The sequence below is a fragment of the Ostrea edulis genome, chromosome 2, assembly GCF_947568905.1.
Source record: "Ostrea edulis chromosome 2, xbOstEdul1.1, whole genome shotgun sequence".
In the NCBI taxonomy this organism is placed as follows: domain Eukaryota; kingdom Metazoa; phylum Mollusca; class Bivalvia; order Ostreida; family Ostreidae; genus Ostrea; species Ostrea edulis.
Window position 1 is genome coordinate 47,929,121 of NC_079165.1, and position 72,089 is coordinate 48,001,209.

General features: G+C 34.1%; 2 protein-coding genes and 1 long non-coding RNA gene across 5 annotated transcripts in view; 1 reads left to right on the plus strand and 2 right to left on the minus strand.

The window, feature by feature from the left end:
- The window catches only part of LOC130051751 (protein Wnt-10a-like), a 17,494-nt gene extending 16,885 nt beyond the window's left edge, over window positions 1-609 (minus strand). For both annotated transcript variants that reach the window (XM_056154338.1, XM_056154335.1), the window contains exon 1: window positions 500-609. The gene's annotated coding sequence lies outside the window, so the exon portion shown is untranslated. The remainder of the gene's footprint in view (window positions 1-499) is intronic.
- Window positions 610-22,104: 21,495 nt separating this feature from the next.
- Window positions 22,105-56,650, plus strand: LOC130051752 (protein Wnt-6-like). Of its 2 annotated transcripts, none has more exons than XM_056154339.1 (5): window positions 22,105-22,532; window positions 43,293-44,114; window positions 47,778-47,998; window positions 50,551-50,825; window positions 54,507-56,650. In XM_056154339.1, the coding sequence occupies exons 2-5, from the start codon at window positions 44,035-44,037 to the stop codon at window positions 54,972-54,974; spliced, it is 1,044 nt and encodes a 347-aa protein (XP_056010314.1). In that variant the 5' UTR covers window positions 22,105-22,532; window positions 43,293-44,034; the 3' UTR covers window positions 54,975-56,650. The 2 variants fall into 2 exon arrangements, with proteins under 2 accessions (XP_056010314.1, XP_056010315.1); XM_056154340.1 differs by lacking the exon at window positions 22,105-22,532 and adding an exon at window positions 42,367-42,784.
- Window positions 40,120-48,814, minus strand: LOC130051753 (uncharacterized). Its single transcript, XR_008799993.1, has 2 exons — window positions 48,486-48,814; window positions 40,120-40,205 (listed from the first exon to the last, which is right to left on the minus strand). It is a non-coding gene; the product is annotated as an uncharacterized LOC130051753 (long non-coding RNA).
- Window positions 56,651-72,089: the final 15,439 nt, after the last annotated feature.

The following is a 72,089-nucleotide window of genomic DNA, read 5'->3' on the forward strand; positions in this document are numbered from 1 at the left end:
TTCAAAGTGTTTATGAAATAAATATACAAATATGAGGTTGGTCTTTACGGATTTAAAGATACAATGTCTTGTGGGTTTTACATATTGAAATACAACCTATTGGAGTTTTTTTTTAATCCAAGACCACTTAATTACGTCAACTGAAGAACAACAAAGACACTTCCTATTAAACAAAACGGTGAAATGCCTGTAAATATTTAAAAAGATAAACTCCCTCGTGAACCTACTATTTTTTAAATGAATAATCTACATGTAAATAGCGTTCACTGTGGGGCCCTTATCCACCCACTCCCCTTACTGTCTTCAAATTATTGCATCACACCATTTCGTTTATAGAAATACAGAATTGTTAACTCCTATCAAAGACGGAACATAACAAAAAGGTGCATGCTTTGATGTTTTGTATCAGCTAGCTGCGACTTGTAATCTTGTGTTCTTTAATATAAAAAAAACCATTAAAGGCAGAAACAATAAATAAATAATAAGACAAATCACCTACCTAGACGTGTGAATATGACCCATCTACTAAACCATCATCTAGTTTAATCCTAGGAGTGGGTTACGGTTTTCGCAAATGAAGACTTCTCTACTTTGTTGATAGATCACCTCTTTTTAGGGGTCAGGGTGCTCAAAATGCTTGTCGCAATCAATTGTACTCAGGGTAAAATGTAAATACAACGGACTCCCCTAAACGTTCCAGAGATCTTGTTTAGAATTATCCTTGATCCTCGGGACAACAAAGAGAGATCGTCACAAATTGAGGCGGGTAGTCGGCCTTATCATTTGTTTCAAAATCTTTCGACAAACACGGATCGGCCCCAAAAGCTTAAATTCTGTTTAAATATTGCAAATCCGGCGGTAAATTAGCACGGGTAGTTGTCAGTAAATTAGAAAAGAATTCAAATTACCCCGTATCTTTGTGAAGATAAGTGGGGTATTGGAAGAATGAGGGATTTCGACTGTCCGAGAGAGATTTGTGATATTGATGCGCTTTCCGCCGTCCTTTAAGACTTCGCTCCTTCATAATTCATTTATATAATTAAACATATACTTTCCGATAAATAAATGTTCCTTTTGTAAAAATTAGATTGTTATGCATACTTATTTTCAGTATTGTTCGTTTGATGCCCAATATTTGGGGCCCGATATAACTTCTTTATTGCCAATACAGATGGAAGATCAAAACGATCTTTAATTGCCTTTACCATAAAAATCTCATTGATTAAAAAACTAAAGTTTATTAACTTTGTTGTCTAATTCATCGAAAAATGCAGAAAAATATCTCTTTTGATTCTTAAACTGTACAAAAAAAATGTATGATTTTCGTATATTTTTCAACATCAAAAGCTTCCATTGTGTTACATGTACAATGGAAATTGTGTGCATATCCATATAAGTAAAAACATACGATTACAGAATGACAAAAAAGAATGTTCTCTAATTTTCACTTTTCCCACTGATATTGATATTTACATATTGAGTTATCTTTCTTTGCTCCTAGCTTGCTCTTGATTGCTATATATATATATATATATATATATATATATATATATATATATATATTATCTAAGATCTATATCAGCTCTATAATTGACACTAATTTCAAATTCATAAACAGTAAAACCGTTTTCAAAACTGGATTTTAAAAAGAATGCGATGTTCAACGTTACAAATGATCTCATTTGTATTCACACTTACATGCAAGTCCTATAGTTGCAAAGAGATTGTTATTTCGATGAAAAATAATATGAAAATAAATACTGCTTTACACTCTAGTAGTAGTTTAGTCATTGGAACCAAATGCTTACAAAATGTTTGAATAAATAAAAGTTATAATTTTTGCCCATGAATTACATCTTTGAATCGTTTTAAATCTTGTCTAGATATTATCTAATTAAGAAGAGGGATATACATTTGTAATGTAAATTACAAAAAAAGAATTAGAAGTCTATTATTTATAACGGCAGAAAATTTAATTTCATAAACTTTTATGGGCTATAAGTAAACAGGCCCACTCGGTTACTAAGATGAAATGAAGAGAATGAGAAATAATCAGCTCAGGCTTAAGGTTTATTTGAAGGCTTCTCATTTTCTCCTTTTTACCAAGAAAACCCTTAGTCTTGCAATTGTGAGCGGGAATTTATTTGCATCAAAGAAGAAACGTCTTGCGGTTGGGCGGTAAGTTTTCAGTTACTTCCATCAAATGCTACCGTGCTGTTGATTTAATTGATAATTTAGTTCATTGTAGGGGTATATCTTTGAAATTTTGGTGACCGAAAATCTACATAAAGATTTTGAAAGCACAACGTTGTGTTAGTAGTGGAAGAAATTCTACAAGTGTGAAGATTCTAGATGTTAATAAGGCAAATGTGGCGAAACAATTCCATGTCTTTTTTATCTTTCGCATTCGTTTTATTCATGTTAATGTCGGTATATTCACGTAACAGTGGTACGGGTCAATAAAATAATAGTTCTCACTTTGTATATATTTGAAATACCATACACTTATACAACTTTTATAACGTAAGTACAGTTATGAAATCGCATGCATTCTCTCGCGGGGATTTTTGCTGTTGTTGAGAAAATAGATGTCAAGGGTTACATTAAGATGTCAAAGGAGTTATGAGATTAATCACTGTTCGTTATCTTCGCCTTTCATTCAATTATAACAAATAACTTTACGCATACAACGCGAGGTTCCACAATGGTCAATGAACAAACATTAAATAATCTATAAGCAGAAACTTCTTCGAAATTTCACGTTTTAACTTTATTTTCAAAATGACATACCTCAATTGAACTATGATCTCGGATATGTTTTGACAAATTCTGCATTTAAAAATTCATATTTATATTCTGTGCCTAGCATGCCACAGCAAACAGCTGTTATAATCAATTATTTTTGCAAATTCCGAAGAACCTAATTGTAGGCCCATTGTGCTATGAGCTTCATGAAGTAAAAACCTATATAGTTTCTTTCTTTTTTTAATCTTTATGCTCATCAACGTTAAGGAATATTCGATCACAAAATCCTTTTTTCACTATAGAATATAGTTCTAATGAGTAGGGATTGATCAACAGGTATTGTGTTTTTATAAATGTATGTTTTCTAGTTATCAAGGCGCATTATCATAAATATATATTTGAATCAAAAGACATTGTTAAGTATCATAATTCAGAGAGAGACAGAGAGAGAGAGAGAGAGAGAGAAACAGACAGACAGACAGACAGAGACTGATCCTACAGTATAGAGTACATTTTACGTATACAACATTCTTTAGTGGCGATTTCACAAATTTCCTTATATAATTTATAAAGAGCAAGCATTTCATTAAAACACAAAACAAAATAAGGAATCAACAACATGACTACATTGTAACGCTAAGTTGTATGTTATTGCATTCATTTTAATTCATTTTAATCTATGAACTGTGGATAATGTAATAAAAAACCCCAGAATGAAAATATTTCAAATGACATTCACATTGTAGGCACATTGATGACTCTGTCAACTAATATTTGTAAATATCTGTATTTACGTTGCTACAACTGTTTCCTATATGTAATTGGCGGTATATGATATGTTTTCTAAAGCATTGCAAAGATATGTACAACCGTATAGGTTCTTAATTTGTAATAAACTGTTTTAATTCATTGAATTATTATGATGTTCAACGACCTATTTTCGTTTTATAATCAATTAAAATCTTAGCACATACATGTACCAGTCTGAACCATAAAATGAATTCAAATATTAGTATTGGAGACACTGTTGACGTGGTCTTGTTGATAATAAACGTTTGATGACATTGTATATGATCTATTAAGCGATATGAAGAAAGGATTAAAGCAATGAGGATACCGGGAATCAACAGAACATTAGCCGAATTGGCATGGACATATTCTGTGTAATTTGACTAATTATTTTATCCAAATGCAATATTTGAAATACTTGTAAGAAACTGATTCTTGTGGGATAATAGAGAAGTTCTAAATTGAGCATAAATTGGTTTGGCATATTCTTCTAGATAGTAATTGAAAACAATTTAATTTAAATGCTTTCATATATATAATCTGTTTAGAAGTTTGTTAATTTCTCTCTTTTTTGCGGAAACTTCCCAGGAGAAGTTACTCCATTAAAACCCCACAGAAACAACATATTAATGGTATTTAGAATTCATTGTAATTTCTAATCACATCAGAATACATTGAATTACCCACAAGTGGATAAAAAATTTCATTTGTACTTAACCGAGAAGATTCATTTCGCCAGTATCTGATAATGATTAACAACGCATAATTACATCAAAATTCCAACACCCAATTTCTTGGCAAAACGAATAGTAACCGACCTTGTGAAAACCAGGGTGAATTTATGATGTTTTGCAAGAAAACGATATGATTTAATGCACGAATAGTCTACATTGCAGAGTGGTTTAGGCACTCATTCGTAACCGGAAGGTCTAGGGTTGGATTCTCGATCCGGGTGCCGTGTCCATACCTGGAAGTACGTTTAAAATAAAGGTACATGTAGAGACTGTTCCTTCGCCAAGGCCCGGCATTAGAGACTCAGGTCTTTCGGATATGGCCTTCAAAACAGCGGGAAAAAGAAAAACAAAGAATCCTACAGCGGGTGTAGGAAAAACAAAGAAACCCTACTGCTACGAGCTCCATATGCGTGAATCAATATTTGTGGTACTAAACATACAGCAGGTGATATATATATATATATATATATATATATAAAGCACAGAAAATTTCACTTCATTTGGATACCCACTTCCGCCCCTACCCGTGGTTGAACTCACGACCTGCGGTACCAAATCTCCTAGCAGCGTGTAACCAACGCGTTAGACCGTTCGACCATCTAGGCAAGTCTAAAAAAAACTTGCTTTCGATGACGATGGAATTCTCACCACGCTGTCACACGCTACACGGTCATTGAGAATGGAAATGGAATACAGTTATTTAACGTACATTTTAAGAGGATCATACATGATACACATTGCATTCAAAGTATTTTATATATAAAGCACAGAAATAGCCATGAACTCCCAACAGAATCCTACAGCGGGTATAGGAAAAACTGAGAAACCCAACTGCTGCGAGCTCCATATGCGTGGATTTTAACATCCATCATCAGATGAATACAAATTATTAATTTGTATTCACCTGAGGATGGATGTTAAAATCCAGAAAGCGCTAGTGATTTAAATATATTTTGGAACTGTATATTTTCCTGCTTTTTTATTGAATTATTTTGACTGTGTGATATCAACTCTTTCTATTTGGATTATATATATATCCAAATTGTGTTTTTAAAAAAAATCACAGTGCCCGGTATAAAATATTAAAAGAAATAGAATAAACAGTACACAAAGTTAAAAATTTAACGCAAGCGCTTTATATATATATGTGTGTGTGTGTGTGTGTGTGTGTACCGAGTGGAAAAAAAACTAGTGTAAAATTATAGAATATGACGTAAAATAGATAGTGAAAAATCCTCGAATAAGACGTAAAATAACTAGTGAAAAATCCTAGAATAGGACGTAAAATAACTACTGAAAAATCCTATAATAGGACGTAAAATAATTAGTGAAAAATCTTTGAATATGACGTAAAATAGCTAGTGAAAAATCCTATGAATAGGTCGCAAAATAACTAGTGTAAAATCCTAGGGGAGGACGTAAAATAACCAGTGTAATATCCATGGGGAGGACGTAAAATAACTACTGAAAAATCATCGAATTGGACGTAAAATAACTACTGAAAAATCATCGAATTGGACGTAAAATAACTACTGAAAAATCATCGAATAGGACGTAAAATAACTGCTGAAAAATCCTCGAATAGGACATAAAATTACCAGTTAAAAATCCTAGAATATGACGTAAAATAACCAGTCAAAAATCCTAGAATGGAACATAAAATAATTGCTGAAAAATCCTCGAATAGGACGTAAAACAATTAGTGTAATATCTTTCGAATATGACGTAAATAACTAGTGAAAAATCCTCGAATAGCACATAAATAACTAGTGACAAATCTTCAAATAAGACGCAAAATAACTAGTGACACATCGTTGAATATGACGTGAAATAACTAATGATAAATCTTAAAATAGGACGTAAAATAACTAGTGAAACATCTTGGAATATGATGTGAAATAGCCAGTGAAAAGTGCTATAATACAACATAAAATAACTAAACAATGCATTATTTTTTACTTGAAAAGGGTAAAGAATACTTCATTGTTCAAAAAATCATAGTTTAACTGCAGGCATTTTTTTTATTTCTTTAACATCCCTCTACCTTTCTGGAAATTGATAAATACATGTACAAAACTCATAAACAGGCAACATAGCCTAATGAAATTCTGTACTGTCTTGTTGGGTCTTTAATTTATTTTCACGTAATTTGCCACATGCATCAGCTTCTATGTAATAAACATGTGTAAGGAATGTTGGAAAAAGAAATAAAAATCGCAAATTACAGATAATAGTATACAACAGTGGTGCACTGTAAATATTTCACCAACATATCGACCGCCACTTGAGCTGCAAATTCACAAACTTTTCGATTCGACCCGATATTAGCCATTCGATTCAGTTATTTTCTATTCAATTATTTAAATAATAACTTGGTTATTCAACATTTACTTTCAATCATAATCATCATCATACACAAACACTGCAGATAATATGAAGGCCACATTTTATTGAAATTTCAATCATCAATTTTTTTGGAAAGGAAAAATTTTAAACACCCTTGATAAGATTGAATTACATAAATTCCTTTAATTATCTATGTAATTTAGACTTGGAGAAACTTCTGGAAATTGTATATATATGATATCACAAATACAAATCTTCAAATCATAATATACTACAAGTTTGACTCTAGAAGATGTTTAAGGTAGTTAGCTCCTGAGCTTTTGAGCACAACTGCGCAGGATGCTACAAGTATTTATTGCCTCAATACTGATCTTTGATGCAAACATATTACACATCTATTACTGAACTCTATCCAGTTGAAAATTTTTGAGTCAATTCAAATTTTGAAAGGGTTTGGCAGGGACTAACTTTTGTGGCGGAATTGATTAATCAAAAAGTTCTAAATCTGCACGATATATCAGTTTCTGTTTCATCCTATATATCTTTTTTTTCAATACTCCTATACGTGTATTTCAGTTTTATGATACAAGTAGTTCAGACTTGGAACTAGTTCAAATATTGTAATTTATTATATAGCTAATAAATAGTCAAATATAAAATCTGCGTAAAATCTAGAGAATGTTAGCGTTCAATATCCTGAGAATTTAATGAACGCTAACTTTGCATTGCGTAAATTGTATGCGCCCGAAACATTCCGAGTATGAGCGTTCAATATTGACGTTACCGTAACGACGTAAACAAGCCAAAATGGCAGACGACGATCCTCCGAATCTGACAGAGCCGGTATTTGATATTTACTTAAGCAAAATGTTTTACTGTACATAAATTATGATGTCCCCATTTACAAAATCAGTTGGCTTCATGCATTAATGACGGATTAAATATTGAACAGTTAAGAAATGCATGCCGTTATTGCACACTGCCAATATTGATGAATTCTCGTCTATTTTGGAGTAGTTTGAGTGAAAAGGGATATAATTTAACAACTAAATACTTTAGCTATATAATAAAACGGTTATTGAACTTATATAGGTGAATATTGGTACTCGTTGGCTGTCAAAATGCATTCGCAAGCTCGTGCATTTTCACAGCCAACTCGTGCCAATATTCACCAATATAAGTTCAATAACCCTATATTATTAATTTTGTTGATTTTTAAATCAATTTACTGGAAATTTTGTATAAAAATCCAGTATTTTTGCCAATAAATTAAAATTTTGATCTCTAACCCCTACTTTTTAAAGTTCCATTTTAAATATGAAGACAATACCATGAAAATTGAGGTTGCATTATAACTGGGTTACGTGTCCCAGGGAATTCGTAGTTACTTTTAAATTAAAACTCTTGTTACAACTGAGCTATCGCAAGTATGTTCCTAAAACAAGTCCGCATTATTCGTTGGAGTATCAGATGTCTTACATTTATTCCAGATACCTACTTTCTTTTAAAAACCTTTTTGCAACTTTCTCTTTCTTCGACCTACACGACAACGATTCTCTGGCTGGTTTTTAAGCTTGGGCCATGTCTATCCAACAGAGGGTGATGGAAGTATGTTTGTAAGTACAATCCATCCTTCTGTATGAAAACATGGATGACCATTAAACTACTTATATTTTCTGCATACATGTATATGTTTGTTTGGGTTTTATTTAATCAAAGAATAATATCTTTTACTTATACATTTAATACAAAGAACAATTCAAATTTATTTATAGAAAATCAATCCCAATTGTATGATTGATGAGAACGGCTCACTACACATGTACAATGATAAACATAACTCAAATCTAGAATATTATCTTCCCATGCTATTTTGGTACATGTATTTTAAATTTACAATACTTTCTAATTTTTTTCGTTTCTAAATTTGAATCATCTCAAATGTTATGTTTCTGACTGTCCTGTGATCGCTCATCGTGTCCGCCCGTGTACTTCCATCAATAGTCGTTATCCACAAGTGGAATAACGAGTCATTTTCTTCTCAAAATCAGCGTTTTACTTTACGCTTTAACCTTCTTGTGGTTGGTTACTAAATCCTATTTCTGGTGCAAAAATAATGTCATCTGCGTGTTGCAAAAACAGTTGTTTTATTATTTTATACCTGTATCTTCAAATACAGGCCTTCACAATAAAAAGGGTTGCAAACTCTGTCACCCTCTATGTTCGTCTCGACAAAATATTTCCTCTGGAACATTCTAACATTTAGAATGGGTGACGTATGTATTTACTTCAGTCACTATATGGCATGAAACATTCACAAAGCGCAAAGCCTCCTGCTTACCAGGATGCTCTCTGTTAAAATATATATTCCTAGAAATTGGCGTTTGTTTCAGTTGTCATTATTAGACCTCTATTAATTTTTCTCTTTGTATACGTAATTCGATATTCTATACTGATTCCCTGAAAATCATCGTAAAATAAATGATTCCATATAAAAAGGTGCATCAGTTCGATGAACTGATACACACCTATAACGAACACCATGCTACTTCATTTTATCTTATGTGCTTAGGATGGAATCATGAATATCCATTACAAAATGGAATTGCATCACGAGTTAACTGGTCCCTGTATAAGAACCAGTTTACGGTAGCAAACGACAACAATCATGAAGAGTGGGTTCCGGTCTAAAACATTGTATTAATTTCAAGTTTTATTCTGGTTTTAATGATAAAACGGTTAAAGTATATCATTGAGGGAGTCAGCTAGATTCCAGCTCCATGAGAGCACTGATTCCTGAACAGATGCCAAAAACTTATGACCTTGGAACATCAGTTAACTTAGCTTAGTAAAGAAATTGATTTGGTCTCACTAAGATGAACTTGGAAGCAGCCTTTGTAACCCTGGAGCTCACGTTCAACTCCCCCTACATACATGTACATTTTTCTCAAGGAGGTCATTGAAGCATTTGTTTATTCTTTGGAAAATCCAGACCCGTGATACATATTCCCATAGATACTTATACTTAGCGAGAACAGTCTCACACTACACATCCAAAGTACCCGTAATCAACAACATAACACTTCTCTTTCCATTGTAAGGGGGTGTCATCTTCTTACAACATCTTCGGTATCACTGGTGAATTGTATTCCAGAAGTCTATCAAAAAGACTTAAATGGTTAACATTATGATTAGGTGTCCCCGCCATCAATCAATAGACTAAATGCTACCCGATCAACTGTTCTATTATATACTCTTGTTTAAGTAACTGAACCCGTAAAAGAGTTTTGAAATTCTTGATTTGCTCACAGCTTGTACAACTGTTTCACGTGGACTGTCACTAACGGTCCCGTGGGTATCCGGGTTAGAGTAGATCTTCAGTACCCCATGCCTGTTGTAAGAGGTGACTAAAGGGCGGGGGGGGGGGGCTGTGGATGAGACCACAAAAACCGGGCCCGTGTCGCAGCAGGTGAGACACGATAAAGATCCCTCCTGGCTCAAAGGCCCTAAGCGCCGAGCATAGGACTAAAGTCTGCAGTCCGTAACCGGTAATGGTGACATCTCCATATGAGTCAAAAATGCTTGGACGGGACGTTAAACTATAATTAATCAATCATTCTGTCACTAACGTTTTGATGTGTAACTCTTGGTCTTTTTCTTGGCAAAATAGACCTTGTTTTACGCGACTATGATATCTTTTAGACGGGAAGCTGTTCTAAGTGTTGAAGGTAGGCACAGAAGGGAAGCTTTTCTAAGTGTTGAAGGTAGGCATAGAGCCCTATGTACACGGTTCCTGTTTATTTTTCCTGGTAAGGAAACTATGTTTAAGAGCTATTTGAGATGTTCACCGCAACATTGTTAAAAGTTATGGTACTCTGCACATAGAACTGTATTACTTCTCTTTTCTCTTGGGAAACCAGTGTCGTCTTTTGAAGTTATGTCATGCAAAATACTTCCATATCCATAGCAAGGCATGCAAAATACTTTCATATCCATAGCAAGGCAATATCGTGAGGATCCAGGTTAAAATAGCTCCGCAGTACCCCTTGCTTGTCGTAATAGGTGACTAAATGGGGCGGTCCTTCAGATGAGACCACAAAAATCGAGGTCCCGTGTCATAGCAGGTGTGGCACGATTAAACCTCTCCCTTCTCAAAGGCCATAAGCGCTGAGCATAAGACTACATTTCGCAGCCCTTCACCGGCAATGGTGACGTATCCATATGAATGAAAAATTCTCAAGAGGGACGTTAAACTACGAAATCATAAAATGTGGCAAGACACACGATGGAATTGAGAGGCCTGGACTTGCACTGCTGTATCAGGAGCCACACAACAAAATAACCAATAACATCTACCAACTCATCTACTACAACCACCTTCAAAGGGAACACTGCATGGGTTAAAACCCTGTATTTCTCTATATTCTGTTATTTATCGCAGTTTGGTGCTCTATGCATAGCTCGTTACCTGTGTGCACTTGCGTTATAAGTGCTTTTGCTATAGGGATTCTGCTTGGTGTATACTCTTCTGTTTTATGGCGCACTTTTACACATGCCTTGAAGTAGCCCTTACAGCCAATCAATGAATGAGCCAGTATCATCATTTGAGCTCTTTGTTGTAGTGGCAGTGTTTAATGTTACGGCTCTGGTGTCGTGATTATTGGCCTAACTGAAGGTAATACTTTTAGCCTGTTTCAGAAGACAGTGCATTTGGTGGTTTGGACAAGTCTTTTTCATCTCGCATTTCAGCTTTATTATGTCGGTATACATTAATTCATAATCCAGGGTATGAAGTCTTGTATCATATATAGTTCATCATGGCTACCACACTGAAACTGGAATATTGCGTATATTGCACACGGTATCAGTACTAGTTTGGCTTGGGTACCCTTCTTATACGCCCAGTGAACTTTAGCATGAAAGGTGAAGATAACGAACAGTGATCAATCTCATAACTCCTATACAATACAAAATAGAAAGTTGGGCAAACACGGATTCCTGGACACACCAGAGGTGGGATCAGGTGCCTAGGGGGAGTGAGCATCCCCTGTCGACAAGTCACACCCGCCGTGAGCCCTATATCTTGATCATACACGTTTAGCGTTTACCATTGATTGATTGTATATTGTTTTAAACATCCCACTCGAGAATTTTTCACTCATATGGATACATCACCATCCCCGATGAAAGGCTGCGCAATTTAGGCCTATGCTTGGCGCTTACGGCCTTCGAGCAGGGAAGGATCTTTATCGTGACACGGAGCCTCGGTTTTTGCGGTCTTATCAAAAGGACCGCCCCATTCAGTCGTCTCTTACGACAAGTAAGGGGTACTGATGACCTATTCTAACCCGGATCCCCATGGGACGGGAAATGAAGAAGAAAATATGCAAATATTTCACATCGTACACCGTCACACGATGTCTGAAAGTTAAAATATCCCGAACATGTATCTTCTCCCTTTCATATGTCCCTGTTCTCATCCCTATCCAATTATTTCCAACCGTCTTCCATGCCCCCCTCCCCCCCCCCCCCCCCCCCCCCTCGAATTGCCATATTGACTAGTAACATACTCGAGTTAAATCCAATGTGAAAAGTTAGCATCTTCATTACTTATGAACATACTTCATTTTGTCAAAACTGTTTAAATTGACTTTTCAAAAATATATACTTACGTACCTGTTTCCTTGATGGAACCTATACTTGTTTACATACACTGTAGAAGAGTACGGGGATATTATATTATGATTCTCTTATTTTTGTAATATTAGAAATTTTGCAAATTTCTATTCAGGTTGATATGTCATGCACTTACACTTAAAATCATAAGCATTTCGACGTCAGTATATTTCTTATACAGATATATAACCACAAGCCGCAGGTGTGTGCTTTTAACATGCAAGGGTTCATTTTACGATTGTTATCTTGATTTATGAATTTCAATTATTTCAATTTATTTTTGAAGTCAATAAAAATAAAATTTACATGATGTGAAATACGAGGAGTGAGAACCACCAAAAATGAATTTTGCATATATAAATATTTGCTGTACATGGTGACTAAAGCCTGTCTGTTAAGATAGATATCTTCTTTTATTCATCAAACTTTTACTCTAATTTGAACAAAATAAGTTTATTTGAAAATTGTCATCCAGATATCACAATGGTCAGCTGAGCCCCCTTAATTAAGTTTAGACATTAATGATGATTCAGTAATAAGACACACTTTTTCATGGATATAACTATATGTATCAGTATATATGCCTTGGGATGCTTGCAGGCAATCTGTAGATCCCAAATGTAGTCTCCCTCTGGTCCAAGAGGTTCGTGGATCATTTTATCTGTACCTTATAGATGCTTGAGTATTATTTTGTCAAATTCTAGAAAGTTTTGAAGACGTTTTATTCTGTAAACTTTTAATTCCATATTTGTCCCGTATTCCAGGTATCTTTGATTAACCTTACTGGAATTTACACGTCTACTTGCATCATTCGCATTAATCTGCCGATAGAAGTAATTTTTTTTTTCTAAACAGTATATTTCCTTTAATATTCCTATGGCTCCATCGAAATCTCAGGCACCATCATTTTATTTTTTTTATCTGCAATCTGCATTATATGAGAAGGCTTCCAGGTAACTTTGGCCTTTTCTGGGTGAGTGGTTCTGGAGAAGAATATTTCAAAGATTTTCCTTACATATTTTTTATCTTAAACGTGTCCTCCGGGTGATCCTGGGAACATTATTTGAACATACTTTTGAATCAACACTACATGGAAATACTTTCAGATTAATTTGACAAATTGTAATCTTGTTCTTGACAAGAATATTTTCTGACATTTTCCTACACATGGGTTTCCAAAGCTCAGCAAGGATTGGTTGATTGATTGTATCTTGCTTAACGTCCCAAGTGAGACGTTAAGCAAAATACAATCAATCAATCCTTGCTGAGCTTTGGAAAACCATTGCACTAAATTGAATCTACATTAGATTCATGCTTTCATACTTTTAAAGTCTTCTTGGAGATAATGGTTCTTGGGAAGATATTTAATTCTTTACCGTATTACCACCATACCCTGATTATCCCCCGTTGGACTAAGCGTACCATTTGAAGAAACCCAATTCTTTTTACTCAAACATACTTTATGCCAATATTGATTAGAAAAAGTCAAGTAGTTCTTCAGATGAAAATCTGATAGAATTTACGACAGAGAGACAGACGCTGGATAAAGGTTAACCAGAAAAGTTCAATGGAATATCCGATTCATCATCGTAGAGTTGATATATATTCACTATTAGTAGTTTCCACAATGAACGCAACATTCGATACGCATAAGCTTGTTCTGCGTATGGTCTGATTTTAAATCGAGGCAAGCTACTGACAAACAAGTTGATGGTACAGGGGTTTCAACAGTCTCGATTAAAATCAGCATTTCGCAATTTTTATGGTCGTGATAACGATCTAGTTTGCCAATACAACCTATCAATGGGTCAAATGCTGTCTGACGTGTTTCATACCGATTGTTAGACCGTTCTTGGTACACTGATTTTGACTACTGATAACTCCGTTTACCTGGTCGGGATATAGGGCTCACGGCGGGTGTGACCGGTAGACAGGGGATGCTTACTCCTCCTAGGCACCTGATCCCACCTCTGGTGTATCCAGGGGTCCGTGTTTGCCCAACTATCTATTTTGTATTGCTTATAGGAGTTATGAGATTGATCACTGTTCGTTATCTTTACCTTTCATTAGAAAGATGGGGAATGAATTATTTATGCATATAATATGTTAGAACTCTGCATTACAAAATGTATGTCAAAATTAATCAAATTATAAACAGCTGTTACATGAACAAAACTTCTTCGAAAATGAATCTGTGGGACTTGGTTTCTTTTAATGATAGATATAATCTCTTTAAGAAGTATTAATCAAATGTATGCCATGCTGTGTCACCAGTTTCTACATGTACATGTAGTGTCGTATTTGATTGTCTTTCAAAGGCTCATCATTACAACTGTATTTTAAACGAATTTGGGTTTAATTCCATCCTCTGATCAGTCATCCAAGAACGTTATTTTGTTAAACACCACTTTGATTCCACGCACAAGTACTCTGAAGTTGATATCAAAAAGATGCTGGAGTTCCTCATTGACAATTTACGTAGTCTTTGGCGATCAGGTCCTCCAACAGTCTGTTGGAATTCCCATGGGTACACATAATTCTCCATTATTAGCTTACCTTTTTTTGTATTCTTATGACGCAGAATTTGCTCAAAAACTTCAAAATGAGAGGAAAAAATCTCTTGCAGTGGTCTTTATTTCGACATTTAATATATCGACGACGTTTATCTATCAACAATACTCATTTTCATTCACATGTCGATTCGATATATTCCAGTGGACAGTATTCCATATTTGCTTCATATTTGGGTATTCTGTCAACGGCAAACGAACTTTATGACAAACGAAATGACTTCAATTTCCCCTTCGTCAACTTCCTGTATTTCTGTACCAATATTCCACTCTCACCTGCATGAAAGGTGAAGATAACGAATAGTGATCAATCTCATAACTCCCACAAGGAATACAAAATAGAGACATGAGTAAATACGGACCCCTGGGATCCTATAACGAATTACTTTGCATATGGTTTTCATGTCCCTCAAATGATTTGAGCATGTTTTGCGAATGATCATTTTTAAAATCAAAATAATAGGAAAATACGTTGATACTACAGGGGTTTCAAAAGTTTTGTTAAAAGTCAACATTTTGTAAATTCTGTGGTCGTTATAATGATCTACTTGCATATAGTTGCTATCACTGGGCTGAAAGCTGCCTAACGTGTTTCATACCATTTGTTAGGTCCTTCTTTACAAACTGATTTTGACAACGGATTACTCCGTTTACCTGATCAAGATACAAGGCTCACGGCGGGTGTGACCGGTCAACAGAGGATCCTTCCTCCTAGACACCTGATTCCACCTCTGGTATATCCAGAGATCCGTGTTTCCCCTTCTCTTAATTTTGAGATTGATCACTGTTCGTTATCTCATCAGAAGACAATAAGATTCATAATGAATTAGGTTGGTATTTACTTATATTTACACTTCCAATGTTTTGCCTTTGATATCTTTTAAAAATTGTAAAGATTGCCATTTCCTTATGAACGCGAAACAATTGTAAATAATACGCGTATGAATCTTTATAAATATAGTAAGTATATTTTCCATGGCCGGGAATTCCGATATATATAAAAAAAAAAAAAAAAAAAAAAAAAAAAAAAATTAAATAACGCGTTTCACGGAGTATCGGCCTGAAGCGTCGCAGCTCATACCCTCATGTATTTTTTAATATGAAATTTATTCTGAATTAAATCATTAAAGTAACTACAGATTGTTTTTATGAAAAACAAATGTCTGCCCAGTTCCCCAAATTGGAAGTGCTCCAAAATGAAACCTCCTCCCCCTAATGCACTGCACAGTATGGAGGAGAAAGCATGAGTAGGAACATATAATAGACATTATGAACTCCCATAAGCCACATACATGAAGGAGAAGTGTTCGCAGACTATTTTACACCCTCCACCCCTCAAATTCACTATAACTTTAAGGAAAACAATTGGATCCTCCTGTCCCTGCAATATGCACATCTGCAAATGGCATTGAAGCATTTTACAAAATTTCAAGTCTATCGGATAAGCCACAAAAGGAGAAGCGTTCACAAGCTATTTTAACATATTCTTCCCCTCTTAGATCCACTATAACTTTCAGGAAAATGATTTGATTATCCTGCCCCGACAATATGCACATCTACAAATGGCAATGAAGCATTGTACAAAGTTTCAAATCTATCCGATAAGCCATACAGAAGGAGAAGTGTTCACAAGCTATTGTACATCCTCCACCCCTCTTAGATCCACTATAACTTTCAGGAAAATTATTTGATCCTCCTGTCCCACCAATATGCACATCTACAAATGGCAATGAAGCATTGTACAAAGTTTCAAGTCTATTCGACAAGCCATATAGGAGGAGATGCGTTCACAAGATTTTGCGACGGACAGACAGAAAGTACAAAAGCAATATGTCTCCCCCTGAAATAGGGGAAACATAATTACATATGTTTGTAGTGCTTTTTTGAAAATTTGATAACGATGCTTTTTTCATATTCTGCGATTCGGTGCAGTCAGCTATATTTTGATCATTTCTTAATCATAAACTTGAAATGACTACCCTTTTGAAGAAATTTTATCCAAGGAAATGTTTACCTTCTTCTAATTGGACTAATTAAAATTTACTCATTACTCTAAAGTAGAAAAATAGATTTTGACGAATTTGAATAGGGGTTATTTCTATTTTACATGCGTCTGGGCAAACATTTGTATACCGGTATAATAGATACATGTGAAGTATGGCTTATGATAAGTCAACGAAAACGTAGATACAGTTTAAAATGTAGACATGATTAATGACTTTCACGATTGTGGGGTATATAAGAATGACACATTTCTTGCATAAAACGATAAAATCGTCCGTCTAACTAAGCATGAAACAGTCTGATAGTGTAGTTACAGCGCACGTATTCTCATTAACTAATGAGAGATGGTACATGGTAAACCACTTCGTCCCATTTGGTCTCCCGAATCTTCTACAAAAATTGGAATGTTGTCTATCTTTAATGGTTTCAAATTCTTATATTAAACAACTATATATATTACTTGAAAAAAAAATACATATATCAGCCTTTCAAAATTTTATCACAAAAACTTGTTAATTTTTTGGCAATGCACACTGGCTCCCCTTGGTACCGTTAACCACACAAGTAATTAAAATCACAAATTAAATCAGTGATCTGGCCGCAAGCGAGCAATATACGCAGTAAACCATATTGACGGGGTTTTTTGCTCCGGAATTCGAAAGACATTATAATCCACTTGCATATCTTCACAGTATTTTACATCCTCATTTTATGCCAGAAGTTAAGATTTCCTCCACGATAAAGTTTATACTACTAATTACAATAACAGCGTCAAATAATGCCCAGGTAAGAGCGGAAGATGAATTCCGAAGTAGATTGATGTACCGATATCCAACTTCATTATGTTCGCTTCAGTGATTAGCTTTAAGAACACCGTGATCAATTCTCCCCTATTGGTATACCATGGAAGATTTATGAAAAATATGAAAGGTTAATAAGATTTCATCACCGAGAACACGAACCACACAAAAGTATTTACCAAATCCCCCAGTAAACCTCCGCTCAAAATATTTGAGATAAATGGCCTCAATAAAGCGCTAAATGCAATAGAAACGGCATTATTCCATGACGATTTTAAAATAACTATATTTGCAGTTTGACTGACAAGGATGATTAATGGAAGGCATTCAAATTCCCAGCTATCAGAAGGCTTTGCATCGTTTAGATATTGAAGTTATTTACTTGCATTTTCCCTCATATTTTTATTTCTTGGTTTTTTTTTAATGAAAATATGCACGTAAACTTGCAGTAAATAAAATTTGAACAGTTTTCAGTTTGTCTTTGCTCTGATAGCACACTTTAAAAGATCTAACGTTGGCCTAAAAGAGAAATGATATCAAGCCTGTGTCCATTGTATTCAGTCAAACAAATTACACTTAATTATATGTAAACATGTACATGCAGTTTTACGGATGAATACAATTTTCATCAAGACCTCAATTTGACATAGAGTACAGTTCGACATCGGTTACTTATTGTGTTAAATTACATTCATTTTAATTTGTTAGTCTTTGTTTTTGGAAAAGGAAAGACTATTTAACGGTTATAAGGATTTTTTAAGAATTGGGCTTCTATAAACTTTGAAATGAGTTAAAGTGAAATCTTATTATGACGTCTGTTATGAGTTCAAAGTGAGTTACGCTTCTTCCTTCATTGAATTTGCAGCTATGATTGTACCATGTCTCATAAATGTTAGTTGAAACACGAAAAAAGTAGTACATTCGTTTTGGTATGGTCGAAAAGAATTTGGGCGACAGCACTTATGATAAGACTTTTTTCAATCTGAGAAAAAGCACTGCTCTTTTTATTGACCACGTGTTGTTTGCATCCCTTTGAGATTTGTTTAACTGCAATGTATATGCTTCATGGAATGTATAATTATGTCAAAGACCATTGCTTCAGATTTCACCATAGACAGTGAGTCTCGAGTCTTTAACACAATGATTGCTATTTGTTGACGGTATGACGTATTTTGTTTCTTTTCTATTGTGACATCGACTCGGCCGAAGACCGAACTCATCACCAGTCCATCTTTAATTACGATTCATCAAATTACGGGTCCCGTGGAGATCCTGGGTTAGTACCCCTTGCTTGTCGTAAAAGGCGACTAAATGGGGCGGTCCTTCGGATGAGACCGCAAAACCCGAGGTCCCGTGTCACAGCAGGTGTGGCACGATAAAAATCCTTCCCTGCTCAAAGGCCATAAGCGCCGGGCATTTTGCAACCCTACACCGGCAATGTTGACGTCTTATCAGTAAAATATTCTCGAGAGGGACGTTAAACAATATTCAATCAATCATGAAAATATGGCATAAAATGTAATGGTATTATTAAATGAAGTCTGTAGCAATCGGTACTAGTGCTATCATGATACAGTAATGAGTCTTATAAAACAGCTTATGTGATAGACATTTTCTGTTCCTTTCAGGCACGTATAATGGTTTTTCATAGTGGTGGTGGGGGGGGCACCCGAAAGAGTAATAATTGGAAGTTGGGTAGGGGGGGGGGGGGGGCAGCCGAAAGAGTAATTGGAAGTTGGGTATAAAACAAAAACCTTGACAAGCAAAAAATGGGTTGTCATTCCTAAATCGTGATGGGTGACAACTGTATCACCCCCCCCCCCCCCCCGACTTTCTCTTTTCTAAATACTTCATTTGAGTAGTGAGACACCAGTATGTCGTGTGTAAGTTCAATCTAATTAAAATTAGATCTTCCATCCGCTCCCCAGTTTTCGATACGTCGCGTGGACGTATCGAAAACTGGGGAGCGGATGGAAGATCTAATTTTAATTAGATTGGTGTAAGTTGTAACTGTGTACAAGTCACAAAATTTGATATGCATAGATTTAAATCAAATGAAACGTATAAATATTATTGGCATGAATGAATAAAATGAAACACGCCTCATATTGATTTACGATAATTTATTTGTTTCCTGCATTACACCATCCTGTCTTACAGTACTCACGTCACTCTCATCTACAAGGAAATCATCTATCCTGAATATTATTTTCAGTCGATTTGCTGAATAAAAATGTATGTATCTTCATGCGAGAAAATAAGTGTGTCGCGCTCCACTGATTTTAAAAAGAAATGGTTTTAAGTACTAGTATTATTGTGTCTTAAAGCATCCAGAAAAATAATTCTATTTCTTGGAAATTTCATTTTGGGCAATGTTTATGTATGATTTTCAAATAAGTTTGAAGCTACAGCATTAGACTGTTGACTGGGCTTTAAGTGTGTGTTCATGATGGGAAATCAGAGATAAAACAATGTAGGGCCAGTCTGCCTTGTGAATTCCGCATAACAATACACTCTATAGTCAGCCTCACCACACGTTACAAATTATTGTGATGTTTTAAAATTTAGTTAATCACAAAGCAGTTCGTCTAAATAATGTAAGTAAATTTAGTACTTCATGAGATAATCTCGCTCTAGTGATGCGTGAAGATATAGCGCGAAATGCCAGTACTGGATCAATCTTGATAGGTACTTTGGTTACATATTACTAAGAAAGTTTGTGGTGTCTTTTCATTCTGATCATCACTGTTGTTGATGTTGTTGTAACTTGCCGATGAATCTTAGTTACTAGAATAAAAAGAACATGGAATCGTTTGGCAAACCTTATTCTAAGCATTTACGCCTCATTAATCAAAGCAAAATACCTGCTGTTTTAACAATAATATTTTGAATTTCTTTCGTATGAAATAACTTTCTAAGTTCTTATCGTTTCTCCAATGAATTCTTGATATCACTTGTTGTGTCTTCTGCAAAATTTCGGTCGGGTTCACTGTGTCATAAATGATGCACATTTGGCAACGGGGAAAATGTTTATAGTACATGTACATAGTGTCTTTAATGGACCTGTAAAATCTTCTCTTTTTTTAGGTACATGTAATTCCAAATTCTTGGTAAACTATCTGAAACGTAAGGTTCTAGTTACTTCGTTCATGAAACAACATTGAATAGAAACGCTTGAAGATTTTACAGGTCCATTAAAGACACTAATTTGTCTTGATATATATATATATATATATATATATATATATATATATATATATTATACAGGTCCATTAAAGACACTCATTTGTCCTGAAGAAGGGACGGGTCGTCCCGAAATTTTGACAATCTAGTTGTTCGTGTCGTTGGTCATTTTAGTGCTTTGTATAGAGAGAGAGAGAGAGAGAGGGAGAGAGAGAGCACATAAAATGACCAACGAAATAGAAAGGGAAACTAACACTACAAGTAAACCACAAAAGCTGAAAACAAACAAAACGTCTACTTATTAAAATTATTGAGTGTAATATGTGGCAATAGAAAAGTCTGTTCTAATCGAGCGTCAAGACTGAACTCAGTTGTAGTGTTAGTTTCCTTTTCAATTTAGTTTTCTTTTCTATGTAAATATTCTATCGTCCTGAGAAAGGGACAAGTCGTCCCGAAAATTTAACAGTTCACTGTTGTTCGTGTCGTTGGTCATTTTTAGTGCTTTTTATATCCTTATTTATTTGACCTCGTATCTACTATTAGATCCCAACACTTTTGATGTTGAGCGTTGTTGGATTTTAGTGCTTTATAAACACTTTGTAGAAATATTTCGACCGTGTTACCGGTCTTCTTCTGTCGTGTTTATCTCTCATAGCAACGTAACGCAAGACTACATACACGAAAGTACTATGACGTCACACTAAGTATTATGAAATTGGAAAGCAACATCAAAGTTGATATTGCGCGAAAAATACTTGAGAAAGGTAAGAGTCTAATAATAAAATAAACAATACTCATCCGACCTCGTGGACACATCCTAAATATGACTATGCGTCCAATTAAATATTTGGTAAGTAATGTAATTTTAGAAATGTTTGTTCACAATAGATATATATATATATATATATATATATATATATATATTGTGAACAATATGAATTCAAATAAAACATTCATATAAAAATGTGACAAATACAGTGTATCAATAAAAATGATTATATATATATATATATATCTTTTATTAATGCATTCATGATCATGATGGACTTGTAACATGACAACTGCATTGCTGTACATTGTTAATGTATCATGTACAGGCACAGATGATTTTATATATAGTTTTTGAAAAATAATTCCAATTTGAAGGAAAAGTACGCAATTAATTCGCTAAATTGAACAATCTGCTTTTGTTTAAGTGAAGGAATTACACCCTTTTCTCCGCCTCTTTGTATTACATAATCTCTATTGGAAAATTTGACTTAATTCGAGATTTTTCAGACGAGCCAATTTCTGTAACGAATGACCGCAATACCCCCTTCCCTCGAAACTAGTGTGAACATATATCAAACAACAAAAATGAGAAAAAGAACCTTCTTATATAACGAGAAGATCAAACGCAATGGGAAGCAAGGTGTTTCTAATTCTTAGTGAACTATCTGAAACGTAGGGTTCAAGTTTACTTCGTTCATGAAACAACACTGAATAGAAAAGATCAAAAGTGTCGCAAAATGTGCTCATGTCACCCTCAAATGTGTTTGATATTGACCGTAAATCTTCAATTTTAACGTTTGAAAAACACCACTGAGTCAGAAAATCTGGTTAGAATTAGTGGACATTTGGGTACTTATAAATGAAATTTTGGAGAAAGCATGTGCAGACCTCAAATGCAGGAGACAAAATTACAGGTAAGTTAAATACAACATGTAATTTGCTTTCACTCACAGTGTCTATTTCTATTCGTATATACATTGTATGAACGTTGTGTAACTCTACATAATACAGTATATTTGCAATTGATTTCCAGTTTTCGAGAACATACCGGTAGGTTTATCAAAGTTCTTGATACAATACACTACTCTAATTCCCATGTCGAAGCATTTCGTATGATTTGATTTGCTAAATCAAAGTACTGCGATGTAGTGACTTTTGCGATATTTGATTTATATGTAGTCATTATTAATGGCATTATCTATTAACGTGTAACTGTTTAACATTAAAGTTCAGCAATGATACAAAATCAGACATCGTATTTTTAGAATTATTATTACCAAATAGGAAGTCAGGCTGCAACGAGGCAGTAGTACTCTTATAACCTGATACTGCTAGAGCTGATAATAGTTTGAGTGCCCTGGAAATGTAATAAATGGTCGAGGCTTCCTTACAATCTCTACTGCTGTTTTATATTTTAAAGAAGACATTATAATAGTTATTCAATCATCTAAAGTGTACGCTGCATGTCATTATATTTCAGTTGAATCCTACCCAATGCAAGACCATGAGTGTGGATATCAAAGATACTAAGACTAATTTCACTATTGAAAGTTTTCATTTCTCTGGTAATTGTTGTTAATATGAAGAAAACCCTTTTTAACAACACTCAAATTCTTTGTAACGTTCCTGTTATATAGATGAGTATATGTGTACACATGCCAGTGTTTTTATTTATTCTCCCACGCCAGCGTAAGTGGCATACACCTCTGGAAACACTAACGTCGGTATGTACTTAATTATTCCAATAAGCCCAGACAGAAGAGGAGGTACCCCCGCACAACCTTTTAGAGGTCACTTGACATGGGTTTTAACACCCCGTTATCTGAATGATGTACTGATCGCAACTTAGAATTCCCCGGTCAAACAATCAGAATTCCGATAACACCGGTACCCAGGCCGACACTGCGGTCTTTCGCTATGTTAATCGGACATAGACAGGTGATAAATGCGCGGCTCTAGGTATTTGTGTTGCCAGCTACCGTCGCCTGCAAACGAGCAATTAGTCCCGATCCCTGCATGACGATCTTTTTGATGCTAGCCTTTGTTTCTCAAAACAAGAAGCTTAGAGGTCAAAACTTTGAAATATTTTGCGAGGATGCAAGGACAGCTTGTCTAACGGGGAGTCATTTATCAGAGGAAGCACTTATGGAAAGGAAAACATTACTTTATCGAATCGCCTGTTATACGCAATCTGAGTATTCATGAATGGAAGTGTTCATATCCATGTATGTGTGTGTGTCTTGAATCGGGAGTGCCTGTCAATATCTTTTATTTTATTTGGTTTTTAGATGATACATGTACATGTATTTACATCTTCTATTTGAACACTCAATGTATAATCCAAGTTTGACTTATCCTCTCATTCTGGATAGTAAGGTTCTTCGTGAAGAATTTTGTCCCACCTGATTTGTTAGCACATAAGGTTTGAGTTCACATATACATAATGCCGGATATAACGAGTTTATGTAGTTTAGATTTAATTATAATTTCCTTTATACATTAATTCAGCTACAGTGATGTCGAGTTAAATGTTAGAAGCTATGAACTGCAACAGTTGTTGGATATATGGTCTTGGTATTTTACCTGAAAAAAAAAGCCAGTGAACCATAATTCCAAAAATGATTTTCCTACCGGAAATTAAGATAATTGTAGTTCTTTAATCAAGCTTTGCAGATATTCATATATATTTTTTCAAATAACTTTCAAACACATTACCTGTTTTCACGAATTGAATTGGGCGCGCTATATGGCATATATGAAAGGTGAAGATAACACGAACAGTGATCAATCTCATAACTCCTATAAGCAATACAAAATAGATAGTTGGGCAAACACGGGGATTATATGTTTGAAATTAGGGGTTCACAGTTCAAATTCTTACAAGGACATAATAAAGCACCGGTGAATTTAAAACTAGATCATTAAAAAAGTGTAAGGCTGTTGTATTTTACACTCCATCGTACATTAACGAAACAGAGAAAGCGTCATTTTCTTTTTAAGACTATAAGTTACAAAATACATTTTTGTTGTAATTCCCAAGAAATCATTGTAATTTGATTGAATAAATTGTATTTGAAGTTTGTTATGAATTGTGCTATATGTATAAATATATAGAACATCAAAATTGTATAACATAACACAACGTACATAGTGTATGAAAAGGGTGCTATATAAATATGGTATTATTATTACAAGCAGAACGTGTTCGTTTCTTGCGTGAATAATTATCATCAACAAAATTAAAACTTAAACAAAAATGGCCTTAATCTACATGTATGCATTATGGCAATAGAGAAAAATAACCTTCTGAGAGAGAAAATTAAACCAAGATTTGTTCATTTATTAAAGATCCTCAAAATGTTTTTAACAATTTTATTTTTAATTATCTAAAAAAAACAAGTCATATTGTATCTATAAATACAAAGTAAGTTGAATTGTAAAAAAAAAAAAATTGTATAGTGTCCTACATGTACATGTATTTACAGACACGTTGGAAATGTCGGCAATCCATAACTGATCGAAAAAACCATGTTCATGTTAAGTCTCTATGATCATGGTATTGTTTCTCTAGACCGTTCTTTAAATCAAATAAGTCCGAAAATTGTTTTGTTAAACAATATACTTCAGTTTGAATAGTGAGGGCAACGAAATGATTACTCTCATAAATCCTGTAAAAAATACAAATTTGAGAGATGGGCAAACACGGATCCCTGGATATACCAGATCTAGAAGTGGGACTAGGTGTCTAGGAGGATGAGCATCCTCTGTTGACCTGTCACACCCCCAGGAGCCCTATATTCTGATTAGTAAATCGTAGTCAAAACCATTATATAAAGACAACCTAACATTTGGTATGAAACACGTCAGACAGCATTCGACCCAATATCAGGTTGTATTTGCAAAATAGATCATTATAACGACTATAGAATTTGCAAAATGCTGCCTTTAAAACCAGACTGCTAAAATCCCTGTAACATCAACTTATTTGTCAGTAGCCTGTCTTGATTTGAAAATTGATCGCACGCAAAACATTCTCTCGCGAATCGAACCAGGTTAGAGACAAAGACACGACATGTAGGTTATGATATAATATTGCTACATATATATGGTAAATTGACTTTGGAGAAGCTGATGTCACCCAGTTCGTCATAAAGTACAGTTGTTACATGTAGTTTGTCGTTAGAGTTTATGTTCAATAAAATATCCAAATATGAAGCAGATGTGAAAGACTATATGGTGTCTTTTATTCCGAATTCACTGAGATATATCGAATTGACATGTGGATGAAAGTGAACATTGTTAATAGAAACGTTGTCGATGTATCGACATGTAAATGTCCAGTGAAAGGCCACAACAAGAGATTTTTTCTTCTTGTGTAGAATCTTGCCCCATAAAAATACAAAAACAGGTCAGCTAATAAGTATCTTTATTAGTTTGTTGTGTATTGATTTGCCGCAATGCAACCGTAAAATTTCATCAACATGTGGAGTAGCACCGCCGCGGTGGTCTAGAGGTAGAGCGTTCGCCCTACGTGCGGAAGTTCGGGGTTCAAATCCCGACCGCGACAGACCTAAGTCGTTAAAACAGCTAGTGACTGTTCCATCGCCAAACGCTCGGCATCAGGTGTGAATAGCACGGGTCCTCGGCGATGACCTCAAAAACGGATGTCCCGTGTCATAGTAGGTGTGGCACGCTAAAGAACCATCACTACTCAATGGCCGTAAGCGCCGAGCATAGGCCTAAATTTGAAGCCCTTCACCGGTATTGGTGACGTCTCCATGTGAGTGAAATATTCTTGAGAGGGACTTTAAACAAGATACAATCAATCATTCAACATGTGGAGTTTATTTTAAAATACATGTAAGTAACTTTCATGGGAAAGAATTCATAATTTAAGATAATGTAGCTTGTTCATGGGGTTTTGATTTCATGATTGACTTCTTGTATTCATGGAAGTTTGCAGAGGAATGTTCCATTACTCGGAAACAACAAAGGTTAGATGTCCACGAAAATAAGTGATTCTACAATGTTAGCCTATTATTCGAAGACAAAAGGATACCTCAGGTCAAAGCCATTTTTATCGACGTTGGATGGTCAATATTTTCATTTGAAAACACCTACATGTAATTGGTCTGACAATTTGATTTAGTAATAGAACTAAGGGTCATTTGCAATATTCACCTTGTATACACATATTTGTAATTTTTGTTTGACAATGATTTTTGGAAAATTTGCCTTTGCTGAAAACGGTTTGACAATAGATACCCTTCAGAAAAAAAAACTTATGATGGAGTCGATCATATACCGTCCTTCTTTTTGTGAGAAAATGCAAACTCAAATAAGCAGTTTATCTTACGATGCAAATTGTCGATGATTTGATAATTCTGATAACCTGGAATGATATTCATCCAAATTTTGAATATGAAGTTTCTCAAACCAAATGATACAATTAGGGTAAGAATTCAGTTACCTTCAACAACTTTGATACCAATTGAGTTCAATGATTTTGGTTGAAATGTTCATATATATTTTCATATTTCATTAACATTATTGTATCACGGTGTTCTCAATATTTAAAGGTTCATGAATTGAATGAAAGAAGGTGTTGCACGTCTCATGTTAATTTCCCTAAAGGTGTTGCATGAAAGATCGAAAAATTTAAGTTATTCAAATATATGATAAAACCAATTGGAACATATGTCGTGATTCAATAATTTTTTAAAATAAGTTTAAAAGACGTGTATTGACAAAATTAGCAAAAATATTACGAGTTTAAATCAAGCAATAAGTTATTTATATGATTTTTAGCGTTAAAATGGAGGGGTATCCCCGAATTTCAGAAAAACTGCCTCCGTGCAACAAAATAAATTTAGCATGAGCATGTTCTTCGAGTTTTCCTCTAAAAAACTGTCGCTTTGAAATTTTGTTTCACGAGGGCATTTTGTTTGTAAATTAAAAAAAAATCGAAACGACTTCACTAGTATTATTTTCAACTTCACCTGTACGTTAATTTTTTCTTGTAATGTATGGTCTACTGCGTGGTTCAGTGGATAAGGTCGTCAACTATTAATAAAAGAGAAAAAAAAAAAAGGTCGTCAACTATTATATGTAAAGATGTTTTCCATTTTTAAAACGACCGGGTTCAACTCCCTCACGAACACATTTTTTTTTCATATTCCTTTTCCGTCTAGATTTTTTTTTATTGAAACACACTTCTAGTTTTCATAAATGTTTCATGTCAAATCTCTGTTTATTACCATGTTCCGAGTTTGAAATAAGCTTCCAACCTGGACTGTTTAGTTTGTGAACAGGACTCTCAACAAACACGCCGAATACAGCATGCAATACCTGTGTTTTGATAGTAAAGGCTGCTAACGAAATCTTGTATGTTTCTCTTATTGAAAGCTGTAGACAATGGCATGGTGCCTTTTACGAAAAACCGTTGTGAACTTTGCAAAGTTTTGGAAGAAAAACTTTAAGGCCAAACGAGGTAAATAAGCATTAAACAGTTTGAATTTATATGTATTCCGGTAGCAAATTGCTATGTTGAATCAATTTGTACAGATGCATGTGCTTTGAATTATGTTGAATTTTATCAATGCGTATTAAACTTCTCATATATTGTTTTGTGGCCAGAGTCATGTACATTTGCCAATTGTTGGTTGTAGAAAATAAAACATGTATAAGAGCTTTTGGACTGTAGTAATATAGAATATTAAATATTTGATACACTCATAACATGTAACCGTAAACATTGTATCTGATAGTCAGGAAAAAAGAAGACAATTTAATTTTCACGATCTCAAAAATTATCTTTAGACAACATGTATAATGTAATGACACATAAAATGTATTAGGCTTGTCCCTAGGACTGGGGAATCCTTCAGGTATTTCAATGGCAAATGCGCAATGAGTATAAATATGAATGAAGATCAGTTCTACGTCACGAATGTTGGCACGGAGCTCCGATTAGGGAAAATTCCCGCTTCTGTGCAACACCTTCTTTACGATTTGAAATTTTAAGGATATGTAGGCGCACTTTGTAACTGCAGAATCCTAAAAATACCCTTTTCTTCGGAAACTGTTCACAGTATACATGTACTATAGCAAATTATCGTTTCGATGCATGATACAGTTATCTTTATATTAAACCATGGAAATCTTAATCTACTATTCTAAGTAGACATGATCTTTACCTTTTTCTTAAGGAGGTATACTACATGAACAACGTCATAATGGTTGACTTTAAAAAAAACATGAATGAAAATATAAATATCAGCACTATTTGTCTATTCCTAGTAGATTTAATTGCTAGCTGAGTAGCTCAGTAGGTTAGCGTGTTGACTGCGATCCTGAAGATCGCGACATGAGAACACAAAAATCTCTTGCTGTGGCCTTCAACTCAACATTTAGATATATCAACGACGTTTATCTATTAACATTTACATTCATATGTCGATTCGATATCATATATCCCTGTGAACTCGAGATAAAAGACACCACAGAATCCTCCACATCTCCTTCGTATTTCAATATTTTATTGAAAATGAATATTAATGGTAATTCAACAATTCAGCTTTATGACAAACGTGATGATTTCAGTTTCTCCATCGTCAACTTTCCATATTCATAGTTCCGTGCGAATCTGGGTTAAAATAGGTCCTTAGTACCCCTTGCTTGCTATAAGAAGCGACTAAATGGGAAGGTTTTTCGAATGATAACGCAAAAACAGAGGCGCCGTGTCACAGCAGGTGTGGCACGATAAAGATCCCTCCCTGCTCAAAGGCCGTAAGCGCCGAGCATAGGCCTAAATTATGCAGCTCTTCACCGGCAATGGTGACACCTCCATGTGAGTGAAATATTCTCGAGAGGGTCGTTAAACAATATCAACCAACTCATATTTATAAAGCAATATTCCATTTTTACCTGCATATGGTGTTATATCTCTCAACTTATTCGATACACAAAAGCTTGTTCTGCATATGACCAGTTTTTGAATCGAGGCAGACTACTGACAAACAAGTTGATGTTACAGGGGTTCAACAGTCTCGTATAAACTCAGCATTTTGCAAATTCTGTGGTACATGTATATATTTACGATCTAGTTTGCCAATACAACCTATGATTGGGTCAAATGCTGTCTGACGTCTTACATACCAATTGTTAGGCCGTCTTTTATACACTGATTTGAACTACGGAATACTCCGTTATAGGGCTTCCTACGGTATGACCGGTCCACAGGGGATGCCTATTCCTCTTAGGCACCTGATCACACCTCTCGTATAACCAGGGGTCCGTGTTTGCCCGACTCGTCATTTTGTATTGCTTATAGGAGTTATGAAATTGAACATTGTTCATTATCTTTACCTTTTCATACATTACATAAACAAACATCACATACTACACACTACAAAAAAACCGGCAAATATTAAGTATTAATCTACATCGTTAACAGACTAAATTGAAAATAAACAATCTCTAAGTGTGGAAGTGTACTGGAATTATTACATCGATGTTTCGTCACCAGCATATCTGATAAGAATACAGATGCCAGTGTAGAGAGTTCGTACCATCATCGGGTCGGGATGAGAATAGATATAAATTTTTTGCCTACCTCGATTTAAAAACTGATCATACGCAGAACAAGCTCTTGCGTATCGAATCAGTGTGTCTTTTGATAAAGATATTTTGAGGATTAAATTTCAGTGCTCTCTCTCTCTCTCTCTCTCTCTCTCTCTCTCTCTCTCTCTCATTATCAAGGACCCCCAGTTCGCCTCCCCGATGTTAAAAATGATCCAGAAAAGGAGGTTAAATTTGCTGCTGTGTCGTGTTACAACCATTTTCAAAGTTTAATCACATAATAAGTCTGTAGTTCATCGTACTTCCTTTTTAAATGTACGTTTTTCAATATAGAATATATTAATTTATACAATGTGTAGAAGATGCGTTCACTACACCCCACCCCTCACGGGTTGTCAACTGGGATTATTTCGATATGCAGCTAAGATGCAAGTTCAAATAATCTAATCAGTTCTACTTGCGAAATAAAGTACTTGTATCATCCCATTTTGATATATTTTTTGAGCTCTTTAGAAATACCATTTTTTAGTTTCTTGTGTTCATATTCTACCAAACAAGATGCAGAAGTTCATACGACTTAAAAACGTATAGACGAGTATACAATCCGGATAAGATAGTGTTCCGACAGCTTGCTATTTCAATATGAATGTTTTAAGGTTGATGTGCCAGTAAAAGATCAGACACTTTAACTATTCTTTACAAAATATGTAATTTTTGTTAAAATCACAGGTCGGTATCAGTTGAAAATGGAATCTATGTAGTATGATTCTTATGTAGGATATTTAGAATAAAGAGAGTTCATGGATATGACATGTTTTGGTAAACAAACATACTGAATAAAATGTATTTACAAAATCATTGATAAAAACAGAGTGATGCAAAAGCTTAGAGGAGTACATATTTTTGTCGAGGAATAGACAAGCAGAGTCAATATTTAACGTGTATACCTGGATTAATCAAAATAAAAGAAATTATTATCAGTATCCACATCCACCGGATGATAATCTTAATTGTGTAGAAATAATAAATAAAGCATAACCATTTTACTAAGGAATGTAATATACATTTTGCTTTGCAAACAGGTAATGCGCAAGAAACAAATAATTTGAACAAAGTTTTGGTTCATCTTAATTGTAATTAAGCAAACTCGGGGACTGAGTTGTTGACTCTGGGCCACCAATCTACGTGGACACTACTTGTCGATTAAGGTCAATATACTTGTCAGATTTTTTTTAATGTTGAGAACCAACGCTCGCTCATTTACATAAGACTGTCGCGGTAGCTCTGTTGGTAAAGTGCTTGCCACATAAACCAAAGTTCATAGGGTTTTTTTTCAAATAAGTAGTGGGTCTTTCGATCGAAATCTATAAAACAAAAACAAGCCTGAAGTTTCGTGTTAAACAAGTGCACTGATGTGATAATGAACTGCGAGATGACTGGATTTCATACCATCGCTAGTTACATATGTACATCGAATTTAAAAATACTTTACATCGAAATTAAAAATATTCTCGCTGGAAAATTAAGCAACAATCAATCAATCATTTACATCAGATTTTTGATTAAGACTTCGCATGCATATGTATGTACATTGTACATTGCTCAAATAGAATTCGACACCATCCTGTCTTTTCAGTGCAAATCATAATCAGAATTTACGATACCCATTATTTATAGTTTTCCAGTGAAACATTTTCATGTCATTAGAGTCTTCAAAATTGTAAGTATCCCAAAAGAATTTCAGATATTGTTTTTTAAACAAAAGAAGCATTTTTAACAAGTTTTTGATTAATATAAAATGTTGTATAACAGGTTTTATTTCTTCCCGTAGTGCCATATTCGCTTTCTCTTTCCATATTGTTTGCAAACACGTTGGACTTCAATGGCGAGAATTAAACACAATACTATCAGCATCACTTATTTCTCAATGAACATCTGAGACAACGTTCTTGTATAATGCATCGTTTTCGTCAAAGTTGGAAGTTGCTACAAACTACCTTTCAATTTTAGCGAAGAAGCGTTATCTTCTATTTAGATACAGTATGTAGGTGCAAAATCTGATGGAAATGTGGCATATATATATATATATATATATATATATATATATATATATCAGGATGTCAAAGATGTTACCTAACCACTGTTTCTTACAAAATAAAACTCTTGATTTTCTAATCAAACACTTCTTAGTAGGACTAAAAGCTCCGCATGGATGTATGCGATGGAGTTCGACCTCATCGCACTCAACTAAAATTAAAGCGGAAAAAATTAAGAATCTGACATGTTTGGGTAAGAAATCGTACATTAAAGAGTGCATTTACAAATCAATGAAAGTATGCATCTATAAAATAAGGTGGTACTACGGTAGACTGTTATTAAGGGGGCATATATTTTATGTAGGAGGAGACAAACAGGGAACAAGGTAAATTTTACACTAGAAAATCATATCAATAAGAGAGTGGAATGTCATTCATTTTCCATATCAGAATGATACACGACAGGCACTTCAAATTGGTACTAATTGTGCAACTGAAGATGATAAAAAACATGAGGTGATACCCCAAAAATATAGTACCTTAAAAATACATTTCATAAAATATGACATATACATAAATTTGTGAAACAATCTATACTATAACAGGGAAATGCTGATAAGAACATGGAAAGATGACGATAACAAACTCCTATAAAGAATACAACATTGTGAGTAAGGCAAACACGGAAGCCTTTACATACCAGAGGTGGGAGACTGATCACTGTTCACCAGAGGTGGGAGACTGATCACTGTTCATTATCTGCACCTTTTTCATAGAGGTGTTTCCCTTGTAAACAAGATATACAAAGGGATGTGGTATATGAATTTTGATTTTAGTATATTTGCATTTAACCACAAATGTAATACTCTGGCATTGGTAGAAATGGAGTAGTTTATTCTGATGACTTCCCGAATATAGCACCATCGTTTAATGACGTATGATACATTATTGTATATATGACGTGACAGCAGTAGTGGGTACATGTATATAACATGGTGTTTCGTTACTTTTATTGTTATAGTTTTCCAGGGTTCTTAAGATTACCTATATACAAATTGTGTATACAAATCAGAACGCCGAAAATAACTGAACGGGTTTCATTTTCAATTTTTAAGACTTATGACAATAGCTTAGTTACACATGTTATCAACACAATAAGAGAAAAAGATTCAGTGAATGTAAATATATCTAGAACAGAAACAGAAAAAGGTGTTACTTGTAATTTGAAGCAGAACTTATTCAAATAATGCATATATCTATGAGTAATATGTTTTAAGTATTGCGCAATACACACAAGGACTGCCTGTAGTGGTTATTACTAAGTATTTTAATGGTGTATACACCTTTTTCTGGTGGAAATGAGTCATATTTTGAAACAAATATAATTACTAGTATGATGTATTGGTTTATTTCATGAATGTCGAATTTAGGGTGCTGAAATTGAATGGTCATGAAATATATTTCATCACTGATCAATTGATACTGATAAGGAAGGCTTGAATAGTAACATCCTTAGAGTGGGTGAGCCTCACACTTCGGTAATCTAAATGATTCGCTCTGCGTCTAGGTACCCCATGCAGCATCACATCGATAAAGATGATGAAAATTTAAAGTTTCATCGTGATTTGTATCTCAGATATGCTCAAAACAAAGGGTGTTACATCTATTGTAAATGCAAAAAAAATAACTAAACTTTGTTGGACTGAATTCACTGAAATCGGATTTTATTTTTTGAATTATATCCTTTAAAATGTTCTCTTTGTTCTCTAAGAAAACTTTCTTCTTCCCTTTGGTTCTTTTTGTATGATAACATCATACTCATTATGGATCCAGTGTTTTAAATGCATGTACCAGCACGGCGGTAGGCGACTTCTACTGAAGTAAGGAGAAATATATTTTATTCCTTGTTTGAAATAAAATGGTATTTTTGCATAGTAGTAGGTATTTTCTACTTAACTGCCTTACTGTGGTGTCATAGAATATTTCCATAATGTTATTAATTGAACATGTAGTTACACCGAGACATGTAGTTACACACCCAGACATGTAGTTACACACCCAGGCATGTAGTTACACACCCAGACATGTAGTTACACACCCAGGCATGTAGTTACACACCCAGGCATGTAGTTACACACTCAGACATGTAGTTACACACCCAGACATGTAGTTACACTCTCAGACATGTAGTTACACACCCAGACATGTAGTTACACACCCAGGCATGTAGTTACACACCCAGACATGTAGTTACACACTCAGACATGTAGTTACACACCCAGACATGTAGTTACACTCTCAGACATGTAGTTACACACCCAGACATGTAGTTACACACCCAGGCATGTAGTTACACACCCACACATGTAGTTACACCCACACATGTAGTTACACCCAGACATGTAGTACTTTTAGTTATAGGTGTATATGCCAAGTGTTATCTTATCGAGGGTTGAAATACATTAAAAACAACGTGAGGATGTGGATATCGGAACTCTCATGTCTGTAGGGGATTACATCGGAACTCTCATGTCTGTAGGGGATTACATCGGAACTCTCATGTCTGGAGGGGATTATCATATCTGCTTGTTATATATATATATATATAGTTAGGCAAAGATATCATTGTTTTTGATATATTGTTGAATATAAAATAAATCTCATTACAATGAGATTTTATCTTCATACACATTTAATACTATATTTTAAAAATAATAATGATGGTCAAAGTAGTGTAGTTCTATGACAATTTAGAATTTTATTGATGTTTTAAACAATATAGAGAAGAAAAATACATACATAAAGCATACTAAATTCTTTTTATCATAGAACAAACAATTACATCCAAAATTTCACTCAGATAACGACCAGCACGTTTATACCAAGTAAAGATGACATGATGGGTAGGTTTGTCGTTTATTAGTAATGTATACGCCAAATAAATGACGAAATAGAAAAACAACACTGAGTATTTGCTGAGGTGTCAAATATGAATTGTAAAACCTGTTATTGCTGTGTTATACTACACAAAATATATTCCTTGGAAGATGAAGATACTTACATAGATCTTATTTTTATTTTACTATTATTTATATTAATTCCCTATTCAGCTAACCTTTGTACAAAAGAAGGTGTAACAACTACACCTCTGTACAATGGCAGATTCTATATATCTGACAAGCACTAGTGTATTGTCTGATGGTTCAAGGCAACAGTAGTAAATGTGATGTGCCATTAATGGAGAGTCGCCACTAGCGAATCTTATTTCTTGAGGGAAATGGTTCATCGGAAAGGTTTGTTTCGCCAGTCACGTGGTTGGTTCTGATGTGATGAATTTTAAAGTTATGGTGGAATTATCTGATGTAAAGTTATTTGGCAATGATACATGTATCTGCTCTCGATTTTGCAAATCAACCACTAATCCTTAAATTCGATACAGTAGAAATTCAAAGCAGCATTCTTTGCCACAGGTAAGTTTGGAAAATCCAGTGGTTACGTGACTTCTCTCATTCTTACGCAATTAATTTTAATTGAGTGTTCACTGATCACACAATAAAGTGAAATTGTATATCATTATACATGATCGCATTTTAATCAAAAGATTTGTATGACTAATTATATTTTTCTTACATAAAATACAGGAAAATTTTCATTAGAATTATGAGGCCATGCTTTTTAAAAAAAATTTCCCATTTATGATAAAGATTCTTGAAGACAAAATAAATCATATCTATACATGTGGGTAACAAATCATGCATATTTACTACAGTACTGAAAATAAACACGCGACAGTAATTGTATGTTTACGAATATATTCTACCCCCGTGATTTCAATGTGATTCTGATAGCAATTAATGAAAAATGCTCAGTCCTCCAGATAAATAATTTCATATATAATAACAACCCTTTTTTGCCCACTAAAAACCGAATCTTTCAAAGACATGTTAAATTTTATTTTATTTCATAAAAGAGATTACACATATGTCCAATACAGCTTCACGTATAGCGTGTCTCTAACATTTACCTTTATTTCGATTACTTTTTATTCAAATTTAGTTGAAAAAGTTGAATTTCCTGAATTTATTTTTTTTGTATTCAGGAAAGATGGAGCAGTTTTTGGACAAACAAGTTTGATTTTTTTTGTACATCTAAGGTTAACAAGAAATAAAATATATGGTATAGATATATAGCTAGTTTGTTTATATATATATAAATAATAAGTACTTTTCGCAATGATCGGTAAAAGTATAGGTAAAAAACAAAAAAGATACACGAAGACGTTTAGTAAAGCTTTAGCGGTTTCATTTCAAATCAAGTACCTAGTTGTGATTATTTAGTGCTTTATATATATATATATATATATATATATATATATATATATATATATATATAAACTGTGTAAAAATGTCCCTATTATGTCAGAATACCGAAATTATTGGGGTGATACGCCATCTTTTTATGTCACAATTTTGATATAGTTACCTGTCATTTGGTCAAATTGGGAATAGCAATTGACTTGCATCAAGATTCTTGCACAAAAACATCTAACTTTTATTTAACTTTGAAACAAAAACACGGCTATTAACTTTATGAGTAAATAAAGCCTTCATCATATGTAGTTCTTTGAATTGAAACATAGACTGATGCACTGTGTGTTTGGAGAACAGCGTTGTAGGAGTATTCGTTAAGTGACACATTTGTTTAGTCACATTATCATAGTAACATCACATATTTTGAAATTAATAATGACACGCTTATAACTGCATCAAACACGTGAAGCTATAAATTTCGTTGTTTTTAATTTGAACATATTCTATTGTATAAATATACAAAGGGATTAGTTACAAGTTCTAGCAACTTAGAAAACCTCTACCGAGCAACTTAAAAAACCTCTCCCTAGCAACTTAGAAAACCTCTCCCGAAATATTCGTTAATGAATTTCGTTAATTCAAGTCCACATACATTTAAAATAACAATGACTTTACAGCTCAACAAAGTTAGAATCAGAAATTGTAAATCGTCAAACATTCGTACAATGCCTTCATCGAATCATAAATACATTCTTGAAATATTTAAGAACTATATACTGATATTTTAGCTATACCAGGATGGACATGTATACATACATTCACTCCGTTTATCCTCTCACATTCTTACTTACTGAAACTGAAGGGTAATTTCTCATTAACATTTAACTTTTGAAATGGGTTAATCCTTGATATACACTTGACCTAAAGAATACAAGACGGATTAATTATTAAGATTAAAGTGTAAATAAAAAACATGTCTTTCACGCGCTCCATGAAATATATGCTGGTATGAAGAAATTCTATAAAAAAAAAAACCTCCAGACATTTCTTAAATACATGTACTGCAGTAGATTTGTTCTACTTCTTGCTGTCAAAGCAGGAAGTATCGGTGTCAATGTGCGCCGTGACTCTTGATTCTTTTGACACGTGACGACTCTGCCTCTTCCTCCTCAGCAGTCTGCTACAATATCTCGCAATATCCCTCATCAGGTTTTTTCTCTCTCTCTAGATTAATTGACGTACAGAAGACATCCATATTATTTTCAATTGCATGTAATTAGAAACGCAATATTTAGAATTGATCCTGCGTTACTGAAAATGCTAGGCGCCGTAATAGATGACGACAATACAAAAATTGATATAAAAAGTGCTTTAACTGAGTAGAGTAATTCATGACCATATATTTATAAGTCCATGGTGACTATAGTAGTTATATCGGTAAATGTTAAAAAACTTAAATTCTGAAGACGAATAAATATTTTAATTCATAGAGTTTATGTATTTCTTGCTTACGAAGGACCACCCAAATTCGAGCTTTAAAGTTTCAATACCCTTCATAATCTTTAAATATTTACCTTTTTCAAGCGTTAAAATTGTTGATGGATAGTGTTTGAATGTTAATGGTGAATCCATGAATGTGATATTAACAAACTCGAGATGATTTACAAATTTTTACCAAAAACTACAGTGAATAAAACTCTTTTTACAAATTATAAGATTGAATGATATTTTAATGTAAAATCAGCAACGATACCCCGATGAAAAACAAGAAAGAAAATGAAAAAGTATGAGTCGAAATATCAATTAAATGTAGCGTTCTATTGGCCTTTTCCCCCGTTCGTATTCCTTTACATATTATCTAACTGTAAATTATGAAAATACCGCATGTTACTAATTGAAAGAATGCATTGAAAATTCTCTAAGCGAGAGTGTTATTTTCGCCATGTCGATATACTGGAATACAAAACAAGAAGTTCACATTTCATTTTTCTATTATCTGTAAACATCGAGATTTTCACTTGTTAGTATAGTATGTGCATTATACTACATACACGTGGAAAAACTTTTTGCGTAAATATCCCAAATATTTACACGAAAAGTTATTTTTTGCATGTGTCTGTGTCGACATAATGTAATTTACATAAAGTACCATTACGCAAAATCGCAATGTTTATGGTATTTTTATGATCTACATATATATATCATAAATTAAAACTTGCACAATGACTATTAAATAATCTAGAATTTTATGCCGTTTTCGAACAATAGGAACAGGTGGTTTAAATATCATTATTAAGGCTCCCATGGGGATCTGGGTTAGAATAGGTCCTCGTAAGAGGCGACTAAATGGGACAGTCCTTCGGATGAGATCGCAAAACCGAGACCCCGTGTCACAGCAGGCGTGGCATGATAAAGATTCCCCCCTGCTCAAAGGCCGTAAGCGCCGATCATAGGACTAAATTTTACAGCCCTTCGCCGGCAATGGTGACGTCTCCATATGGGGGAAATATTCTCGACAATCGATCATTATTAATGTTACCACACAGATACACACACACACACACACTGGAGAACTATTTTCAAACCATAGGGTCATATATAGGGTTTTCCAATTTATGATACCTATAGTTGGTTAACAAATCAAAAGTAGTCAACAGAATGTTAATGAGGTGATTGGTGAACAGTTAAACAAACAAAAAGGAATGGCTATACAAGTGTTCACCAAGGGTAGTGACTCTTAAAAGAAAATTCTAGTCATTTCAAACAAAGCAAAATTTGGATAGTTTGTTGCGTGCTTATTCTCCTTCTCTTTTTCTATACTCATCATGGCCGTAATATGGTTGCAGACACTTCATATCGATGAGAATAATATCACAGCAAATAACAAAGTCTTGATTATTGCCATTCTAATGTTAAAATATGTAAATTTGTAAGCCAGTTTAAAGTAATGGCGTTTTGTAGATTAAAATTAACATTTTAAAGTATGGGGATATTTTTGATAACCTTAATAATTGTGTAATGTGGTTTTCTTATCATTTGATAAACTACCGACAATATTCATCATTACAACAACTGGATACCTTAATGTATTAAGAAAACTGCTCTGAGTTGTCGCATTTTTATTTCTTTTGAAAATTTACACTTCAAGATATTTACGTTAGTTTTATAAGAAAAACTATCGAATTTGACTATTCTTCTGAATCTTCTTTATTGTATTTACACAAGTGTAATGTATAAAGCTAAACATATTTTATTGTTACAATGTAGGTAGACAATATTGTGAAAATGTATGTGAATAAACAAAATTTAACCTTGTAAAAATAAAGTTCACGGTGATAAGTACTGAATATTGATCATGGAATAAAACTAGATAAAATATATTTTCTTTTAAAAGTGCCTACTTTCTCGGTCACGTATATATACATATAGACAGATAGACAGACAAACAAGCAGACAGATACCTTTATTTTGATTATTTTTGTTTATAAATCAGCTGTAAATTCAAATAATTTACTGCGAAAATGAATTTAATCCTTTGGTAAACTTTTGAAATAAATAATTCAAAATATCGTTCATTTTCATTGTGATTTTTATTTTACAACTACAGACCACATGTTGACCTCGTGGTGTCCTCAAACTTCCATTTTGCCAACCCACAACCCTGAAATATAAAAAAAAATCCCACAGGTGGATAAGAACGAAAACAAGAAATAGAAATAGGAGTAAGAAAAAAAAAGCCATTAATATGACTTAAAACTCACCTAAATGTGTTAATGATATGTGAAAGGTGTTTGAACAATAGGAAACTACACGGCAACGCTGAAAAGATCATTCAATGTGACGTCACAAAGAGGGTTGCAGACAACATACATCGTGCTTCAATTTAAAAGGTGATCTCTAAATGTACTAAAAATTATTTCAACATGACATTATTGCTTTCTGCACCTTGCATGCTGCTTTTTTCCGAGTTGAATGTAATCAAATATAACATAAGCTTCGAACAAACTAGCATGCAGCATAATCTTCCAAATTAGCAAAAATAGAACGCGTTTTGTTCATTACTGATTGGAATAGTAAATTGTACAGGAGTTCACGGGTACGTATTGTATCAGAGTGGTGTCTGTCTCGGCATACGTGGGAAAATCTACTGAGGGGTAATGACACCGGTTAGATGCTTATCTGAATAGTAGGGTATTTCCTTATAGCACCCTCACATCTTCAAACGGGTTGATTGTTTACAGTTAAATTTATCTTTTTGTACACAGATCGTGAAACTTATACGTCCTGATAACTTTTTATCTTTTCATTATATGCGAAAATGTTTCATTATGTGTAAAAGAAAGGGATGCGTAAACCTGTTCTATTTCCATGGCTTCTTTTGGTTGAATTATTCAACAAATGATGTTACCTTCTCTGGAATATATTCTGTCTAAATATCTTCATATAAATGAGATTAAATCAACATACAGGTACGTAATATATATATATATATATATATATATATATGTATATATAAACTCTTAATGTGTGTACTGTGTTTTATACAATCCCTATCGGTTGTCTTTGGGGTGTTTTCTACTGTATTAGAATTGATTTGCAATGTGATTACATTACCCCGTTGTTTCTGTCATTTTAGACCATTTACAACGATATTTCAAATAAGGAGTGATATAGAAGTACACTGACTCAAAAGTAACCCATGTCTTTTGCAGACTTTGTCAGTGACGGTATTCTGATCACGATCATTTACAAAAAATCTTTAAAAATATTATATCTTGTCGTTTCACCGTATCATACCATATAAAGCAATGTCTGTATACTGTTGATTGACTGGGGGGTATATGATAACCAGGGCAAACATACCATAGAATATTACGAACAAATTTTGGGATGTTCTTATGTATAGATGCAACGTTTTGAATAACATATATGAATGGAGACTCTGAAATCATTTTTTAACATAAATTCTATATTTTTGTGATATATAGCACATGGATACCATGTTCCTTTCGTATGTTGGTCACTTTTGAAGCTTTTAGTTGAGCGATAATTAAAGTTTACATACCTGATGTGGTCTTTTAATGCGATTTGAAATGTTTATTTTTACTTTAACTACTTCAATGTGTATCAAAAGTATACGTTACATCAATTAATTTCAGAGGAAAAGTGTCTATAAATCCAAGTGTATTTCTGATAGATCAAACTAATTGAATTTTCAGCCAATTTGATTTTAAATACAGGTGGGCAATGAGAGGTACCAGAGAGGGTGCATCTCCAATACAGAAAGTACCCCCGAGAATTCGATAGATAAACTCAAATCATTGAAAATATAAACAATATAAACATTAAGCATCGATAAATTTTACAGCATTTTATGAAATGATGAAAAAAGAAAAACGCATGCATAGATAACTTCATCTACCTTTATACAACAAGCATGAGTGAAATTAAAGTCAAAAGTTCAACAAATTATCTCTACTGTTTTCTAAGTTCATGAAAAATTCAGAGTTTGCTATACAAAACAAGCATATAATCTCGACGTCTTTTCTCTAGGGACATTGTTTGAGTGGAGAGAAATATGATTTTGGTAAGATACATACAGCATTTGAAAGTTTATCCGGAGGCTCAGTTCTGACACCTGGAAACATTGAAAAACTTCTGCTGAATTTATTCACTGGAATTTTGTTACTTTTTCAATAAATCTAATATTGAAACCTGTTTTTCACATCGATGGGTTTTCTTGTTTGTAGGGCATGATTAAAAAATTTAATGACCTTTTTATTAACTTTTGGGACAAAAATGAAGAAGTGTATGTAAATATTTTCTGAAGAAATGTTTTCTAACTCGTGTGTTTGATTCTCCTTTTATGAGAGTTTCAGTTGACTTGAAACTCCTCGAACTATCTGAAGCATTAAGAACTGTTTAAAAAGAAATCTAATCAATTCCATTGAAGAAGTGCAAAATACCCTGTAAAATAACATTAATCAAAAAATGTAAGAACTTCAAAGACCCTAAACCGGGTGGCTTTGACGCTTGACAGATATCAAGAGGTAAAAACTAGACGTTCAAATGAGGACAACTGTTCTGTTCACTCAGTCATCCCTGATCATTGTTTTTTCTTTCTTTCACCCTCCGATTTGTACTACTTTGAGATATTTCACAAGAAGGGAATGTTAAGAAAAGGGGTTTTTATTTTTTAATGTTTAAAAGGATAGATACGGGAAATGTGACAAAAATAAGGTAAGACTAATTTAAATACGTAATACACAATGTGGTTACTTTTATTTCTTTGAACGTGTGGAAAAGGGTTGGTATTAGATCATGACAAATGTGTTGTATCTCTTTTAGTTTCGTGTTTCGGGTAAATAGCCCATAAATCCCCTATTAATTGTTTTAATCAACTTTTAAAAACCCGTAATAGCTTTACAGTTTGACCTTTTCAATTAGGACACACAGACGGGATCATCGCTTTGTTAAGAGAAGGGTTACAAGCAGGGTGAGATGGATTTTTTGGGTCAGTAACTTAAAAGAGACAGTTAAATGTAGCAGAAAAATTTATTGCCAATTTTAAAATCTTTCTACCACCCCAAGCTTGCCTTTTGCACACCAGAACTTCAATGAAATCCGTGTCTCATTGGGAAAATTTCAGAAAGAGAAAAATGATAGGTTTCATTGTAAATTGTATTCTGTAAAAAAAAATCGTTATATGAAAATGAAGTGTCATTATAACTTATCTGAATCTTTCTAGGGTTTTCATCAAACACGTATGGAGATAGCAACATGTCACAGAAACTGCAAGCACCATGCATCAATGAATATCGAGTAGTGAAGACCACATGAAACAGGAGTTCTTTAGGCACCTCATTATGTGAACCACATGAAGAAAAGTAGGATGACGATCCTATCAATATGGGGAACACTTTAATGGTGATATTTTCAACAATTATTTTTAGAGGAAGTCTGATACTAAACGCGTGGTGATGTGTCCTGACAATTCGCCAGGAAATGGAGTGCGCTGCGTCCAAGATTTGCCATGATGAATTTTACATAATGAATGTGTAAATGTTAAAATAAATGTGTATGATTGACACTTTTCCGGAAGTGCAGTTACCATTGTTTATGTTTCGAAAGTCAGACTGCTTGATTGAATTTTAAACATTTCTACATGATACTGCATATTTGTAAATATTACTGAAAGACCTGTAGACATATTTATTTCCGAGGATATTTCCAGTTGTTACGTAAATTATAGAACTGACATCAGTGGTCTCCTTAGTTCGTCGTGGGGAGAAAAATCCATTTGATACTGAGAAAAATAAGATAGTTTTGATGAAGACAATCATATTGGCCCCCGAAAACTCCACCAGGATATTTAATTGGATACCTGCTGAAGTCAAGGCTTTTTTGCCAAGAAAAATAAGAGTTTATTAAACGAGCTTCGGCACCGACGATTTCCAAGGATTGTCTGACGTTGGAACTGATCACCGCAGATGACCATGCAAGTACAGGGACTGTTGATACTATTGTATTTCTACCTCATGTTTCCAGATAATATCATTGGCCTATGGTGGTAAGTATCAATCATAATAATCCTTCCATATTTCAGTCATACTAACTCAATAGATACTGTATCTAAAAGAGACATTTCCTCTTTATAGATGTCTTACACTACGGCTGTCTCGAAAAATTATGTTGCATGTGAGAAAATAGACTTTAAAAATACATTATCCAAAGTTTAATTGTACAAGAAATATATAAGAAATATGTAAGATATATCAACAGTATTTCATATATATAAAATCAAACTTGAAGTAAAACATTGTTGTGTCTTCGAGTAAGATTTATGGGGTTTTATAAGCATTTTTTTTTTTTTTAGATCTCTTTAGCTTTTGGGTTGGGTTTTTTTTTTGCCATGGCAAAACTAATATTATTCATAGCCAATTATGATAAATTAGGTATAACCTACATTTTAGGATGTCTCCAAAACTTGTCGAACTCTAAATTATATTCCTGCACCAAATAATCAGTTTCTCTAAAATGTATTGAAGGGCCATATCAAACCATCAACAAGTCGATTTCAATTGAAAACAATCTTTCAAGGCATTATACAATATTTTTTTTTTGAAAATGGTTACCTTTCTCGTACATTGGGGTTTATTAATAACACATGGTTGAATGCACTTTAAAAATAGCCAGGGAGATACGGTTCATGGTCAAAGAATATCAACCAACCCATATGATAAAGTCAAATCGATTTCTTGGGTAGTCAAGGTAAATTTGTATCACCCTGATTATAACGATAAAAGAGCAAGTACTACAGCTGACAATGCCTTTTTTTAAATAGAGAAATTGCTAACAACACTGCAACAGACAGGCAGGGTACTTTGTACATTTGGACCATATAGATGAATTATAGTTGGAAAATATTCTACATGAAATTTGGAAACATGGTGACATAAGATTTTATGACTTAGTTAAAATTTCCATATACATGTGTAATTCAAGACACAAATTGTAATTTCGAAATCAAACGGTGCACATTGAACATGATATGTGATGATTTTGCCGTATAAAATGAGAGATGATGTACAATTTTAATTCCATATTCACGATAGCATCATCATCTCACTGAATTCTGGAGTAATACTGATAAAAATAATTATTCTGTGTAATATAATTCCTTGAAATGTCATTGCATAGCTTTATAATCATTATTTGTTGTTTAATATACTCTGCAATAAACATTTACATGCAAGTTCAGTTTTTATCGTATTTTGATAAAAACAACTAAGTGAAATTAGTTTACATTACATGCATATACACAGTCCAGATTGTAATAACAATCAGTCTACATTTCATTTTTATAATTTATATAGACGGTTAGCGAAATTTATTAAAATTCTAAAACACAAGAATAACTTGAATACACTCTACCGATGAATAATTGTATAATTCAGTGTTGCTTTAAAGGAGAAAATTCCGTGCAGAAGTAGAACGTTAGCAAAACACTCCAATAGGGGAGATAACCTTGCTTCTTGACAAAACAATAATTTCATAATGTCCGTCCAAAACTTGCCGCGGATGTGTTCACATTTTTGTGAAGTAGGAATATTCTAACACTCATTACAGTAATATATATATATATATATATATATATATATATATATATATAAAAGCACTAAGTTCCAACAACACCCGATACCATATATATATATATATATATATATATATATATATATATATAAAGCACAAACAAACAATTATAACACCCAACCTTCCGTTTACCCCTAGGATCTAAACGATGCATGTGAAAATCAATTAATTAATATATAAAGCACTAAATAACCACAACTAGGTACTAAAAATTTTCGCCCCAGCCCGGGGTCGAACCAGCGACGTATATATACATAGTTTGATATATACGTGTAGTTTTGAAAGAAAAACAAAATTTTGAATTATTTCTGGTGTGTTTGTTTGGTTGGTTGGTTTTTTTTTGGGGGGGGGGGTCTTTTTGGGGTTGTTGTTGTTGTTGTTGTTGTTGGCATTGTAATGCTGTACCTGAGAAAATACTGTCTGGGTATAGATTCAGTGTAAACAATTTTCATGGTAAAAAGTCGACCAGTGATATAAGTCACCATGCAAACAGACTGATATAATCGGACAAGTTTGATTAAAGATTATTTCCTTCCACTTAAGGCGATAACTTTTCTAGAACAAAAAATCGAATTACGCCGAGAAATGCACAAATAAAATCCTGTGATAAAATTAGACCCTTGTAATTGTAGCTGTTAAGGTTATGGTGAATTTAATTAAAGTCATTAAAGATACATTTGATTTTGCATGGATCAATTGAACATGTTCTTAATGGGTTTTGTAGACATTGATCCCTTTTAAATGATCTGTCCTAGACAAGTCATGTGAGGAGATTGAATGAGGCAGGTGTGCTGACTACAAATCATGACCTAACACTAGCTGAACGCAATTACGCAAAGCAAAGAAAATTAAAGATTCGATAATAAATCAGACTTTTTTTTTTTTTACTTATTTTGCTTTTTACGTGTCATAATTTACATGTCTCATAATCCATAGGAACAGGATATTGCTTATTTTATATTTCATACCGCATATATGTATAATACTCAAATCTTTAACAAATACATGCACAGGTGTATGTGTATAAAACGAAAATGTAGTAATCAGGTGTTGATTCAGTTGAACTAGTTTGACAAAATGCTAACATTTAAGCGGGTTAGTTGAATTAAATAAGAACTAATCACATTGCAATAGAAAATATGTTTTCTTTCATTTTCCTCGGGATGATATCGTAGGATTTATAGAACATATTAAAAAAGAATTCTAGTAATGGCTGGTACGTATTTTATTCACAAGTATATAATTGTTACCGCTTGTTAATTAAGATGTAGATACCTAATACGTTCAGTTATAATAAATTCTATCTCTTTAAAGCTGTTGTTAAGGGATTTTTTCATTACAGACCAGTAGTTCATTAAAGAAATTATCAGCAAATGATAGAAAATAACACTACAAATAATATCGATGAGATTAGAATTGAATTGAAAATGTAATCACTGTAATAGATAAGACGTTTTGAAAGCTATACTAATACACGATTCAAGTTCATTAACATTTAAATTACATTAATCAAGAAACATTGTGAACATCTATAGTTGTTGATGAATATGTATGGTTTAATTTCAAATAAAGATTTGAACACACAGAAATTTCTAAGAACACTCCATCATCTGCCTAGAAATGTGGCGAAAGATTTGTGTTGAGGTCAAATATCCCTCCGCCCATCCAGAGCTTTATAACTGCTTGTAACTACTTTATCTCCTTCGGGGAATACACGAGTTTATGTTCCAGCAGACGCAGACGATATCAAATTATGCATCTCATTACCACAGCTGTCAAATGACTTATGAATATTTATGAATTATTGATAATGTGGAGTAACTTTTTGGCACACTTTTAAGACATTGAAAGATTGTTTTAATTTGTATCTTACTGTACTGGATCTTTAGAAAATGTTCAGAATATACAATTAATTGATGATGTAAATATACAAATGGGTAACCCCACCTTTTTTATAATGTTATATGGGTTACAGTGTATATGAAATAATTTTGTAAAATTTGATAGATGAAATATATACAAAAAATACGTGCGTTACACAGTTTGGCTTATTAATAATAATATGGTTTTCATGCTCTAGGGCGGTAGGAAGTCCTTTAGTAATGGACCCAAACAGCATATGTCGTAAAAGTAGAAGATTAGCAGGAAAACAGAGAGAAATTTGTCGAAAAGAAATTGAAATCGTCGAGGAAGTAGCAAACGGGGCCAAGCTGGCACTGAACGAGTGCCAATACCAGTTCCGAAACAGAAAGTGGAATTGTACGACATCCAGAAGAATGCTTTCAAGAGTGCTGAAAACAGGTATGTGAATGGAAATCGATGGTGGACACTTCTCTAATAAGTTAATGGCCGATTCAAAAGACAATTGGAAAGGTTATTTCCTTCTGGGCACACAGTTTAATACATTGATGATGTTAACCAAGGTTAAAGTTATTATAGATAAATACAACTACCTCGTAATTAACATTTTTGTGTTTCTCTTCCACATAAAACATCATAGGAAAATGATCACAGATCGTATGCTTATGACTAGAAGGGATTCTATCTATAATCGGAAACGTACTGCTAATATATAGCTTACGTTCTATGTCATATTTATTTCGGCTTTGATGTCTATGTTGAGACTTATTAAAAGTACTATAAACATGGTATAAAACATGAAATACATAACATACAATGATCCTATAGAATACAGTAAAATTCGTACAATCGCAAGCAACATATACAGTGTAAGAAATGGGACAGGTTTTTAAAAGCGTATATATATTGCTAAAATATTAATACTTACATTGAGAATATTTTAATCCAAACCTTCCAGCAAAAGAAAATTCAAGAGCACATGTTATATTAACCAGTTACCAACATTTTGTGACGTGTGCGATCTTCACTTTTTTCATTTAAAATAATAAATCTCCCCATTTTCTTTGTGTTGTTATGCTGTGTAGAGTTCTGATATTTCTTATTTTGTGTAAGATCTCTTCTTTGGTTATTTCCACCTTTCACCCCTGTTTTTAAGATCAAAGGAACCCTCTCTTGGAATATGTGCTGGCAGGCAGTCTTAAATGATGTTGTGCCACTGATAATATTGCACTTCAAAGGATTCCTGCATAATAGAAACTTAATGTTTCTGTGAGGCAAGTTTACAGAGCCTGAATTATATAGCAGCATATGCTTTTTACACTTTGAAGATAGGTTAGATCATAAAACAATCAAGCTGAGGAGAAACAGTTTTGGTGGATTTCTGAAGATAAGCTAGTTTCCTCAAACGTTCAAAGCGACTAGGCATCTTGAATTAAATTATTTTTTTTTCTTTCTATACGAACGTTAACCCCGTTTTACTTGAAACATTGTAGGTATAAAAAAGACAACTCAATATTGGCTGTAGCGTATTGACAAAAAAATTACATGAAGGGAGTACAAAAGGGTCAAACACATTAATGTATCAAGGAAAATTTAAAAAACAAACAAACCAGTATGCACTCTACTTAATACTTTACAGATATTGCATAATTCAAAGAGACTGTTCTGTATATTTAAGAACACCAGTGCCGATTTAACAGTGTATATCGACATAGGTGTTGTTGCATCAATCTTTCCTCTTAAAAAATGTGCATTTAGACATGTACCTAATATGAATCGGGCATGATTATTGTTAAATCAATCGCCATGTGTAAATGGTGCGGTACAAATGTGTGTTTAGGAGCAGATTTTGTTTTATGGTCATTAAGGGCTATCAAAATGGCAGTATAGTCAGGAAAAGTCAGCCATTGAGAATGGTGATATTTCTTGATATTTTCTCCCGGTAAACATGCCTAAGGAAAATTCCATTTACTGATCAGAAAGTGGTTGGTTGGCTCATAAGGAAATATACTTCATACTTATTAAATACATGCACTTTAATTTTAAGTCCAAATATATTAAGGACGATGATTCGATGACCTTGAACACGAAATGCACAGGTACAAGACGAGATATAAGAACTTTCTCTCACAATGTTATATGAATTCCATGGAAACCATGTATGTTGTTACAGCATCGCTGTGTTTTCAAACAGTTAGGAATAACGTTCGAGTTAAACATCGCACTCTGCTAATAACTGAATGTAAAACATAAAGATGATAAACGATTTGAAACAAGTAGAGGTAAAACAGGAGGTTAAAACTCTAATGAAAACCAGACTGTGTGTTAAAAACAAGGCACACTTTCAGATTCTTTCATAAATGCATGTATTTCCGTAGAACATTTTAATTTTCATTGGTATTAGGCCATGTAAACATTGGAGAGTTTACAAGTTTTCATTGACGGGTTTTGAATGAAAGCAGACTGTGAATGAGATATCTAAATCAGAAACTGCTACAATATAATGAATGGTAAATGTGGATACGTTATAAACTACATATAGAAAATGAAAGAAACATAGCACATGATTGCTGACTGTCATTATTCAGGTTTCTGTACAGTCATGTTGTCACAATCTTAAATTCACGTACATTTTATAAGGTTTAATTGCATAAATTTCAAACATTTTCTGTATTTTTCACACCAATAAGCATTAAGAGTAATGATAGCCTGCCTGCCCTTCTGGAGAGAAATACTTTGTTTTTAGAAATACATATTGCCATAAAAAATGAGAACAAAACAATTTTTAAAAAACCAAGTTACAATTCAAAATACACTAGTACTATAAACAAACGTCAGGGGTATATGGTAATCATCCCCTCGTTCTTCGCTCTGTAGTTTCTGTGTAATTTCATAAGAAACACGCCCAAAACAATCAAAACAACTTCAAAAGAAAATCTTACTCTTTTATTCTTTACAGTAAAATAAGATTTTCTTTTCTTTTTGAAAAACAGATACCAGGGAATCCGGGTTTGTTTATGCAATAACGGCAGCCGGAGTCACGTTTGCCGTAACAGAGGCCTGTAACATGGGTAAACTCTTGCAGTGTTCTTGTGATAATAAAGTTCAAGACATTACTACTGATGGCGAATGGGTTTGGGGCGGATGCAATGATAATATAATCTTTGGCTACCGTAAATCTAAAGACTTCATGGACGCTCGCAAGCGAAAACGACGAGGGGACTTGACGACCAGAATACAATTGCACAACAATGAAGCCGGACGATTGGTGGGTATATTCTACGGCTTATTTTCTAGAATTACTTGGTCGTCGTTCATCCTTATTTAATCCAATGACTCTTGAATGAGAAGTTTTGAAAGAAACATTCTACTAGAGGCGTTTCTAAATATGAACGAATTTGAAGATGAGATGTAAATGAATATAAAACGAATATGAATCTGATACACTTCGATCCCGATGATAAGACTTATAGAATTGTGTATCCCCGTGAAAGTGATATCTATGTATTTGTCCTATCGTTCTTTTAACCATATGCCAAAATGCATAATTCGTAGCCTATACAGACTTCATGATATAATTACAATACATATTAATATTTCTCTTTTAACTCAAGGGACTTTAGTATAATTTTTGGGGTTTATTGTGTGTGTCTTAATAGTGATTTTTTAAATTTTCAAATTGTTTTAATCCTCAAGGGTTCAAAATAGATATACATTTGTGTTTGAATCGTGTTTTTTTTTTTAAAAAAAAGCACTTTTTGTATTCAACAGCGAGGTCGGCCTGGAAGTACATGTTAATAAATGTATGTTAAACAGTTACATTGTATTCCCCCTTCAATTCCGCAAATCTTTAATGTTTTGCAAGTCCTTTGATTTGGAGATCGTGGAAGATTTCAATTATAATACACTCATAAAGCTTTTAAATTCCTCTACGTAAATCAGAAACAATTGGATGCATTATTTCTTGTACATGTATACTCGTTGTGCACAATGAATAGGGGGTTTATCTCGCACAATACATTCTTCACTCTTAGATCAACGGTACTGTAAATATCCAATATAAATGCCACAGATAATGCATGGCTAAGACTATCTGTCTAAAATTAACTATAATCGATAACCATATAATATCATTGTGTTTAACTTTTTAAAGTTACATGTAACTATGAAACGTTCAAGACAAACTGCCTGAAAAGCCGTAGGGCGAAAATACTAGCAGGAACTGATCGTTTTCTGAAGAATTGAAGTAACTAGGCGAGTATACTCTATCGAATATACATATTTATATTCACAATTTTGCCCAAAGAATATAAACAATTTCCGTGCTTGTAAACAAAGGAAACATTGGCCAGAATGAATTGAGTATACATGTACGTCATAAGTAATCAATTGATTTGATTGGTCAGTGAAATTGTATAGCAGTCATCTTTAAGAGGCATTACTTGGGGAAATTAGTAAAAACTCCAAAACTATCATAATCTACGCCACATCATACGAAACTTACAAAATTTGAATATAAAACAATTTTAAATCGAAGCAGGCTACTGACAAACAAATGCATGGTGCAGGGGTTCCAACAGTCTCGTTTAAAGTCAGCATTTCGCAAATTCTATGGTCGTTATAACGATCTATTTTGCCAATACAACCTGTCATTGGGTCAAATGCTGTCTGATATGTTGCCTAACGATTGTTAGGCCGTTCTTGGTACACTGATTTTGACTACGGATATCTGTTTATCTTATCAATATATAAGGCTTACGGCGGGTGTGACCGGTCGACAGGGGATGCTTACTCCTCCTAGGCACCTGGTCCCACCTCTGGTATATCCAGGGGTCCGTGTTTGCCCAATTCTCTATTTTGTATTGCTTATAGGAGTTATGAGATTGATCACTGTTCGTTATCTTCACCTTTCATTGCACCTTACCTATAATATACCATCATGCTAAAATATATGTAATACATATATATCTATTCAAATTCCAATACACCTTTACATTTAAAGATGTTTATTCTGAATTTAGTCTGTTGGTGTAATGTATTTCTAGCGATGTAGATTATTAATGTTTGTCGCTTTTTTCGTAGTGTCTAGTATGAGATATTCGTTTATGTAATGTTTGTCTCATGATAAAGACGCGGGTTGCATTGAAAATAACCAACAGGGTCGTAGCCTTTTTACTCTCTCTCTCTCTCTCTCTCTCTCTCTCTCTCTCTGTATATGTGTGATATGTGGTTAGCCTACTTATTCTATTATAATTACATTACATCTAATCTCTTGTATATCACCATACTGTGATTCAATAAAACCGCTAAATAAGGCTCTCGTTGCCATCGGAATAGCAAGAGAGCTTTCCTTCCGGGCGCAATTGTCAAAAATGAAATTAAATTATGTCAATAAAACTTCTATTGCAATGCTTCAATCTACCGCTTTAGATCTTCCTCCGTAAGTTGAATCAGCTATTGATTTTGGGTAATTTAAGTAATTGGCCAGTAACGATTTATCATCGGAACACATCTAGAGCTTATTGAATAGATCAAAGAACTGTTTGACGGGTACTTAATGCAGCATTTGTTTTACAAAGTATTATTAAGACATAGATCAGTGTCTTTCGACACACCCTCTCAACAGTTTCGTACCAGTCATAGAAGAGGCTGATATCAATTCAAACAAATTCATTTTCAGATGACAAACCAAAGAAAAATTTACATGTATCGAATTTATACTTCACACGCATAAAGAACCAGAAATTCACCAAATCACGTTTATAATTCCACAATTCAAGGGCACTCATTGGAGCACTTCCTATCTGTGTTTAGTGTCAACACTTACAGTTCGTTAGATGATGTAAACCCTTCTCATGTTTAGATCAAACCCTCTCAAAGCTTGAAAGAGAATGGTTTTACTATTATTTGAAGAGGCTCTTGACCAGTGGAAATTCCTATTAATTTTATCTAATAGTCTGTCAATTTGTCACTTGTATATTCAACAAAGATAATTTGAGAGTAGGGATTAACGATCAAAGATAAATGCTCTTTTATCGATGTATTTTCAGTGAATGAAACATTTTTGTGGTCAAATAGTGATATTTTTTATGAATACGTAATATGGCCCAAGATTCGAGAAGAGTGAAAATTCGTCATAGGGAAGAGGATAAGAATACATTACAAATAGAAAATCGGTTGTTAAGTTTTTAATGTTGCGAAGTAATTCATTAGGTGAATGGATTCTCAATAAAAATTATGCATAGAAAACATGGATCATATTCTATTTCATTGTTTGGTATCAGGATCATCACAGACATATTCAATCATGCTCCAAATTTTTGAAAGTCTGAAATGACATTTTTTATGTCGTGCATGTATTATGCAATTAGGGAGATCAGTATCCTGTCTACTTTTAATTTTTTGAAGATAACACATTGTATTTTATTTAATTACCGCCCTTTCGATAATTTGCCTTGTAATTTGATATTCTACCTTAAATGCATGGCATTAATCTTATAGTCAACATTTGTATCTCTTCTAATGTTTATGAAATGACTGACGTGCATTATTGCATCATAGGACTTTATGTTAGATTTGAGAACACTATGCGCATTAAATTTTATTGGTTTTCAAACTATGCAAATTAGATTTGTTGATCTGCAATTGAGTGTTGCTGTGTGTATAGTGAGCTTGGAATTATGGGGGGGTGGGGTAATAAATACCTACATGTATATGCTCTAAAAAGAAGTTTAAACTTGAATTATTTTAATGCTGTACACCTGAATATTCACCCTTTTGTCCCATATTTCCATGATAGAAACATGCTCTTTGAATACTAATAGGGTGATGGCATCATTATGAATTATTTTGTAGGAAATGAAGAGAAATCGAAATATATGATGTTTTTCAGTATGTTTGAAAGAATATTTTAACTATGGATTCATTTTGATAATGGAATTTTTTTCAGGCTGTTAAACACTATATGAGAGACGTATGTAAATGTCATGGATTATCGGGTTCGTGTGCACTTAAGACCTGTTGGAGGAAAATGCCACCGTTTCGAAGTGTCGGACTAAGAATTAAAGAAAAATTTGATGGCGCGATTCAAGTTGAAATCTCTAACGATGGCAAAGCCCTGGAAACAAAATCTAAAACAATTAAACCTCCTTCTGAAGAAGACATTGTTTATTCGGAAAATGCTCTAGATACTCGATTTTGTCGAAGAAACCGAAAATGGGGTTCATTAGGAACGAAAGGAAGGATCTGCAACCCTAAGTCGATGGAAGTAGAAGGCTGTGACTTGCTTTGTTGTTCTCGCGGCTACAAGTCAGAGAAAGTGACACTGAAAGAAAACTGCAAATGTAGATTTATCTGGTGTTGTGATGTACAATGTGAAACATGCGTACAACAAAAGACTATACACAGATGTTTATAGCTCTCCTTCGCTTGGAGGCACATCTAGTATATTTCTTTGAGTGACCATCCACATACAAAGATACAAGTTTGGGGACCTAAAGAAATTACTTTTCAATACGCTTCGGACGGGAGTGTTTTCGTAAGTATGGACCGTTGTTAAATGGTTCTGAAAATGTGCAAAGTGAATTGCAGTATTGGAATTTTCAAAGTAAAACGGGAGATAACTTCTACCCTGTCCAGTGGCTGCCTATATTCACTCCATGACCGTTCAGTATTTTATAATAAATCTAAGCAATTCCCTCGATTGGAAATACGTTGATTGTTCTCTATGTGTAAATATAAATGTCGTAGAATAGAAAATAATTAAAAGCTTCGATCATACATATATTTTAAATGGGACAGTTGCTGTATTTCTTAGGATTATTGTACGAAAATGTAAATATATTTATTAAATATTTTATTTTCATATCATATATTTATATATTGTTCTCATTAATATTATGGGAATACCTAGGGGAAAGAATATTATCAAAGTGTTCTTTTTCATTGTCATTGGTTTAGTCAATTGTTGAAGCTTTGTATTTTCATATGTAAGATGAGGATAACTCTTCTAGTATAGGTAAGCCCCATCTCTCTTTCATGTATTGTTGTGTTATGAAATCTCGGATATAGTTGATATTCACACATTGTTTTACGAATGAAATTTGGTAACATGCAACACCAAACTTTTATTTTGAAATAAAGTTTTCGGGAAGTCAGTATGAAAGAGAGACACATATGACTTAAGGAAAGCTTTGAAAATCTACCTTGCAAATAATGTTAGTGCCTTAGGTCTAACTCAAAGTGAAAGTTAGGGCATTATGATATACTGTCAAACAGTAGTTAATTTACATTTGTATGCTGTAACATACTATAAACATTTGTATCCTTTAAATGTATATACTGTAAACATGGTTATTTCTTTGGGTGTTGAATTTTACGATTTTAGTATGAAAATCATGTCGCATAGGAGTTGCCTTTCAAAGATTGGTTTACAAAGCACGCTTTTCTCAAGACTCCTTTGATTTATATTGAGATATACACATAATGGAAATATCCTTTGAGAAAATGGCTTGTTTACAGTGTACGTTGAATTCATATTTCATATGATTTAATCGAAGAGCAAATAGACACTGCTTTCCTAGATACTACCATAGCAAGTCAACAAATGTACTTGGGAGTAACTTTACATGTCATTGCTACACAAATCCAGAATGATAAGCATTTTTCTTTGTTAATGATGTATCCCCAGGCGTATCAGACACTCGGATGTACATGTATACATGTGTATCACAATCGATACGGAAGATACATTTCATGGATTTATTCTCTTCAAAGAAATTTTACCATATCAATAACAAATGACAGTTTTATATCTTAGCAGATTTCCAAGTATTTTAGATATCTTATGTAAATCTATTTTTCTCTCACTTTTATTTCATATTGAAGAACTTTGGGTACCATTGATGCTTTTGAAGATTAGTTTCCGGACATAAAATGTCAGTTATGTTACTGATTATTCATATCAAATATAATTAAGTTGCTAAATATTGAATTACTTGTTCTTGTTTCGTATGTATCATATGTATAGTTTATAGTGATACTTATCAAATTGTTTCTACAATAAAACGTGCGTTAAACGCAAAAACTGACAAATGTGTAATTCATATTGGAATTTTCGAGTGACTCTTGAATATGAATGTCAACTGCAAAGAAATTTTGTATATAAGCATTTATAATGACGACATCATCCTCAGACAAAACATCCCAAAGTGCTTCAGTTCAGCAAAACATACACCAAATTCGACAGAACTCTGTTTAAAGTGTATCTGGGTCACCACTTCGTCAGTGTGAACGACGGGTGGTTAGTGTCATAGTCTAAAACTTACTGTTCGTGTCTAATACAAATGTAAGTATAGAGTGTTTCAGAAAACAAATGTAAATATAGAGTGTTTCAGAAAACAAATGCAACCATTTCTTCTGAAAAATAGTTCAAAAGCCTACAATAAGCATATTTTTGGCCAGGTTGCACAAAGTGTAATAGGGTACATCCTTTATGTAATCAACTCTTCTCACACCTCTAACTTTACATTCCTCAAACGTTGTACAGCTGTTATGGGCACATTGAAGATGTGCATATGTCTTTTTGAAAGTGATAAGACATTTTTCGAAAATATTGCATGCATAGTTGTACTTTGTCATTTTAAGCATGTCTTGAAATGTACCTAATTTTTGGTAATCAACTCCTCTTACAGCATCTATTTGACATCCTTCAGATCTTGTACAGCTGTTTTTGGAAGCATTGAAGATGTGCTTATGTCTTCGTGGAAGTGATCGCACATTCTTCGAAAAATATACATGTAGTTGATCTTCGTCATTTTTAAGCATGGTACCTACTTTGTGTAGCCAACTCCTCTACAACATATTTTAAAGCAACCCAACCATTTCTGTTCCTGGGTCGATTTTGTATCAATTGATAGAATACAACTACAAGTTTCTTTTAATGATATGATTAAGAAAAATTAGCTGTCAGATATTTAATCATAACATCATGCATAACTAATAGGAAAAACTGCAAATCTTTAATTTTCAATGCGTCAATTTTACAACAGCAATTTTGTTCCAAGTTGTTATCGCTTATTTCTTCTTTATTAACTTTATGTATATAATCAGGACAATGAGTTATGCGTATTCAAATTAAATATCGCTCATCTCTTCTTTATTAACTTTATGTACATAATCAGGACAATGAGTAATGCATATTCAAAGGGTAAGGAGTTAATTAAGGAAGTGGATATATACAGAAATTATTTCAATATTTGAAACAAGTAACAGATAATAGTTGCATGTAAAAGACAGAACATTGATAGTTTTTTCTTTCAAAGGCTCAACAGATTTAGAGACCTGGTAAGGGAATACACAAGAAAGACACGAGAGTTTATAATTCTAACCACAAATGAGAAAATCATGACTTCTTTAAAAAATGTTTTTCAGATGTCATGATATGACTTCAATTAATACATTACCAGGTTCCCAGGACATCTGTTAACTTATTATTATTTTTTAAAGCAAGGTTTTACTTCTTTGACAAAGGAAAGCAATTTAATATGTTGTACTCTTGTAGTACGAGAGTATATTTTTTTTAATTACGAGTTCTTTACACACTGGTTTTGACAACTAATCAGTCTGTTTACTTTATCAAGATATAGGGCTCACCGTGGGTGTGATCGGTCGACAAGGGGTGCCTACTCCTCCTAGGCACATGATCCCACCTTTGATATGTCCAGGGATCCGTGTTTGTCCTACTCTTTATTCTGTATAGGATTTATGAGATTGATCAATGTTCGTTATCTTCACCTTTTGAGTAAATAAGAACTCCAATTAGCCATCCCCATCGTTATAGAAGTACCGAAGTCCTCAAAATTAAACACTTCTCAAGACGATTTTATTCAAGTAATGAACTTAAATTGCCCTGAATGGAATTGAAGACAAAACTAGAAATGTATTACAGTGTCATCTTGAGCATAGTTTGTATTAAAAACAAAGTGTTTGCACTTTTATTCAGTTTGTGAGTAAAATGTCCGGAGTTTACACATCGATAAATTCTTCAAAAAGAATGTTTAATCCTATGATAATTCTTGACATCAAACTCTTTCCAAGGACATGTAGATTTTCAAAATCTGTCAAAATTTTATGAAAAAATAAACAAATGAAATGGTTCCATGATTTCTGAAAGACCCTGTAATTTATTAACCATTCTGGAAATTTCATTGAGCTATGAAATGAAGCAATACCTGATCAAATCTACTGTGGCACTATTCTGGCTCAACTGGATGTGATCACGTGACCGCCCCACTTCATATTTCAGTGAAGTTTTTAAAATGATTATTAATTTCTTTAAAAATATTCACCAAGTAAATTTATGGGAGTTAAAGGCATCTGAAATTTGCAAAGTTTGTGATTCTGTTTGAAGCAAGCATATTTACAGATAATCAACAGCCCCATACGACGATCCAAAAAGATTTTATTGATTATCAAATATCCATTAATGCTTTTTGAAATACAGTAAGAAAAAGTGCATCAGAGGTTAGGGTGCATATGAAAAATTGATGAAAAAGCCTATGTTTGAGAATAATGATGCAAAGAATGTTATGATATAAAGGTCCACCAATATGAGTATGACGTCATAGTGAGAGATAGGTGGGCAATATGAATCATCCATGGGTCTGTTACCGGTTATCAACGATTTTGAAGTTTTGGGAATTCTGAAAGGCTAAATTGTGCTATTCTTTAACCTACATGTTCCTCCCATCCATCAGACAATGTAGTAAAACTGCAACATCTAAACCCAGCCAAAGGGTCATGATATTCTTTGCAGTATGTATTGTAAAATGTAAACACAAACTATTTTCTCTTGGATCATACTTTCAAATGAAATGTTTGAAATTAGGAGATGTATTCAATAAAAGATTATATCAAAATGTTATAATGAAACCATGCTTTGTCTATAATACGTCTTTTTATTCAAAAGTGTGCCGAGCTCCACCCAGACAAAATCATCCCCGAGTCCGCCATATTCTGCAAGTGATACACACTGCTTTAATGTTGATTAGTTTTACATAATCTGTGAAACAAAACTACATATACATTGTAGTGGTAATTGTCTGTCTACCCTACTCATTGATGCAGTTGTTAATGAATGATGATTTTTGAAATAGAGATGGTTTCAAGAGACATGTATTGTTGGCACTGAATGACAGGCTTTCAGAAGATATAAGCAAAATAATCCGTTTTGATATGAAACAAAATAATTCTTTTCTTATTGCCTTGATATTGTATCATAAGAAAGTGAAAACTTTCATTTTAAAAAAGATTCTCACAGGTGATGTCATATAAAACATGACGTTTTCGAGTCTTAACACAACCAATCTTTATTTCCTCATTATGAGATTATTAAAATATTGAAACGAAGCAATTCATACAACATATTTACATTAGTAGAAAAAATGTATATAAAGATATACTGTTTGTATTGTTTGACTGAGAGTGTCGGCGTGCTTCTGTAATCTAGCTACTTGGAGGTCAGAGTTGTCCATTTTGGGGGGCAAAATTTTACGGATATGAAAAATCCACAAAATTTACAATCGCAAAAATCCTGTACTGATACATATTGGTATAGATAGGGATAATATGACCGCAGAAATTGTAAACACATTCTATAATTTGATATATATTGGTACAGATAGGGATAATATGACCGCAGAAATTGTAAACACAGTCTATAATTTGGTACCATTTACGGATTGGATCGTAAAAATTTCCACCTGCAGAAAATAGCCATTATATGGTATATCTGGAATGATTGATTGATTGATTATGGTTTTACGCCGTTTTGGCAATATTTCAGCCACTTTATGGTGGTTAACTAACTGAAATATGTCTGGTTGTGGGTGTTTGAGTTTCCCTGACGGCCCCCAGTGAGCCTACTGGAATGTACTTTGTAAAAGCATCCAAGTCGGCAAAGAAGATTTGGAAAGTATATACATACGTCGTTGAATTGAGCGATGTTGAGTTCGAGGCCCATTCAAACACTTGTTTAAGTACATTGTGTAAAATTTTTCGCTTTTCTGACTTTCCAAATTAACTTTTTGGTCATTTGCAAGATACATACTATTCCTTGAATGGGTAATGCATTTTTATATCTTTTAATAAAAAACCCCATGAAAAACCAAAAAGTGTAAAGTGTGCTTTATTTTTTCTTAAAAGGTTAGCATCGTAAGCACAGGTTAGCATCGTAAGGACTGGTATATATATATATATATATATAGATAGATAGATAGATAGATAGATAATTACTTTTCGCAATGATCGGTAAAAGTATAGGTAAAAAATATAAAAGACACACGAAGACGTTTAGTAAAGCTTTAGCGCTTTCATTTCAAATCTTCAGAAGCTTTACATTTACTAATGCTCTAGGTATACAACTCATTATAAATCATCTTAAAGAGTGCTTTATAATAATATATCAAAACAGGAAGCCATTATATGTCGGAGAAAGACAACTGATAATTGACAGCTGGGTAAAACAACACTTCCAGGTATTTGTCGCGGTATTAAAGTTAGATAGTCGTGTTGACAGTTCAGTTCTGAGCGCAAAATCATGGTTCGAATCTCGGTTGATTCAATGATCAGACTGTATATTAGATATTGACGGTTTCTTCCATCGAGCCTCGACATGGGGAAAGTCAAGAGGACCAAACTGCTGCACTTTACAGACCCATCATATATTGCATGGCTTAGGTCCATAGCACAGGTCAACCACTGGAACTTCATTTACTAAATGTAAAGCTTCTGAAGATTTGAAATGAAAGCGCTAAAGTTTTACTAAACGTCACCGTGTGTCTTTTTAATTTTGTTTTACATATATATATATATATATATATATATATATATATATATATATATATATACAGTGAAGGTGGAAATTGGGCTGATGAACAATAAAACGCCAAGACCCATTATTTCTTCTCCTTTCTATTTTGGTCTTTTGACACGATAAATCACATTCCGATTTTGGCGAAAGTCCATATCTTAAGTATTAAAATCCGTGTACAACCAGTGATAATTGGTGTCATCGTAATATGAGAGAGATTGCCTCGAAGCAGAGTTACCGACATACAACCAACAAATATAAATGCTGATGCGATTCTCCGTAAACACGTCTCTCTCAAAGGTGGAGTCGCGCTGGGAATTCAAGGTTTAATAGTCGGTTAATAACATTCAAAGACTTTATGATGCAAATCTGCAGACGCGTTTAATTAAATAAATCAGCCAAAGAGATTACCCCTTCAGAAACAGGAAGCCATTATATGTCGGAGAAAGACAACTGATAATTGACAGCTGGGTAAAACAACACTTCCAGGTATTTGTCGCGGTATTAAAGTTAGATAGTCGTGTTGACAGTTCAGTTCTGAGCGCAAAATCATGGTTCGAATCTCGGTTGATTCAATGATCAGACTGTATATTAGATATTGACGGTTTCTTCCATCGAGCCTCGACATGGGGAAAGTCAAGAGGACCAAACTGCTGCACTTTACAGACCCATCATATATTGCATGGCTTAGGTCCATAGCACAGATCAACCACTGGGACTTCATCTGGTTCGTCTCAGTGAGAACGCACTTTTCTTGCAGATTAAAGTTTATTATAAAACACTCTTTAAGATGATTTATAATGAGTTGTATACCTAGGACATTCCTTTGTTTTGAGTTTTACGTCTTTTCGAAAATCTTCCAATCATACCAGGACATCACCAACTTTTGACAAAGTGACACAAAATCTAGACGTTGAACATTAACAGTGAAGGTTCTATATTGTATTAACGTCTATTAGGAGACCATACTTCCCTTTCGAAAGATCAGCGACGTTCACCATTAATTCCGGGAGGTGGGCGAGAGAATTGTACCTTTTTATGACTTGTAGCTGTCACTACCGTCTTAGAAAAACGACCTCTTGAGAACTCGCTGTGCCATCATAGTGTATGTATAAGTGTGTCTTTATGATAGAGTGAAAAAAGAGATCAGAAATATCTTGATGTTTCTTCATGCTGCACAATCCCACCGCAGCTGTATTTTTGCTGAGTTAATTAACACTAATGTAAAGATAAAAAATGTAATTTATTGAAAAATGATGAAAAATATATAAATCTTTAATCTTCTTCAAATAGGTTAACATACCATAACCAACGAGAGAGAGAGAGAGAGAGAGAGAGAGAGAGAGAGAGAGAGAGAGAGAGAGATATGCATTTAAAGTTATTACCATTTGAATTGTATACTAGTTAAACATTTCTAATTCCCCTTCTGCGGTTTGGTAACTACAACATGTACAAGTCAGTGTCTTCCATTCGTTTGATTGCCTTGTCTTGCCTGTGTAAGAACACAATAATACGACTCAATTTACCCACTTTGAATCCTCTTGTCACATGTTCATGTGATATGAACCAAACACACTTCAGACCCTGCTCAACCTCAGGATCACTGGTATTAAACTGATGATAGTAACGATCGTTACTATCATCCCAAGATGGCGGAAGGAAATTCCAGAAAGACCACGTTTACTTATTATATCTATTTGTATTGTTTATTTGCGAATGATATGTAGGTAAGAAATATCATACACTAGCACCAATTACGATCAGGTGTTATTTTATCTTTATACGGCTCATATGAACAGAAAATTCGTCGTTGAAAAAACAGCGAGGATGATAGTAACGAAAATGAATGATGATAGTAACGTAGAATTTTCGTTACTATCATCCTCGCTGTTTTTTCAACGACGAATTTTCTGTTCATATGAGCCGTATAAAAGATAAAATAACACCTGATCGTAATTGTTGCTAGTGTATGATATTTCTTACCTACATATCATTCGCAAATAAACAATACAAATAGATATAATAAGTAAACGTGGTTTTTCCGGAATTTCCTTACGCCATCTTGGGATGATAGTTACGATCGTTACTATCATCAGTTTAATACCAGTGAGGATGATGTTACGGTTTACCGCATGCTCGTGTGGTAGTGCATTTCCTAATAAGGTGGAATAGTTGTAAACCTCTTTCTTGGGTACTTTGTAATCAGTATAAGCAAAACGCTGAAATTAGTAGGGACATCCAAAGAAGCGTTCTGCCGTATACTGTTCGCTTTTAAATCATACCAACGGTTTCCTTACATTTATACCCTAGCAATCAATGTTTAGGGTTTATATCTTACACGACAAAGTGAAGAGGTTGACATTCTGAGAAGTATCTTTACGTTACATGCTTACAAATATTTTTTTTTAATTGAACAGCACGAAGATGCAGTTGTAAAATAGTAGAAGGGAGGATAATTCTAGAATATATATATATCTCATGTTGTCAAACTCAAAGATTCTTTCTATTCTTATGTCTTATAGTTAATCGACACAGGTATTCAGGAGACTTAGTGAAGAATTGTCGAGAGGGACGTTAAACAATAAACAAACATATAGAGATATCATTGATAACAGTTATATTGTAAATTATATTTGATAAACAAAGAAAATCAACTAAGAGCATAAAATATATAGTTTTAATACTATTCACAAAGGATGAAATAGTTTAATCACAATATCTTCCGACAGATTTTCCATAAATTACTGGAGGAAAATGGAATATCCTGGATTTTTTAAGATATCACTTAGTTTACACGAACGGAAAGTCCTTTGCTAATGGCTAAAATATATATGTTCCTTCATTTCTAAAGTATACTATATCAAAGCTCCTCTATACTTCACTCTACCTTATCAACAGCTGTTAATTCTAAGGAAAGCATGTATACACCAGATCTAGAACTTTCATGGGGTTTGGAAGAGGAATTTCACATATACCAGCAAATTGCTCTCCTTTTGTAAGGAACTATGCAAAGATGTGATGCCCTGGAAATTTTAATCTACCAAATCTCAATTACACTTCTGATGCCATCAAATTGGGCATATCTCAATTCTCATGTCTGCGAAGTACCTCGCGTAATTTCATAACAATTTTCAGACATTAAGGTATGTCTAGTGCTGTGGTTGCATAGGTGAAGGTAAAATATTTTCTAGCGTATCTATTCGGTAAACAAAGTACTAGTATACGTTTTAGAGCTTGGCTGAATATCTAAAAGCATATCATGTCTAGTATTTTAACGTCAGTGAATGGGCAAATCATCTACGAAAAATATCTATAACAAGGATGTTACCACAGTGGGAATATATCAAGTACAATGTAAAACAGGAAATACATCAGTTACATGACAATTTATACAGAAGTTTTTGGAAGTTCAATATCATTCTGTTGTTGCATCAAATTTCTGATTCAACTTGGGCCAAAATGCAAGGATAAGGATGCAGGGTGAATCATGACAGATATGCGTTTTAGAAGTAACATTTCCTGCATAAACTATTTCACATAGTTCCGTAACAATTTTTAGTACTCATTACAGTGAGATAGCTACAGATATTAAGTGTGTCAATCATTTCGACATCTAAGTATTTCGGAAACGATTCCCTTATACTGTCGCTTGTAAATAGATAAGAAAGTCACTTTCGGGCGATCCCTTAACATCCAATGCCCTGTCACGTGCGACTGACATCCCTTCTAAGTTAACTTCTCGATGAAAGTTAGGTATTCAAGTAATTAATGAACTGTTCTGTTGTGTATGTTATACATCCCCTACAAATGCTGTTTGTTATCTATTGATTGTCGCTGTGAAATTACGGGAAGAGTTTTCAGACATTTTGTTATAGGATATTATCAGCAGAAGTGAACAAAATGGATCTTAAAATGATGTCCAGGCAGTCCTGTTTTGACCAATGATTAATTTATTGTCGTGAAGAAATCAAAGTGAAAACAATGTACACCTTAAGCTGTGAAAGTTGAAAGCCAGGGTGATTATATATATATATATATATGCTTATTGACAATTATTGTTGATGAGAATATTTAGATACTGTATATGTACGTGTGGAGTTGTTGATGAAATACGGCATGCTATATTGAAGCGACGTCAAACCCCAAAACGTTGTTGCGTAAATTCGTACTGATTTTACGTTGTACAAATGCAAGAAATAAAACCTATGAACAAGCCGTTAAAGTGTTACCAAAAGAAAACGACGCATCTAACGATGAAACCACAAACCAAAATTGCTCGCGTGCACTTAGTTAATTCGTGTCTTTCATAGACATTAGGTCACAAGGAAGGCACTGACCTTATCGCAGCGTCACAACATCTCATTGAAAGCGGTTCAGAAACATAAACCAAGCCAATTCCAAGTGGGCGATCGATTATCTAATCGATTTATATAAATTACGATGCATGCATAACACAAATAACTGTCTGGCACGGAGAGATTAACCTCGTCAAAACTAACTCAATGATACAAGGCAGCGCGATTAACGGAAAGATGCCCGGCAACAAAAGACTATTTGAAGTAAATAATATTATACTGTAATACAGCTGCTATCAGAGCTATTTTTATACAAAATCAATAGGTAAATTAAGTTTTGGAAATCTGAGGCACTATGAACTGTTCTACGTCCATATGCAGCTTTTAAAGAATAATAATTTTGTTACCGAGTGACAGAAAGACATGTATTAATAACTATTAAGCCAGAGATGTATTGTCTTATTTTCTACGTTTCCATGTTAACTTTTAAAATGAAATAGAATATGCGGAATCTACAATCGTGGTACTTCGCCTACAAATATTGACGTATCAATATGAGTGAAAAACGTAAATCAAACAATCACAATGAAAAACACCATGTAGAACCTTCAATACGGAAATTAAATACCACAGAAAAAGTCAAATATGAAATATGCATTATTCATTCATTTAATACCCATTTAATGCTGATTAACTGAAACGTGTTTGCTCTGATCCCAACTATAGAACAAACAACATTACTTGTGTAAATTGTCTTTTATTGTGATGAAAATGTAAAAGGGGAGATCACCCAGAATGACAATCATTGGTACTCAGTGAGTCGAAAAGTAGTCGCGAATTAATTTTATGGTGGATCAATGACATTTATATTGAAATTACTGGATCTGGAGGAACTTTGGGGTGGGTAACGATAATGGCAGAATTTTAGAGTATTTTGAATCGAAGTTTTGAGGAAATTTCTTGTGGTTTTATTAGGGGATGGTATGATATAGACCTTTAACATTATTAGACAAAATAACAGGTTCCTTTGATTTAAGCTTCCTTGTAATCCGCTTCGGATTATAAAGTATAAACTATGCCAAGTTAGCTTATATCGTATACATGTAACATAGGTAAAAAAAAAAAAAAAACCAAAAAACAAATTTCATTCCATAAATAACATTTTGAAAAGAAAATCAACCTATGCACACAACATGAAGAAAACTTACCTTAAGTTTCTTGTTGATTTTAAGGTTCATTGAAAAACGCCAAGTCTGATAACTGTCACTTAATACTTAAAAATTTTATATTACGGGGGTTTCAAAGGTCTCATTTAAAGTAAATGAAGTCAGCATTTCGCAATTTCTTTGGTTGTTATAATGATCTACATATGTAATTTGCAAATACAAGTTAGCACTGGGTCGAATGCCATCTGACGTGTTTCATAACCATTCTTAGACCGTACTTACATACCTATTTTGACTAGGGATTACTCTGTTTACCTGATCAAGATATAAGATATTACGGCGAGTGTGACCGGTTAACAGGAGATGCTTACTCCTCCAAGGCATTAAAAATTTTGTATATTCAGGGGTTTGTGTTTGCAGGAGAAATTTTCCGTTATTTCCTTTGTAATTACGAATTTTCATAGCTTACTTTTGAAACGCCTCTCCACGGAAAATCAAAGACGATGGCCATGTTTTTTTCATTAATTTTAACTCATTAATGCATGCTTTATCTTATATCAAAATTTGAATAAAATATCTGTAGTAGAAACGAATTAGGTCCGTCACCCTTAATTAACGAATTAGGTCCGTCACCTTTAATTTTGTACATGTCTCTTTTATAGGTTTTATTAGATTACCATCACTTCATAGGTAGATAGTACTGGATACTGACAACATAAGATTGACCTAGTTCATGGCTTAGCTGGTCATTTTAGTTGTATACGCATAGCTGGTCATTTTAGCTGGACACAACGAGTTGGATAATCATTATATCCAACCACAAACCATGGGAGATTCTTTTTATCACATATTTCATCATAATAGACTATTGTTTACCTCAACCCGAACTATTTTCGTAACGTTAACATTAACGCCGCAACAAAAAGTTCGTTGGGAAATATAAATAAAAATGAACATTGACTGTCACAATGTTTAATTCCTAAAAGATCATTTTTAAATGAGAAAAATTCATTTTAAGACGTTTTACATTGAAATTGTGTGATTATTCATGAAAATGTCAGTCATCCGAATCTCTGTCATAAACGACGCGCAGTCTTTTTTGGATTTGTTGTAGACTTTGCATTCGCGAATGTTGATGATGGATATTTTCCATCATGTACATCGCCACTGAGATTTTTTTTTTAATGTTTCCTGTGACATGGAGCTTTCATCGTTAAATGTGCTTGTGTTTCTTACATCTGTATTTGTGATGGAATGGTTTTGTATGCAGTTGAATGTGGCGTGTCCCGGGTTCATTTGGAGCATGGAGTTGGCAAATTGATATCTACTAGATAAAGGGGTAAATATGTGATAACAGATTTTAGTGTGTTCGCTTCCTAATGTGAACTACCTAGTTTTCTAACACTCAGAAAGATATACACAGTACGTCATTCAGTTCTGACAGTGGGGAGGGGGGTGGGGTGGTCTAAACACTTTCCAGAAATATTTCAACAGTGTTACCGGTCTTCTTCAGTCGTGTTTATCTGTTATAGCAACGTAACGCAAGACTACATACACAAAAGTAATATGACGTCACAGCATTAGGCAATTGAAAAGTAACGCTTTTTTTACTTTCATTTCAGTCAGAATTCCCACCCATTAAAATAGATGTACTATATTTATTCGTATTCATACGTGCATCATTTACAACTGCAACGAATCCCGTGGGGATCCGGGTTAGAACATCTTAGGCGACTAAATGGGGCGGATGAGACTGCAAAAATCACAGCAAGTGTGGCACGATAAAGATCCCTCCCTGCTCAAAGACTGTAAGCGCCGAGCATAGACCTAAATTTTGCAGCCCTTCACCGGATATGGTGACGTCTCCATATGGATAAAAATTCTCTGGAGGGACATTAAACAATATACAGGTGACTCTCGATAACTCGAAGTTCAAGGGACCTTGAAAAAACTTCGAGAAATCGAGAGTTCGAAATTGAAGGTTCGCCGATATGGTTCAGAGTTTACAGTAACCGGAAATGTTTACCAACAAAATCATATCGTTTTGACGTTTCCCTTCATATTTGTCAGGTAGTTAATTTGATATCAAAATAAAGAACCTTATTTTGCATTAATAAAAAGATTTCAAAGTCTATGTATTAATTTGTTCTTTAATTATGCTAAGATAGGCATACAAAACCAAGTTCCGATAAAGCTTTACTATTAACTAAACAGAGCACAATGTTACGTTGCTTTACACAAAGCAAAAATTCTAACGAATGAGTAAAATGATGTTTTAGAGTAATTTTACACAAAGAACAAACTCGAGAAATTGAAAAGTCTGTAGATCTCTAAATTAATGTATAAAACTTCCTCTCTCGTTGTCAAGTCAAAACAAATTACAGATTTTATTCATAGTAAACAACAATATTTATTCTCAAATAAATACAACATGTGTATTGTAGAGATGTAATTCGTAGTATGTAATACAATATTGTACATAGCATGCCTGGTTATATATAATTTTAATCATCACGACACAAAACCCCAGTGGAAGGTGTAAATTGACCAATTATATACTCAAGTGTGTCACCTCCACGAAGAAGCACGGACGATGTTTCACCTATATAAACACCTAATTTCCAAAGCCACACTATCCTCCGGCATTCCACAAAATCCAGTCAAGCGGAAATTATTACACGCTTGGGTAACAGTGGGTATACGCTACCACCACTTCGAGTGAGAGATCGAGAGTGAAATAATAATAATAATGGTAATAATCAATTCATTTTGTAAAGCGTAAAATCCATATTGCTCTAAACGATATTCAAATAACAATAAAATAAGTTGTATAAGAACAAATGACTAGTAGGTGAAGATAAGGAGTCCGTTGTGATAGCACAACATAGTAATCTTGACTTAGATTTCATCAAATTTCATTCATATGTCGATTCGATATATCCCTGTGAGCTAAAAAAAAAAAAAAAAAAAAGAAGACACCACAGAGTCGTCCACTTCTGCTTCATACTTAATATTTTATTGAAAGTAGACATAAACGGCAAACTGACAACTCAGCTGTATGACAAACGGGATGATTTCAGCTTCTCCATCGTCAACTTCCCATATTCATGTAGCAATATTCCATTATCACCTGCATATGGTGTTTATATCTCTCAACTGATTCGATAAGCAAGAGCTTGTTCTGCGTATGGTCAGTTTTTAAATCGAGGCAAGCTACTGACAAAGTTGATGGTACAAGGGTTTCAACAGTCTCGATTGAAGTCAGCATTTCGCAAATTCTATGGTCGTTATAACGATCTAGTTCGTCAATACAACCTATCATTGGGTCAACTGCTGTCTGACATGTTTCATGCCGATTGTTAGGCCGTTCTTGGCACACTGATTTTGACTACGGATAACTCCGTTTACCTGATCAGGATATAGGGCTTACGATGGGTGTGATCGGTCGACAGGGGATGCTTACTCCTCCTAGGCACCTGATCCCACCTCTGGTGTGTCTAGGGATCCGTGTTTGCCCAACTATATATTTTATATTGCTTATAGGAGTTATGAGATTGATCATTGTTCGTTATATTCACCTTTCATCTGCACAGACTAGTTGTAATGAATTGTAAACAGATGAGTCTTTAGTTTAGATATAAAGATACAGAGACTAACAGCAGTCTGATATCATATGGTAGAACATTCCACAGTTTAGAACCAGCCACACTAAAAGCTCAAGTTTGAATCACAGATGAGGTGGTAAATGGCACTTGTAGTAGGTTCTGATCACTGGACCGCAGAGTTCTGGAGGGAGTATAGGGTGTTATGAGTTCCTGCAGATAGGATGGGGCCATGATGTTTTCTGTTTTGTACGCTAACACCAATGTCTGGAAGATGACTCTTTGCTGAATGGCAGCCAATGGAGGGAGCGTAGTACTGATGTAATGCTGTCATATTTCCGGGTGTCTGATATGATTCTGGCTGCAGCGTATTGGATGGATTGGAGCCGCTTTTGCTTTGATGGTAAGCCGTAGTAGAGATAGTTGCAGTAGTCCAGCTTTGTTGTTATGAAGGAATGGACAACACATTCCAGCGATTCCCTGTCCAGATATCTCCTCAGCTGGCTCAGGCTCTTAAGGTGGATGAAGGTACCTCTGCACACTGATGATATATGTGCCTCCATGGCCATGTGACAATGGTTACACCAACGCCCTTGACCTTAGAAACAGACGTCTCCTACTTGCAGTGATGGTATGTGCAGCTTAGAGGCCATTTGTTTGGAGGATAGCACTAGCACCTCAGTCTTATCTGTATTGATCTTGAGGTGATGCTGAGCCATCCAGGTTTGAACTGACCTCAAACAAGACTCCATCTGACTTACTACAAGAGCGGCCTGTTGGACTTTAAAGCTGATATACAGTTCATTATCGTCAGCATACATATGGTACAAGACATTGTTCTTTCTGAGAAGGGCCCCCAGGGATGCTGTGTAGAAGTTGAACAAAACGGGTCCGAGGTCCACTGCAGTCCAACTCAGTGGCACGAGACTTCGCTCCCTTCACTTCGACAATCTGGGTCCGATTGGTAAGATAGGACGCGGATCACATTAGCACAGTGCCCTTAATTCCAAAGTCCTTATGTATTTGCAGCAAGCGTGAATGATCTACAGTGTCAGAGGCAGCCGATAGGTCAATTGCATTAGCAAGACAGCCTTCTGCTCTCCAATGGCACAAACCACATCGTTGTGAACTCGCAGAAGTGCCGTATCAGTACTATGCACTTTGGAATGGCTCCAGTAGATTGTTCTCACTGGGGTAGGTTTGTATCTGTGCCGCTACAACCTTCTCAATCAACTTGGATAGATATGCAAGGTTAGACACTGGCCGGTAGTTCTTTGGTATGTCAGGGTCCAGTGAAGCCTTTTTCGGAAGTGGTATCACAATAGCTCCTTTGAATAATGTTGGGTAGGAACCACTCTCAAGTGACTTATTTATAATAGAAGTGATGACGGGAACAAGAGCTGTGACTTCTAGCTTCACAAGGGATGTAGGCATAGGGTCCAGTTTACAGCTCTTGTTGATAGATGACGTAATCAACTTCGTGCCCTCATCCACAGTAACATGTTGGAAATGGCTAAGTTTAGTTTCATTGCCGAGTGCTGGTGGGTCAACAAGTGGATTGTGATTGTCATGTGTAATGGAGCTGCGAATTCGTGTAAT

What these genes read in the sequence shown, in the direction of transcription:
- LOC130051752 (XM_056154339.1), top strand. Translation starts at nt 44,035, where the DNA reads ATGACCATGCAAGTACAGGGACTGTTGATACTATTGTATTTCTACCTC. An exon ending in AATATCATTGGCCTATGGTG is followed by an intron (nt 44,115 to 47,777) that starts GTAAGTATCAAT and finishes TTCATGCTCTAG; the next exon opens with GGCGGTAGGAAGTCCTTTAG. An exon ending in TTCAAGAGTGCTGAAAACAG is followed by an intron (nt 47,999 to 50,550) that starts GTATGTGAATGG and finishes TTTGAAAAACAG; the next exon opens with ATACCAGGGAATCCGGGTTT.